We start from the raw sequence: 53,935 nt of genomic DNA, 5'->3' as shown, positions 1-53,935 counted from the left end.
GGACGGTAATGGTAAATCGTAGAAGTTAAGCAAAAGTCGATGGCATATTGTAGAACGTGACAAAGTCAGTGGCAAATCGTAGACGTGCGACAAAGTCAGTGGCATATAATGGATTATCTCCCCTACTATAGAGACTTGTACTTTTGTAAGAGGGACTAAATTTAGTCTCTAGTTCCCAAACACCCCCTAAGTTGTTAAACTGTTGTGAGATCCACTTCTATAAAAGAAACTGGTAAGCATATGTGCATCTTCACACAAGTCAACTATAAGCGGTAATTAAGCAAGCTAGTACTTAACATCGGAGCTGTGTAGATGATGATGTCTTCTTCGCAAACACCAGTACGGATCGCCTTCGTTTTCCTCGTCATCCTCGCCGCGACTGATGCGCACAGCGACCACCGAACTCCGCCGCCGGCGTGCGGAGGCGCGGCCGTGGGAGGGGAATGCCACAGCGTGGCCAGGGCGCTCCGCCTGAAGCTGATCGCCATCCCGGCGATCCTCGCCGCCAGCGTGGCCGGCGTGTGCCTGCCGCTCTTCGCCCGGTCCGTGCCGGCGCTCCGCCCCGACGGCGGCCTCTTCGCCGTCGTGAAGGCGTTCGCGTCGGGCGTCATCCTCGGCACCGGCTACATGCACGTGCTCCCGGACTCGTTCAACGACCTCACCTCGCCGTGCCTGCCCAGGAAGCCATGGTCGGAGTTCCCGTTCGCGGCGTTCGTCGCCATGCTCGCCGCCGTGTTCACGCTCATGGTGGACTCGCTCATGCTCACGTTCCACACGCGGGGCAGCAAGGGACGGGCCAGCAGCGCCGTCGCGCACCACGGCGACCACGGGCACTGTCACGCTCACGCGCTGGGGCAAGCAGACGTCGCTGCGCTGTCGACGACGGAGGCGGCGGATCAGGGCAGCGGCGACGTCGAGGCCGGTAACACCACCAAGGCGCAGCTTCTCAGGAATCGCGTCATTGTGCAGGTGACCACACGGCACACTTGCTGGCCATGAACGACACACACACACATACAGTGACACTCATGGCGAACTTTGCGTGTCAGGTTCTCGAGATGGGCATCGTGGTGCACTCAGTGGTGATCGGGCTGGGCATGGGGGCGTCGCAGAACGTGTGCACGATCCGGCCGCTGGTGGCGGCGCTGTGCTTCCACCAGATGTTCGAGGGGATGGGGCTCGGCGGCTGCATCCTGCAGGCGGGGTACGGCGGGAGGACGAGGTCGGCGCTGGTCTTCTTCTTCTCCACCACGACGCCGTTCGGGATCGCGCTGGGGCTCGCGCTGACCAGGGTGTACAGCGACAGCAGCCCGACGGCGCTGGTCGTCGTCGGCCTGCTCAACGCGGCGTCGGCGGGGCTGCTGCACTACATGGCGCTGGTGGAGCTCCTCGCCGCCGATTTCATGGGGCCCAAGCTGCAGGGCAACGTCCGTCTCCAGCTCGCCGCGTCCCTCGCCATCCTCCTCGGCGCCGGCGGCATGTCCGTCATGGCCAAGTGGGCGTGAGCGTGACCGTGACCGGCGTCAGGGTCGAAGATATGCATGAAGTATAGGTGAAGGTGACACCGTATGTGTTGAGTTGTGATCCAAATTCATTTGCACTTAATAAAGACCAGCTTCTGCCGTACGGATCATCATCCCTTTTAGGGTTCCACTATATATATACCTCTTGTAAGCCGCCGTGCGGTGATGTAACCTCACCTTAGATATAGTGAAGATATTTTGCTGGCTAGCGCCCGTGGTTTTTTCTCTCCTATTTTGGGAGGGTTTTCCACGTTAAATCTCGTGTCTTTTGTGATTGATCTATTGTTCTTTATCGTTTGTTCGCCTATCGTTTCCTAACAAGTGGTATCAGAGCTTGTTCCCAGATTAGGGTTTCGCGATGGCGTCAATGAAGTATGATCTACCGCTGCTAGATTACAAGACGAGATTCTCGCTGTGGCAAGTCAAGATGCGGGCTGTTCTGGCGCAAACTTCGGATCTTGATGAGGCGCTGGAAAGCTTCGGGAAGAAGAAAACGACTGAGTGGACTGCTGAGGAGAAGCGGAAAGATCGTAAGGCTCTGTCGCTAATCCAACTTCATCTATCTAATGATATTTTGCAAGAAGTGTTGCAGAAAAAGACTGCTGCAGAACTTTGGCTCAAACTGGAATCGATCTGCATGTCTAAAGATCTAACCAGTAAGATGCATATCAAGATGAAGTTGTTCTCGCACAAGTTGCATGAGAGTGGTTCTGTGTTGAACCACATATCGGTCTTCAAGGAGATCGTTGCTGACCTAGTGTCGATGGAGGTACAGTTTGATGATGAAGATTTAGGTCTTTTACTGTTATGCTCACTGCCTAGTTCATATGCAAATTTTCGTCACACCATACTTTTAAGCCGTGATGAACTAACCCTAGCGGAAGTTTATGAGGCGCTCCAAAACAGGGAGAAGATGAAAGGTATGGTTCAGTCTTATGCGTCGTCCTCTAAGGGCGAAGCATTGCAGGTCAGAGGCAGATCTGAGCAGAGAACCTACAACGACAGCAATGATCATGACAAGAGTCAGAGTAGAGGCCGTTCTAAATCCAGAGGTAAAAAGTTCTGTAAGTATTGCAAAAAGAAAAATCACTTCATTGAAGAATGTTGGAAGCTGCAGAATAAGGAGAAAAGGAAATCTGATGGTAAGGCCTCTGTTGTTACCAGTGCTGAAAACTCTGATTCAGGAGATTGTCTTGTTGTTTTTGCTGGTTATGTTGCTAGTCATGATGAATGGATACTTGATACTGCATGTTCGTTTCATATCTGCATTAACAGAGATTGGTTTAGTTCTTACAAGTCTGTGCAGAATGAAGATGTTGTGCGCATGGGAGATGATAACCCACGTGAGATCGTGGGCATTGGCTCCGTTCAGATCAAGACTCATGATGGCATGACACGCACGCTGAAAGATGTGAGACACATACCAGGGATGGCGAGAAATCTCATCTCTCTCAGCACACTTGATGCAGAAGGATACAAATACTCCGGTTCAGGTGGAGTTGTAAAGGTATCGAAAGGTTCTCTTGTTTACATGATTGGTGATATGAATTCTGCAAACTTATATGTCCTTAGAGGAAGTACATTACATGGTTCTGTTACCGCTGCTGCTGTTACTAAAGATGAACCTAGTAAGACTAACCTGTGGCACATGCGTCTTGGACATATGAGTGAACTTGGTATGGCAGAATTGATGAAAAGGAACCTGCTGGATGGCTGCACTCAGGGTAACATGAAGTTCTGTGAGCACTGTGTTTTTGGTAAGCACAAGAGGGTAAAATTCAATACCTCAGTTCATCGCACCAAAGGTATACTTGATTATGTACATGCTGATTTGTGGGGACCTTCTCGTAAGCCCTCTCTTGGTGGTGCTCGTTATATGCTTACCATTATTGATGATTACTCTAGAAAAGAGTGGCCTTATTTCCTGAAACATAAAGATGATACATTTGCTGCTTTTAAGGAGCGGAAAGTTATGATTGAAAGGCAAACTGAAAAGGAGGTAAAAGTACTTTGCACTGACAATGGTGGTGAATTTTGTTCAGATGCTTTTGATGATTACTGCAGGAAGGAAGGCATCGTTAGGCACCACACCATCCCGTACACTCCACAGCAGAATGGTGTAGCTGAGCGCATGAACAGAACCATCATCTCCAAGGCTCGTTGCATGCTGTCCAACGCTCGCATGAACAAGCGTTTTTGGGCAGAGGCTGCTAACACCGCCTGCTACTTGATCAACAGGTCGCCTTCTATCCCACTTAATAAGAAAACTCCCATTGAGATATGGTCTGGTATGCCTGCTGATTATTCACAGTTGAGAGTTTTTGGATGCACTGCTTATGCTCATGTTGATAATGGAAAATTAGAGCCTAGAGCTATTAAGTGTCTATTTCTTGGTTATGGTTCAGGAGTAAAAGGATATAAGTTATGGAATCCTGAAACTAACAAGACCTTCATGAGCAGGAATGTTATTTTCAATGAATTTGTTATGTTTAATGACAGCTTGCCCACAGATGTCATACCAGGTGGTTCAGATGAGGAGCAGCAATATGTTAGCGTGCAGGTGGAGCACGTGGATGATCAGGAAACTGAAATTGTTGGTAATGATGTTAATGATACTGTTCAGCACTCACCTTCTGTTTTGCAGCCACAAGATGAACCTATTGCCCATCGCAGAACAAAGAGGAGTTGTGGTGCTCCAGTCCGTCTTATTGAGGAATGTGATATGGTTTATTATGCTTTTAGTTATGCTGAACAGGTGGAGAATACTCTTGAGCCAGCCACATACACTGAAGCTGTTGTTTCTGGAGACCGTGAGAAGTGGATCTCAGCTATACAGGAGGAGATGCAATCTCTTGAGAAGAATGGCACATGGGAGCTTGTGCACTTGCCAAAACAGAAGAAGCCTGTTCGTTGTAAATGGATCTTCAAGAGAAAGGAGGGTTTATCTCCTAGCGAGCCTCCGAGGTTTAAGGTAAGGTTAGTAGCAAAAGGTTTCAGTCAAATTGCTGGTGTTGATTATAATGATGTGTTCTCTCCAGTTGTAAAGCATAGTTCAATTCGCACATTCTTCAGTATTGTTACTATGCATGATCTTGAGCTTGAGCAGTTAGATGTGAAGACAACATTTTTACATGGAGAGCTTGAGGAGGAGATATACATGGACCAGCCAGAAGGGTTCATAGTACCTGGTAAGGAGGATTATGTTTGCAAGTTGAAAAGATCTTTGTATGGTTTGAAACAGTCTCCTCGTCAATGGTATAAAAGGTTTGATTCATTTATGTTGTCACATGGCTTTAAGAGGTCTGAATTTGATAGCTGTGTGTATATTAAATTTGTTAATGGATCACCTATATACTTGCTGTTATATGTTGATGATATGCTGATTGCTGCCAAGAGCAAGGAACAAATCACTACATTGAAGAAACAGTTGAGTAGTGAGTTTGATATGAAGGATCTTGGTGCTGCTAAGAAAATTCTAGGTATGGAAATCACTAGAGACAGAAATTCTGGTTTGTTATTTCTTAGTCAGCAAAGCTACATTAAGAAGGTTCTTCAGCGTTTTAACATGCATGATGCAAAGCCTGTTAGCACTCCTATTGCACCTCATTTTAAATTATCAGCTTTACAATGCGCTAGTACTGATGAGGATGTAGAATACATGTCTAGAGTTCCATATTCTAGTGCTGTTGGTTCTTTGATGTATGCCATGGTTTGCTCCTGGCCAGATTTATCTCATGCTATGAGTTTGGTTAGTAGATACATGGCTAATCCTGGTAAAGAACACTGGAAAGCTGTTCAGTGGATTTTCAGGTACCTCAGAGGCACAGCTGATGCTTGCTTGAAGTTTGGCAGGATTGATAAGGGGCTTGTTGGATATGTGGATTCTGATTTTGCTGCAGATTTGGATAAGAGAAGGTCACTCACAGGTTATGTGTTTACCATTGGTAGTTGTGCTGTGAGTTGGAAGGCAACATTGCAGCCTGTTGTTGCCCAGTCTACCACTGAAGCAGAATACATGGCTATTGCTGAAGCATGTAAAGAATCAGTTTGGCTGAAAGGATTGTTTGCTGAGCTTTGTGGAGTTGATTCTTGCATTAACTTGTTTTGTGACAGTCAAAGTGCTATATGCCTCACCAAAGATCAGATGTTTCATGAGAGGACAAAGCACATTGATATCAAGTACCATTATGTTCGCGATATAGTCGCGCAAGGTAAGCTAAAGGTATGCAAGATAAGTATTCATGATAATCCTGCTGATATGATGACAAAGCCTATTCCTGTTGCTAAGTTTGAGCTTTGCTCAAGCTTAGTTGGTATAGTGGTTTAGCCCGAGAGGCTATTTGGCGCCGAAAGTGTTTTTTTTGTCTTTGTTGTGTTCAGGGTGAAGGATTGATTCATGCTACAAGAAGGAATTTGTCTCAAGGTGGAGTTTGTTGAGTTGTGATCCAAATTCATTTGCACTTAATAAAGGCCAGCTTCTGCCGTAGCGGAGCAAATCATCCCTTTTAGGGTTCCACTATATATATACCTCTTGTAAGCCGCCGTGCAGTGATGTAACCTCACCTCAGATATAGTGAAGATATTTTGTTGGCTGGTGCCCGTGGTTTTTTCTCTCCTGTTTTGGAAGGGTTTTCCACGTTAAATCTCGTGTCTTTTGTGATTGATCTATTGTTCTTTATCGTTTGTTCGCCTATCGTTTTCTAACAGTATGTATACTGGCGTGGCGGCATATATATTGTACTAGCCTGATGACCTTCATGGGAGTGGGTTCATTACTTCATTACATTGTCGTATAAATGGTTATGAAAAAAATTCAGTTAGATTAATACTGTAATAAAACACTCAACTGCAAGTTAAAAGTCAACTTCAACTAGTTATAACGAAAAAACAAATAAAACTATGACTATGACTAGTTAACATATATTCGCAATTAAATTTGTTTTTTTAGCATCTAAAAAACTGTCGCAAGTTTTTTGAGTCAAAAATTTTTAGATGTAGCTACAGTATAATTGAAGTGTAATTACAATACAACTACATTGCGACTGTATTATAATTGCACCATAATTATATTGTAACTACATCGTAACTACGATATAGCTTATATAAAACTTGTAGTCAACTATGATTTGGTTAGCTAGCATTGAGATCTTACTCATAACATGTGTGAAAATTTATTTCTCACATTTTTTTTCCTTTATGCACAAACCTCGAGACAATCCGATGGTCACAAATCTAAAAGTTTTGGAGGCCAAAAAAAAACTTATAAAAATTTTCTAGCAAATCCTTTTTCCATTGCAACTTATAGAAGTTAAATTTAACTTTGCATGTTTTCTGAGTGATTTATCACATATTAATCTATCTTGTTTTTTTCAAATTTCTTTACAACCATTTGGATGACATATAAATAATGAGGGGATGTCCCCTCAAAAGTTTAAAATAATTTCTAGTATAGCTAGTACTGTAAAACCACTTGAGGCAGTATACGTTGATCTCCAAATGAAAATTCGCTCGTTGTAGAGTTGTACAGTTGTAAGTTGTACGTAGTTGGCACTTGTACGGTTACACGTGCCATTTTTTCTCTCCCTATCATTACTTACATACTCTATGCATATTCGTATCAATAGGATGTGCTCGTTTCAATCTTGAAATGTAATCCCTTGCTTGGCGGCTAGAAGGTTCTGTTGTATAGAGAAACATGTACTCCTCTCGTTTCGAAAAAAACAAATGATATAAAATATTCTAGTACTATGTTAGTTTTTATGGGACGGAGAAAGTATAGTGCTACCTGTGCCATGTCCAGCTCAACAGATTATTTTGGGCTGCGCTACCCCCACACTGCGTTGCACGCATGGTGTAACACAAAGTTTGGCTAAGGCTATTGGGCTTTTTTAGTGCGGCCCATCACATCCCAGGAGGCCAGGGAGACCCATCAAAGTATCAAAACAGACCAAGGCAGTGTTGGTTCCCTTCAAATTTTCAAAAATTCCGTAACATCAAATATTCGGACACATGTATGGAGCATTAAATATGGACGAAAAAAACAATTACACAGTTTGCATGTAAACTATGAGACGAATCTTTTGAGCCTAATTACGCCATGATTTGACAATATGATGCTATAGTAAACATTTATTAATGACGGATTGATTAGGCTTAATAAATTCGTCTCGCAGTTTACAGGCGGAATCTGTAATTTATTTTATTATTAGTCTACATTTAATACTTTAAATGCGTATCTATATACTTAAAAAAAATTGGCTCACGAACTAAACGCGGCCCAGCCAAAGACGGCGCCGCAAGACGTTGGGATCGGCGAAGGTCATCCATTTCCGGCCATCCTCCTACCCTCCAGCAATGAGGGAAGGACAAACTCGACAAGGATATCGCGCACGCGAACCGCGAAGCTGGGACAAATCTGGGCCGTTGATGCGTCGTCGTCGGAGAGAAGTAGAGGCATGCTCCCCCAAGCTGCCACGCATTTCGTCGTCCCATTCCCAAAGCCAAAGTGCACCGAGAAATTCTCATTTCATTCAGATATTCGCTCGCTGTACTCCACTCATCCCTGCGCTCGCTCACCGCTCACCCTCCCCGCGCGCTGTGGCGAGTGTTGTTGTGTTCTGTCCTGTCGTGTCGCTTTCGCTCGAAACGATTGTTTCTTTTTGTTGTTTTTTTGGGCTCGCACGTGAGGTGAGGTGAGGTGAGAGCGAGGCCACCGGACGGACCACGTGCAACGTGCGCACCACGGCGCCGAGGCGGCGATTGAGGAGGATCGGATGATGTCGGCACTCGGCAATCTTGGCTCGAATCGGGATGGTGGTCCGCACTCCACCAGCGACTCTCTCTCTTCAGTTAATCGTGATGGATGGGTGGCTACGTGAGATGACGGGACTAAAACTTAATAAGTCACTATCACATTATCACATTAGATATTTGGACACTAATTATAAATATTAAACGTAGACTATTAATAAAACATATCCATAATCTTAAACTAATTCGTTAGACGAATCTATTGAGCCTAATTAATTTATAATTAGCCTATGTGAGGCTACAGTAAACATTCTCTAATTATGGATTAATTAGGCTTAAAAAATTTATCTCGTAAATTAGCTTTCATTTATATAATTAAATTTGTGAGTAGTCTATATTTAATACTCTAAATAAGTGTCTAAATACAGGGAGTAAAGTTAAGTCCATGGATCCAAACACCACCGATTCGATTACTTTGTGCTTATTGATACGGCTCTGTCTGAGCCTAAGCCTTAAGCCTTGCACGGGTTGTCGCTCTGTTAGTGTTAGGCTCGAGATATGGATAGGATGGGAAAGTGTGTGAACCCCCCCCCCTCCCCCCCCCCCCACGCAGAGAGGTAGGAGTATTGGTGTTAAGTTAAAGGCTTAAAGCCGGCGTATAAATGCTCATCAAAAGTATGTTCGTTTTAACCCGTGTTTCGTCCGATAATATCCCTTTTTCATGTAGTAGTACGTACAACATTTTTTGGGATTAGATTCTACTCCATCTAGAACTTCTTTATGAGAGGCATGAAATTGGGTACTGTAGTACAGTAATACAGTTGCTCCGCGTGCCTAACTGTTCACATCTTGTGGCGCACGTTTGAGCCTTGTCACTTTAGGATTAGGAGATGATACATGCAACAAGCCAAACCATGGAGTATGCTCCATCCGTTCATGTGGGGAAAAAATGTTTTGATTTTAGCAAGTCTAACTCGAAAGATGTCCATCACTACTTGTACATTATACTAACATAGTATAACATATAAGTACATTTAGTGAATAAAACCATACTCCATCCGTCTCAAAATATAACAACTTTTAGCTCTTAAGATTTGTCCTAAAATATAATAATACCGTACCTATCAGCCAAAGAGGAATTCTTCTAGTAGTATCGGCTATTTCCCCTACTTTCCTCCACATTTTATCAAGTGGTCACGCTAGAGACAAAAACAGTCATGGATAGTTATAAGGATGGTATCCTTCCAAATGGGGATAAGAGAATTCTTACTATTCTCTTTCTTTCTCTCAATTGAAGAAGTAATTGGAAAATAATACAGCAAGTACAAAAATGAGTAATAAACCCCAGTATAGACTGGTACGATTCAATTCAACATTTTGTTCATTCGGGTTTGATTGTGTCATAGTTCTATAGTTGGAATTTGGTTTATCGTTGGATGAACTACATTGCTGATATTGATCCCAAGAAAAACAACTTCTCTACCAATATTCTCTTCCCAACCAATCACAACCCTCCACCATTCACTTTTTCCACCTACCTCCACTACACATCCAATTACAACCCTCCACCACTCATTTCTACCTACTTTCTTAATAACCGTGTCCAACTTCTTATATTTTTGGGCGGAGGAGTACTATATTTGTTATGTTCATGCTTCAAAGTACTTACAGGCAATATTAATTTTTTAATCATAGAAAAATATATTTTTTTTTATAAATTGCACCCTTCGTTCTATGAAAAACTGACCTTTTGAGATTAATCTACACAAGTATTTCTTTAGATTTATCTTTAAAAGTTATCTTTTATTTCGGGGACGAGTGAGTAAAGATCAAGTAGTAGTCCTACAAATTCTATAAAATTAAAACCACGTGTTGCAAAAAAAAATAGAATAACGTAACTATAATGTACTTTAAGCCATACTCAAGTGCCTAATCATGTTGTACTGGGTACTATTCCTAATTCATTCGGTTTTCGCTTCCTTTCGTACTGGAGGGGAGTATAGTCTTTCACCCAGTAAATTCTCCCCCACGACAGCTCACCCCTCCCAAAGTCAAGTCAAGGTCGTCGCCTCCCACCTCCTCCTCCGATCCGGCCGCCGCGGAGGCATGCGACCACACCACTGTACCACTACACCACCTCACTGACACGTGGGCCCCACACGCCACACACCACACCAGCAGCCAGTCATCGATCGAGTCGGCAGCAATCCCCAGCGCGCAGAAGAGGAGAGAGAGAGAGTATTCCTCGCAGAAGAGACGACGACTCTTCCGCCGACGACGTCACCCCCGTGACGTGGGTTGCCCCGTCACGGCCTCGCATCACCACACCTCACCACCCCCCACGTTCTTGTTTCTTTCCCATCCGCGTATAGTAGACCACGGAGGCAGCAGAGCTGCAGAGGAGTAGCGAGAGAAAAATACACGCGCGAAATTTCCGGATAAGAGCAGCGCCGGCGGCGGATGTAGGCAGCGTTTGCTGTTGCTGTTTTTTTCCCTTTTTTTCCGTCTCGTTTTGCTCCCACTTCGCTGCTCCCGGATCCGCGTAGGGTTCTTGTGTCGTGTGGTGGGGTTATGACCCGCGGCGCTGCTCTGCTTTGCTCGATTTGCTGTGCTTGCCTTGGAGGTCGCCTGCTTGGCTGCTTTTGAGAGTGAGTGTGTGTGTGTGTGTGTTTTTTTTTTATACCTCTTTTCTTTTTCTGGGAGAATTTCCCGTTCTTGGGTTTGGTCTTTTTTGCGAACCTTTGAACCCTTTCTTGTTGGATTCTGGGGGGAAGTTTATTTATGCTTAATTTGGCGGTTCTTGTTTTGTTTCGGGGAGTTTAGAAAATTTTCGAGGCTTTGATTCGTTTTGATTTTGGGTGGGGGGAATCTCGTCGTGCGAAAGGATTCGATCGGGAGAGCCTACCGGAGTTTGGATTCTCGCGTGCACCACCGCGAGAATTATGAGGGGAGAAGTGAGCTTCTAGCTAGCATCTAGAACCTTCTAGACTCTCCTCGCCATGGAGACGTCCACCATAAGCTTCTCCTCCTCGTCGCCGCCGTCCCCTCCGCCGCCGCAGCCGGCTCCGGGCGACATCGACGCCGTCAGCCTCGGCCGCCTCAGCAGGAACCTCGAGAACCTCCTCGACCCCGCCTTTCTCAACTGCGCCGACGCCGAGATCGTCCTCGCCTCCGGAGGCGGCGACCCCGGCGGCGGCGCCGTCGTGGGCGTCCACCGCTGCATCCTCGCCGCCAGGAGCCGCTTCTTCTACGACCACTTCTCCTCCGCCCCCGCCCCCGCCCCCGCCACCGCCGGCGACAAGCCGCAGCTGGACCTCGACGGGCTGGTCCCCGGCGGGCGCCACATCGGCCGAGACGCCCTCGTCGCCGTTCTCAGCTACCTGTACACCGGCCGCCTCAGGTCGGCGCCCCCCGAGGCCGCCGCCTGCCTGGACGACGGCTGCAGCCACGACGCGTGCCGCCCGGCGATCGACTTCGTCGTCGAGTCCACGTACGCCGCCTCCGGCTTCCAGATCTCCGAGCTCGTCTCCCTCTTCCAGGTAATCAACTGTTACCCAAACGTGTTCTCTGCACTCATGATTCACTAGCAACTTCAGTTTCAGAAAATTTTTATTGCTGGATGGTGTTGTAAATTTCCTACAAATTAGCATGTGTTTGCAAACAATTCATCATTTTGTGTTGAATAAGTAGCTGAATAATTACAGACAAAAATAGGACTCCTCTAAGTCCTAACTATGGGGTTCTTATGTCGCAGCGCCGATTATCTGATTTTGTGAACAAAGCTTTGGCTGAGGACATACTGCCAATTCTTGTGGTTGCCTCCACCTGCCATCTTCCAGAGCTGCTAAATCAATGTATCCAGAGGGTTGCCAACTCGAACCTGGACAATCGTTACCTCGAGAAGCGGCTTCCGGATGATCTGTACGCCAAGCTGAAGGAGTTTCGCGTGCCTGATGAACCACACAGTGGCATTCTTGACCCTGAGCATGAGAAGAGGGTCAGAAACATCCACAAGGCCTTGGATTCCGATGATGTCGATCTTGTTGGCATGCTTCTGAAGGAGTCCCCGGTCACCTTGGATGATGCATTCGCCATACACTACGCTGCGGCCTACTGTGAGCCAAAAGTGTTAGCAGAATTGCTGAAACTGGAATCTGCAAATGTGAACCTGAAGAACTCAAGTGGATACACGCCGCTCCACATGGCTTGCATGAGGCGAGAACCGGATATCATTGTTTCGCTTATAGAAAAGGGGGCCTCTGTTCTGGAAAGGACACAGGATGGACGTGATGCTCTTACCATCTGCAAGAGATTAACAAGGGAGAAAGACCGCAACGAGAAATCAGAAAAATGCAAGGAGAGAAGCAAGGCTTACTTGTGCATTGGCGTCTTACAGCAAGAAATAAAGAGGAGACCACAAATTTTGGAGGACCAGATGTCTGCAGAGGAGTCAATTGCTACACCTCTGCTGGTTGATAATTTTCACATGAGGCTACTAAACTTGGAGAATAGAGGTCAGCATATGTTTATCTTGGTTTGTCATTTTGAAGCTACGCTTGTTTGCAACAACTAATAGTTTTTCTTTCCATCTTTTACCATTCATTGATTATATCCTGGAATGTGTTTTGAGAAATTAGTGCTTTTTCCTTGTCTTCAATTTGCAAGCATATGTTCTGATGAGCTTAATTTGTTGCTGTATTCTCATTAACCTCAGTGGGCATAAGTTCTATCGGTACTAATATGCATATATTATCTACATCAAAGACTACTGAATGATTTGTTTCCTTTCTTTCTTTTTTTGTGATAGCAATATGATTCACTAACTTAATATGAAATGCAGCAGAAAAGAAGGAACCTAATTCAGTATCAGTTGGGATTACAATGTTGTAGTTTTTTCGCCTTTCCAGCTAGAGACTAGAATACACAATTCTGAAAATCATTCCTGAAGTATATTTCTGTGTCTATGCAGTTGCCTTTGCAAGAATATTTTTCCCTTCGGAAGCCAAACTTGTGATGCGCATAGCACAAGCTGACTCAACTCAAGAGTTTGCTGGTCTCACATCTGCTAATTTCAGTAAACTTAAGGAGGTTGACCTAAATGAGACCCCCACAATGCAAAACAGGAGGTTGCGAGAACGCCTTGATGCTTTGACAAAAACAGGTCATTTTTAACTCGTAATCGTGCATCTATATGGTTAATATTCTCCGGCATTTTGACAGATTAAGCTTCCAGAGTAACTCCTGTTCTCTGCTGTTACTAAATAAACTCCTGTATGTTCCAGTTGAACTCGGACGACGATACTTCCCACATTGTTCAGAAGTTCTCGACAAGTTCCTGAATGAAGAATCCACCGATTTGATCTTGCTTGAAAGTGGCACAGCAGAGGACCAGCAAACCAAGAGGATGCGCTTTTCTGAACTCAGAGAGGATGTACGGAAGGCCTTTACCAAAGATAAGGCAGCCGGCGCTGCAATATCTTCCTCAACATCTGCGTCTTCATCACCAAGGTATGAGACAAAGTTAAGACCTGGCAACAAGAAAGGGAAGCTATCACGGTAATATCAGCAGTTAAGTCTAATCTGCAGTGTAGCTTCTGAAACATCATCATCTTCACCACCAATGCTTGATATACTTGATATAAAGGGGTAAACAGGGCCTTAGAAAGTGGAAGTTAATTATCATTGGTAATATCAGTAGTTAAGTCCAATCTGTTCAGCATGCTCAACTTCAGGAAAGGTGGAGAAGGAAAGTAGGGAGGTTGCTTTGACAAGTAGGGGTGCAATGGAATTCCAACTATTTATCCAAGAAAAGCAGCGAGCATATCTACTACCAGTACGACTGTAGTGTGATTACTTGTAGTGGCTGTGATCTGACATGACGTACGGCATTGGCTTTTATTATGCTAAGAAGTTGGCAATGGTCAGTTTCACTTTCACAATGATTGTAGCCCTCTTGTATGTTTTAACCAATCAGGCCGTGTTTACTTCACCCTCAACTACCCTAAACTTCCAACTTTCTATCACATCATATCACATAAAAAACTTTCCTACACATATAAACTTTTAATTTTTTTTCCAAACTCTCAACTTTCCCCAAACTTCCAAATTTTTTCAGGAACTAAACACACCCTCAGTTCAGTGCTGGTAGAGTATCATTTTTGGTACGAATTGACTTCCGCTATGTCTGAAAATGTTTATGCGGTAACTTTAGCATTACTATATATATAACCGTATATTTAGTTCCTTTCTTTTCTACTTCCTCTGTTCTTAAAATATATACTAGCTACTTCTAGGCTCTAGCTATACAAATGACAATTGTAATATGGAGAACTTTTGGGACGGAGGTAGTACTATGGAGGGATCAGGGATGTGGCCCTAGTCTATTGCAAGGAAAACTGGAGTAGTAAGAATGTGAGTGTTAAACTGTTGATTTGGGCACTGATATTCTTCCCTTTAAACTGAACCAAATTCAGAATCAGATTAATACGATAATCAATGAATCGATTTTATGCATTTATATAATAAAATGTTTGCTAGTGGGACAAAGCAAAACACTAGACATTTGCATTGCAAAGAAGTCTGTCAGGTTAATAATTAAGGTGGTTTTACTAGTTTGCTCTTCTTACTGGACTAGCAAAATGCGTATGTTTTGCTGTGAGTAAAAGAAAATGTATAATAATATGTCATAGATAGAATATTTTTTAATCAAATATGTTAGTATTACTTTTTTAATATATATATATATAGGTAAATTAATATATATATGGTATCCACTTGATTCAAACAAATATTAGACTATTGCATAATATAGGAAAGTTTTAGAGACTAATTTTGTAAAATTGTAAAAGTAGTAGTGATGGTGGCAGAACCACCACCATCACTATTGTATAGATTGTGAAAATGTGTCCTTGCTAATTTGAAGATACAATAGAGTACATTTGCACTAGAGAAACTACAAAATGTTTTCGGAACAAAAAAACTGTCCATTGTAAGCTGTGTTATCAAAACTAAACTAGTTAAACGGTTTCCTTTCGGGTCTCATCTCCTCAAATGATTGGTGTCACATGCTTGATCTGTGATACTAGAAACTACAGTGCATCTCTTTTCATCCATGCATGTGAGCTATTCTTCCCTGTCCCCACAGCACTCGTGCAGCTCTGCAGGGCAAAGTACTCGGGTTGGCCTGAATCCAATGGATTAGTAGATTCGCCTAAACACTGCGCAGATAGCATCATCATCCGTCCTAGATTACTGTAGCTGCATGCTGACATGGTTCAATCATCAAGGAGAAGATACAGATGGATGGCACAGGATTGATGAGATGGCGACATGGCATAATTGCTAACCTTCCGTTAAAAAAAAGAAGACAAACTTTGGGTTTCCATGTCCAATGTTTGACTGTTTGTTTTATATGAAATTTTTTTATAATTAGTATTTTTATTGTTGTTACATGATAAAACATGATTAATACTTTATGTGTGACTTATCTTTTTAATTTTTTTATAATTTCTTTTAAATAAGACGGACGATCAAACGTTAGACACGAAAACTCAAGGTTTGTCTTTTTTTTTCTGTTTTTTTGGACGGAGGGAATAGTTTCATTCTGTAAGAGCATCTCCAATAGATGACTAAAATTAAACTCCCAAAAATCCTGTATTGGGGACAGCCAAAAACATATTTAGCCTAAAATACACCCTCTTCTCCAAGAGATGACTAAAATTTGGTTCCCAAAATTTTAAAATTTTTCCACATCATCATTAGTGGGCCCTTCCCAACTAATTTTCTACCTGCTCGTTAAAATCACAGGCGAGAGCGGAGGGGGAGATCGCGTCGCGCGTGAGAGGCGAGGAGGAGATCGCGGCGTGCGGATGCGGAGGGGAATGGGCATGGTCGACGCGACGCACGCGGACGGAAGGAGATGGCTGCTCATCCTAGTCGCGCGCGAGATCGCAACTGATACCGTTGGCGAGGTTATATATCAGACGCAGCGATATACGAAATTGATCGAAGGACACAGTGCTATAGACGCACATAGAGCTCTTCCTCTGTCAGCGCCGGCGGTGTTAGCACTTCACTCAATCAGAGCTCTTCCTCTGTCAGGGCCGGCGACGTTAGCACCTCACTTAATCAGGCAACTGCAGCAAGCAGCAACGATTGGTGACAGGCACAAGCTCTTGTGCAGTGCGTGAGTAGCAAAATTTTGCTAGCAACCATGTTTTTTACTTTGTTCTATTTCCTTTTTTTATGTTTCTGATCTGACAATGTCTTGATGGAAAAAAAAACTTAATTTGATATGATGAATAAATATTTGGAAAAACGGAAGGCCAATCACATTTTTTTTAATTTGATCTGACAACGTCGCAAGGGGAAAAACTTAATTTATTGTGATGAATAATGGTTTGGCAGTTGATTTGATCCAAGATGAGTCGACCTCGCTCCTCGTTTCAACAGCTCGTGGATGAATCATCGTCTGACGATGACGATGATTTTTTTTTTGCCACGGCACAAATCGTCCATAGCTATTGGCACTCTGTCAATGCACCAAGACATGGTGGGTCAGTCATGGGACATGAAGTGATTGATCGCAACAGAGAAGCACGGCACTTGAGATTATACCAAGACTACTTTTCTGATAATCCTACCTATGGCCCAGTTTTATTCAGGCGCAGGTTTGTATAAGTAAATTTTATATAATTTATTTTTGTTATATGCATAGATATGCATGTCTCATTAGTTATGATTCGCAGGAATAGAATGAGCAGGCCTCTGTTTCTTCGCATAATGAATGCAGTAGAGGATCACGATGACTATTTTGTGCAGAAGAGAAATGCAGCTGGTTTAATTGGGTTCAGTTGTCATCAAAAGGTCACTGCAGCAATGCGTCAGTTGGCTTATGGTATAGCAGCAGATGCTTTGGATGAATATCTCGGTATTGCAGAAAGTACCGCTATAGAGAGCCTGAGAAGGTTTGTGAAAGCAGTTGTACAAGTTTTTGAACATGAATACTTAAGATCACCCAATGAGAACGATACAACTCGATTACTTGAACTTGGGGAGGACAGAGGTTTCCCCGGTATGTTAGGCTCCATAGATTGCATGCATTGGAAGTGGAAGAACTGCCCTACAGAATTGCACGGTATGTACCAAGGGCACGTGCACGAGCCTACAATAATTTTAGAAGCCGTTGCTTCAAAGGATCTCTGGATTTGGCACGCTTTTTTTGGTATGCCTGGGTCTCATAACGATATCAATGTACTTCATCGATCCCCGCTATTTGCAAAGCTAGCTGAAGGCAAGGCTCCTGAAGTGAACTATAGTATAAATAGACACGATTATATGATGGGATATTATCTTGCTGATGGCATATATCCTTCTTGGGCCACATTTGTGAAGACCATACCAGAACCACATGGCAACAAGAGGAAATATTTTGCCAAAGCACAGGAAGCAGTAAGGAAGGACGTCGAACGAGCTTTTGGGGTTCTGCAAGCTCGATTTGCCATTGTTCGAGGGCCAGCTCGACATTGGGATGAAAAGACTCTGGGATACATCATGAAAGCTTGTGTTATCATGCATAACATGATTATTGAAGATGAGGGAGAAGTTGATTGGGAAGAACGGTTCCCAGAGGGAGGAGAAAATGTCAGAGTGTCCCACGATGAAATACCTGATCTTGATGATTTTATCCAAATGCACAAAAAAATAAGGGACGACGAAACTCACTATCAGCTACGTGAAGACCTAGTGGAGCACTTGTGGCAACATTATCCGGATAAATATTGAGGTTTTATTTATATGTTTGAATTCCATGTAATAAATAATATACATATGTGAGGATTTGCCAAATCATCTTAATTTGTTTTTCATGAATTGAATAAATGGTGTACTGTTCGGTTTAAGAATAGTACAGGAGAATTAATAAAAGTGCACTTCCTTTAACTTGTCAACCTAGTCATAGGTACAGTTCAGCTTATATATAATTTGCAAGATATGCATCAGCTTGTCAGCAAGATGACCGATCATTAGTACAAATTTCAAAATATATGAGGCTTCTGACTCTGTCAACAGCAACAAAGACAGAAGCATTACTGACAGCAGGATGAGGGAATTACCCAAGTACTGAATAGACAATTCTGAATTTAAATAGTTTGCATTGCATAGACTTAGTAAACCCACCTAATTTAGAGACACAAAATAGACACAATTGCCAGACGGTGTAGTGGATCATGCAACATATTTAAGAATCAGATGGTGTAGTGCAGCTGTGCAAAGGCAGCATTTCAACAAGATGGACACAAGAACAAGTATATGCATGAACACAGGCACTCAACTGAATGTAAACTGTTATGAAACACAAACCTATCAACCGGAACTGTTCATGCGACGAGCGATGATCTCATCTTGTACACTCTTGTAGAACTGCTGCTGTGAGAGAGGCTTGGAAGAAATGTCCATTGTCATAATTCTCTCTTCTTCTAACATCCTCTTCAACTGTATCTCATCCGTCTCATTCGCGACCTTTTTTTTATCTAACTCAAGCCTCTGCTTATCTAGTTCATATGACTTTTGGTGCCTCTCATCTCTCTCCTTCTTCTTCTCTGCATCAGCTTCTTTTTTTTTCTCCCACAAATGATCAAAAGCATCTGTGCATGTTTCACCACGCCTCAACTGCTCTTTAGCTCTCTTCTTACCCATCGGTCTCTTTGGCTCTTCAGTCTCTGTAGGTTCATTATCTTCACCAACATGATTGGTAGTTTCATCATTTGTGGGTGTAGCTTTTGCTGAACCATCTGTGCTTGGCTTCTGTCTGTTGGTGGCACAGGGTTTCTGGGATGTTATTTGCTTCATCTTATCATGCCACTTAGATTGTGACCGCAAGAGAGACCGACAGTGAAGGAATTGAAAGGGCTTTCCTTCCAACTCCTTAAATACAGCAATTGCCTGAGCAATCTGCACAAGTCAAGTATGGTGAATGTAGTTAGCAAACATCACATTTTTATTTATAAAGTAACATAAAAACACAAGCTACATAACTATGTATTACCTTGTCGTGTATACTAACCCCGCTTTGCCTTCTACCCTCAATCTGGCTCAGATGTCCACAAAACTTGTTGACATTCTCTTGTATAGTTTTCCAACGATGCATAAGTGAATTTTGGCTGCGATCTGGTGTGGATTTACTCGTTTTGTAGAAGTGCTCATATATTCTAGTCCAATATGCAGCACGAGTTTGATTTGTGCCTAGCACTGGATCCAAACTTACATGCAACCACGCCGACACAAGTATCTTATCTTCTTGTTCGCTAAAATTCTTCGATCTTTTTTGATTTGGTCTAGCCACGGTAGTCCTCTCAGCAGTTGGGAACTGCTGCGTGACAGGCTCGCTACTCATGCCATTCTCATCAAGCTGGTTACTCATATCATCCTCCACAGGCATACTACTCAAACTATCCCAATCTAAGGAATCGTTGCCCTCATTCATCAAATTAGTATAGAATCCTTCTTCTTCCATTATCAATAGGACCTACAAATAGTACATGTTTGTTTAATTTAGTGATCAAATAAGAACAGTACTACTAATACGTTTGTAGAAGTACTAGCATCTTGGGACTCTGCAATTTAATTCAGACATATGTTCACTGAATCCATTACAAAAGGCTAAAAAGTTAAGGTCAGAAAATACTAGAAACTAATAGCAATATCTAGCCAATGAGCAGCTAACTGGTCAGGTCATCAAACACTTAAATTATCTAAGAAAAGGTCATCAAATACTGCTGCAAGCAAACAAAACCCTGCACATATAGAAGCTCATTGTTTAGTTAATTTAGGGTGCTATACAACCTGAAGAAGAATGCATCTGACTGAACACAAACGCAAGCAAACACTATTGAATTAACAATTGGTATAGGCCAGTAACTTTTGTGACATCCATGTTAGTATAATCCTCAAATTATATTTGATCAGTATATTCGTAAAATGAGTTCCTGATTTAACACAAGTTAAGTTCAATCTAGGAGAACAATTCTCAACTGACGCCTGAATGATCCTGAAGCTGAGAAGCAGCAACAGGTATGATGCTTAGTAATTCTGAACTTCTTTTGAAGCAGTATCACAATTCGTTCAGGTGTTGTGCCTCAACATTTTTTTCTATATTTTTCTGAATATCCATGAGTTGTTGATCAAGTGCATATCTGAAGATATGGGTTTCTCTATTGCAAGGCCTATTGCCGCATACCTCATCTACCGATGCCTGATCCATTGGAAATCATTTGAAGAGGACAGGACAACAGTTTTTGATTGCATTATTCAGAAGATAAGTGCTGCAACTGAGGTATGTGGCAGTGATTTGGGAAACAATTTAAGGGAGGAGCTTTGCATCTCCATCAAAAAATTGGGAGATATCTCTATGAACTAGATGGCTGTGTGGGGGATTGCCGGTGTGGGGAAATCAGTACAGGAACTTCAAGCTTGAAAAGAATAAAGTTGTTTCTCTGAAAATACCTCGAAGTGAATCAGTAACAGCACACGTTGTCGTTGGGGCAACCTGGATGGACGGTCGACAGCGAGGTGGTGGTGCCTTGGACGGGCGGCCGGCGACGCTGCCCCTGGATGGACGGCTGGCAGGCCGGTAGTCCCCCGACGGGCGGCCGGCGGAACCCTGGACGGACGGCCGGCGAAGCCCTGGACGGCCGGCCGGCGGTGACCTGGATAGGCAGCCGACGGCGCTCGGGACGGAGCTAGCGCGAGGAGCTCCCAAAACCCTAGCCTGGCGGCGTGAGCGCTGTTTCTCGCGAGAAAGGAAACGACGCGAGGAAGGAGCGGGAAGGAAAAGGAGGCGGGCGGAAAAAAAATGGCGCGGACAGTAAAAAAAATTGGCGCGATTGGTGGGATTGGGAGGGCGTACCGCTTCCCAAATTCTGATGAGATTGGCACCGATTTTAGGAGGGGGTAAATTTTAGGACCGTGATTGACAGTCTGTTGGAGGCCTAGTTTTAACCAAAATCCCAAAAAATAATTTTTAGGAACCTATTTGGCCCTCTGTTGGAGATGCCCTAATGCTGTGCGTGATACGTTGTACTCTCCAATCAGGAGTATATGTACAGCCAAGTACCAGCCAGGGCATTAGATACTCCCCAATCTCCATCTGGCTGGCTGTTTGATTGTGGTTGGTTCCATGTCCGTTTCACACGAGCACTTTGCACGGACTAGCATCATCATCCTCGCCGCTGCAGTCGTTGGGCATCACATGCTAATTACTAGTACTAGTTGCATCATTACTGAGGTTTCTCTGGCACAGCTATAGCTTCCTAATAAAATAGTTTCAGCTCCACCTAAAATAAGAACGAAGCTGGATGGAGCACTATCACAAAATAAACTAGATAGGTGGAGCTGGGTTTAGACTGTTCCACAACTTCACTCCAGATCCAATGCCTAGAGCTAAATTTAAGAGTTAGAGCTCTACCAAACAGGCCCTGAGAGGGGGCAGTACTCCGTACTACTCTACTCCATCCGTTTTTTATAAAATAAATTTATTTATCATCCATCCTATAGTACCAATAGAAACCAAAAAACTAAAATACTTTCATTTTTTTTAAAATCTCAATGAATTACTCTATATTTTATATATTCCTAATATATCTGTTTTTATATCTGTTGTAGTGATTAATGATTATTTAATGATAAATTTATTTTAAGATAAATGAGTGGGGTAGAAAATTGATATTATCGTTCTTGGAAAAACGGAAGGAGTAGTTGATAATGGGCTCTACTTGTGTGGGATGGGACTTCAAATGTGGTTCGTTGAAAGTGTTTGGGACGCATGCAAGTCAACCAATCTTTCTACTACTGGTTTTTTCATATGTCGACGGGACAAGCAATTGTATAACAGTCTGTTTGGTTGGAGGGAGTTTCTAGGAGGGATTGGGAGTTTAAAGGGATGAGGCTATTAACTGTTTTGTTTGGTTGGGGAACATGGAAATTTTGGTGGGATGGGGATGGAGAATTGAGGAATGAACTCCCTCCTTTTCAATACCTGGGTAAGGGCAGGTAATTGGGAGGGAATTCCTCCTTTACTTCGCCTAAACAAATTTCAGCCATCCGTTTTCATTAATGATCTAATCTCCAACTAAACTCCCTATCAATTTCCACCACCTCTACCAAACAAGAGACTGAGATGAAAAATCAAATTCCCATCTTAATCTCACCATCAATTCCCTCGTGTAAACTCCCAATCCCCTTCCCTCAAGTTGCCAAACAAGCCGTTAAGTTCTTTTTTTTTTAAGTTCCTTTTTTTCTGCCTTGCTCGCTCACGCCACGTATCAGTACGGGCCGGCCCTGCGGCCCACTTGCACGATCGTGTCCACGACACATGGCCCGCGGAAAATGGAATCGAGGGCTTGACTTCTTCCAATATGACCGCTGACTATCCATTAACGGTTCTATTTTTTTTCGGAATCGTTAGAATTGTGTCGACATATTTTCTCCTCCATCACAGTCGGCATTTTGAAGCATCCAATTTCCTTTGTCCCGTGCCAATGCGATCCTGTCCGTGCATATTGCTATGGCAGGCTAACGTTGCGGCTACCAACATGATTAATTAAAGCTTAACGTCTTTATTAGGTCAAGGTTTTACACGTATGCATACTATACTTTATACAAATTTACACCCCATTTACACATGTAATTACTATGTAATTTTGGAACTTACAAATGTAAATACATGCTGACTATTTTTTGGTGAAAAATATGGCGCCATAAATATAGCTACTCCCTTTTTTTTGTCGCACAAAGAACATGGGTGTGTTTACTTCACGTTAAAATTAAAAGTTTGATTAAAATTGAAACGATGTGATGGAAAAGTTGAAAGTTCGAAGAAAAAGTTTGGAACTAAACAAGGCCCATATGGTAGAATCGAAAACTTAAATTCTCTCTCTACTAAGATGATATAACAATTGTTTAGAGAATTTTTCTCTTGCTCTCAACTAAGGGAGCACTTGCATACACCATCGAAAACAGTGGGGATTGTCTACAGTACTGCTGATGCAGTAGCAGACAATGACGTGTGGGCGCTACTGTATCAGCAATACTGTAAAGGATGTGCATCCCATCGAAAATTTTAAAACTATTATATATCATCATTTTTTTTAAAAAAAAAAAGTCATATGACCGCATTCTATGCTACACTTTCTCAACTTCTCCTCCTCCATTTTTACGCGTGCACGCTTCCCGAACTATTAAATGATGTATTTTTTTTTAAAAAAAGTATATCTATAGGAAATTGCTTTAAAACTCATATTAATCAGTTTTTTTTAGTTTTTTAAGCTAATACTTTACCAATCATAAGCTAATCCACCGCTCGGTTTTGCGTGTCGGAAGAAAGGGTTCCAATCTCCCCAAAAGAACACAGTCTACTTTAAATATTATTATATTTATATTTAAAGTCTTAATCTCAAATAAATCATATTTTAGCCACATCAAATATAAATTTTGACAGTTCTAATAGTAGAAACTTTGACAAATTAATTAGTTGGTATGCACGTACGGTGTAATACATGAAAGTTTGTGTGTATGTGTTTTTTTTTCCTCAATTAAGACATATCTTGTCTTGGCATAGTGTTTTCCTAATGCCCCTTCTACTGCCATCCTATTTTGTCAACTTCTTCCTAATAGTCATGTATTCCTTCTATTCTAACTTAGTACAATGATATGTTAATCATGTACTAGGTTGCCATATACTACCTCGTCTAGGTACTTAACTAAAAGTTGTCCGGATACATATGGCGTGTATGGACAACTAGGTCGTACAACTCGTGTCCAACTGTGTCACATCCACCAATTATTGAACTTGTGTTCTTACCACGTTGGTCCAGGCAAGAGACAACCTATGCCTGTACTTGCTTTAATCGGATATAAGTTGTACATATGGTTCAGATGCACCATAAAGAGGGAGTAATATGTAAGTCATGTATAGACTTAAAAGAAAAAAAAATTATTATTATTATTATTATTATTATTATTATTATTATTATTATTATTATTATTATTATTATTATTATTTAAGAAGGCAAAAACTTGCCGCCTTTGTATTGATAGAGAAGGACAAACAAAAAATATTAACCGAAGTTTTGTAACCATGACTAGTCATGAAGGGAAAATTATTGCAAATTATCCGAGAGAGAGAAATCTACACGGTCATTATAACATGACGGCAGGAGGGAGAGAGAACCCAAGGAAAACCCACCAATACATCGATTCTGTCCATCTGATCCTAAATTAAAGCACACAAGGGGAACGATAATACTTCCTTTATTTTTTTCAACTAATCAACATGATATAAAAATGGAGGGCAGTAAATTTGGAGTGACTTAAATTTTCACGTTTGCACCTTTGGCCTAATACCATTTCTTCAGCGTCCTATATATTTTCTGTTTCAGAATAATTGTACATATGCTTAGGTGTAATTTCTTCGATGCCACTAAAAATTTCACCTAATCCCTTTTATGCCACTAATGTCTTGTTGACATCTGGATCCACATGTCGTTGGGACTTAGGAGAATAGGCGACAAATAAGAGATTAAGTAAATTTTAGTAGCATAGTAGGAAATTATTCTGTTTGTTTCTATATATATCTTTTTCAGTCTTCAGGTAGAGCCACACAATCTGCACATTTTCTACTGTTGCTGGTAAGGAAGAGTGAGCAACAGTAGAAAAAGTGCAGACGACGTAGCGAGCATAAGTAGAATTTATTCTGTTTTACCGATAAGGGGTGAAGCTAACCAACAATTCTTCAAGCCAAAGTCTCTCCACTAAAGATTTTTTTCTAACTATGTTAAATATTTGAATTTTACATACACATTTAATAGGATTTACATAGAATTAGGAAGTCAGGCAAGAACTTTGCCTAGCTAGTCTTGGTTCCATCCATGCTAACATAGATGAATAAGGGCATTCCTAACCCAATGACTAGGATGGTGTCCATAGTATTAAATAAGTTGTCACCTAAGAAAAAAAAATGATGTGGCAAGTGAATAAATGAGAAAAGAGAAAGAAACCATGTCTTGCATGAGACATGGTTTCTACATAACATCCAAGACATCATGTGAGATAAGTAGCATTAAATTGAAGTATGGAATAGTGGTGTTTGCATTAGAAGATTAGTGTCTAGTACTAGTTTCTTAATGATGTGGAGTTTATAGAAACCATGTCTAGTGTTATGGGTTGGGACTGCCCTAATGAACGGAAAGAAAGTACGTAGTATATGGAGTATGTTTATTTGAGGAGAGATGGCTTAGCCATAATACACGAGACAGACAAGACTGGTATTAAATGTTGTAATGTCTCTATACATTGAATTTCGGCTGTTTTCAGGTTTCAATGTAGAGATGTACACTGTACAATGAGAACAATTAATTGTTTCGGCTATTGAACATGCATAACAGTTTTATGGCTATCATCAATTTTATTTTGTCCGGATATCCGTTGGAGATGAGATTATCTCAAACAGTTCAGGTCGAGCCATTTAACTAATCTTAAATCTTTATTTTTACTATTTAAAAAATTCGTAGTGGTGGTGGTGATGAGTCCTGGAAGATCAAAGGGTTAACATTCAAAGAAGAATGCTCTCACGGACATCAACGGATGAGATATCTCCCACGATCCACCCCTTCTCCTCTCCCCGATCCGCATTGCCCTCCCCGGCCCCCCATCCCCTCCTCCTCGCTGCGCCGCATCCCCATCCCCATCCCGATCCCGCCCAACTCGCGCCTCCTTCTCCGGTCGTCCTCCCTCCGCATCGTGCCCCCATCGCTCATCTTCGAGTTGCCCCCTCCCTCTCCATCGCGCCGCCTACCACCGATTCCCTGCCGCATCTGCCCGTTGCCCTCGCGCCCGGCCGCATCTGCTGCCCATCTCCTCCTGCCCTAGCCGCCCGCGCCTCCTCCATCCATGTCGGCGCCGCGGCTCTTCCCAACATCCTCAGCCGCCTCCCCAACTCAAAATCCCGTCTCAATCCACCCCCAAATCCCGGCTTCCAATCACCCCATCCCGTGGCGGACATCGTTGGAGCGAGTGTTGTCGTCGTCGGATCATCGGGTTGACGTCTTCAATCATCTCCCCCTCTGCCATCGCCAGCGGTGCCTCCCTCCACTGCCGCCGCTTCGGCGTCGTGCTCGTGCGGCCTGGGAGCGGGTGTAGCGGCGGGGTCGGTGTCGGGTGGTCGCATGGTACAATCTTTGAGTGATTTTTTTTCAACATTTGTCTTATGTATATGCTGTATAGGATCTATGGACGCCTACCTTTTCCTGCAAATGTTACTTCTCCTTCATCCTTTGCAGAAGCACAACAAGGAGGAATTTTGTCATCAGCCACTAGATTGCTTATGTTAAGGGCATGGCGACCTGGAGGTGCACTGTGCCCATGTACTTTGTGTACGCAACTTACTCTAATGGAAATTTTGCTGTCATGTTCTTTTATGAGCTATTGCAAATTCTTAGCAACTGGATCCTGACTGTCAAATTCTTAGCAGCCCAGTTGGCGGCGACCCAAATCCCAGTGGTGGTGATCCTCACAGTGATGAATCCTTTTGGTGCTCATATGGGTTGTTTACCATCGATGGTATGCGAACTACCATCAAATTCACAAAATATGTGGCCACAAGTTCAGTTCTATCAGATACTAACTTACTCCATGGCAACTGAAAGTCTAAAACACTCTAGGATTTTTAAGTTCATTAGCATTTAGTGGTCAACTTAGATGAACATTGGTCAGCTCCTAAGATTTGCTCTATGGACCATCTATGTGATCCTAATCCATGCAAGAATTGGGACTAATTAATTGATTGCTCCTGAACTGATCTTCAGAAAATACTCTACTGTTAGGTGTTAGATTCAGAAATGCTCTGCTTTTCTTTTTGTTGAAATTAGTTCCGATTTGAAGAAATCATGTTTGACTTTTAGTAATTGAATTTAGTGGCAGAGAAATTAGAATAGTAACCTTGTTAACTACTTTTTCTCAGAAAGTATTTAGGCCCTTCATCAGTGTATTTGCAGACCTTGCTGAAACTATCAGTCCATACCTGCTGCAAGGAGAAAATGTTTCTGCCTTGCTGCCGACAGATGTTCTGTAATTATGCTCGACATTGGCTGTTAGGACTTGGTTTTTGATATGGTAAAAAATTTCTTCTTGTCACTAAAGTACTACTGAATTTAACTGCATGTTAGCTGTACACTATCAAATATTATATCACAACAAATGGTTTTTATAGCTACATGCATTCCACAGACATACTTACTTCAGTAGAAATGTGCCATGGCCATTTCCTTTTTTTCAAAATCTCATGTTTGTCATTTGGATTGCGTCTCGAACCTTTTCATGGTCATGAATTGGTAACAACCGTTGATTAAGTTTTTGTCTGATGCTCTTAGCTAGAACATTTTGGACTAATACGAGGAAAACATATTTGAAAAAGTTGGCATTTTGGACAAGGGGATAATGATGAACCTTTTTTTTTCTTTGTTGCATCTTCATTTAAAGTGTACGAAGGAAGCTAAAAACACATTTATGAAAACTGAGGCTTGCCTACTGAATGAAAAAAAAGGTCCATTCACATTATTCACCAATCAGTTTAGCAATTGGTTGTCACCCAGGATCGTCCCCTACAGTTCATACAGGACCCAATAGAAATTGAGCTTTCTGGTGACAAATTGAGGTATAAAAAGCATGTAGTTATCCTTCTTGTTAAGATAGTAGGTATAAGAAGCATATAGTTATTTATCTAATTAAGATAGTTCTGTTTCACTACCTGTATGATGGATGTTGAGGTTCCACACCAACATCCTTGATGTTATCAGAGAATAAAATAGTAAGAGGAACATTTATGGACTAAAGACGGAGGGCTGAATCTTAAACTTGCAGAGAATAGTAGCTAGGTCAATATACAGTAAAAAGAATCCAAATACTACTGGTTGTAACTTTTTTTGGAAGAAATTATGGCTCACGATATTGTTTTCAAGTTTAGGATTCAGAGAGATCAACACTTTATCTTTTTATCTTTTTATTCAGACGGAAAGTATGGCTTAAAATATTGGCTATACAACTTTGCGAGAGAGTTAAATTGGGTAGATTCAGAAAGAGAATGTAGCTACATTATTTTACCATTTATGCTCATGAAATTCATCTTGTTGCTGTTCAATGTACAATCCAGCAGATCAACAGCAGCGACAGTGATGACTTGCGTCGTCCCTGAAGACTGATGGAGAGCACAGCCTCCCCTATGAGAAGTAGGTTGGCATCCCTGCTGTATTGACTATCACCGTCCTACCTATAGCCGCCTCACATCTTTGCCGTTACATTGAAGCCCTTCCACGCGTCCTACTGCCCCCATCTATGAGCAGATTTGATTTTTTTCCCTCAAATTTACTCATTGTGGTCGAGCTGTATTGTTCTTCTAGAGAAAAATTTCATTCTATCTGTGTTGATATTCTTTTCTGAAGTTCTCTTTCTATCTACTTGGTCACACCGAACGCCCAGGGAAAGATAAGCTCCAATCACTTGCTGTAGCAGCCCTGCTCCACCTGGTTACTTGTTTATGCCCACATGTTAGTGGAATAGCCCTTTATCAATTTTTTATGTGGGCATATGTTATCTTCAAATATGTATTAAAGTGATTATATATAATTGTGGATGTTCTTAATTATTATTTTTCCAGACAATATGATAATTTTGCATTGTCTTAAATCTATTTTTATATGACTTGCACTGAATTTCCGCTCAATTGGACTGATTCTAAGAAAATTAATTTTACTTTCATGAAATTTAATGATTTATTAACCAAATATTATGCCACCGTTGCGTAGCACGGGCATGTTACTAGTTAATAAAAAATTAACAACCAAATGTATCAATTATCATTAATTAATTACTAATGATTAAGATTATTAGTAATGATGGATATTCTTAATTTCTTATCCGGCCAATTTGACCAATTTAACCGGATGAGCTCATCCAATATAATTAGTAGTTTTTTATTTTTATACTCCAGTAGCTACCAATGTTTTTGTTGGAAGACAAACTGATTAAGCGCAAGGCCAATGCTTATGGTTCCATCAGCTATATATGTGGGACCCGCTATAAGTAAGCATTAACTATGTCCATATCCACAATGGCTGTGCCTATGGGAGAAAATAAGCTGGGTCCCAATGGGTCCCACCGAAGGATAAAAAAATCACTTCTTATCCTCCTGTGAAACTCCTTGTACAATAAAAATTCCCCAAAAGTACTAGTGTGAACAGCACATTTTTTATGTCAGATTCTTATGGTCTATTTTCACAATGCTTAAGGTGATATACTGTAGAGTTATTTATTGCTTAAGGTCACTTTTAGCGCACATTGTGGTTGCCAATGCGTGATCCAAGATAACCAATTCGTTGCACATTAATTAGTTTGGTGCATACGTACCCTCTCACGACGAGGGAAACGAACTGGGATCTAATTATATTTCATCATGTCACATCAAATGTTTGAACACCTGTATAGAGTGTTAAATATAGGCCAAAAATAACTAATTGCACAGATTGCGACTAATTTGCGAGACGAATCTTTAGCCTAATTACTCCATGATTTGACAATGTGGTGCTACAATAAACATTTGCTAATGGCAGATTAATTAGGCTTAACAAATTCATCTTGTGTTTTTACCGACGGATTCTGTAATTGGTTTTTTTATTATTGTCCGAACACCCCATGCGACGCTCTATATAATACCCGATGTGACACGCCAAAACTTTACACCCTGAATCTAAACATCCCCTAACTTCAATCGTGAAACTTATCCTTTAGAACACGTGATCAAATTTGAAAAAAAAATAAATAGAAAAAACACAATATTAGAATGTCATGGTTGATTAGAACTGGCATCTAAATTTGATCTTGAAACTTTTTACGGTAAACGTAACAGGAAATCCATATATGCATAAATTAAAGAAAAACATACGAATTACTCCTGAACTATTAGATCGATCAAGTTACCCCATAAACTATGAAACCAGACATTCTACAGCCCGAACATTTCAAACCAGATTCATAACCCCCTAAACACTATTTTGAATGGTTTTGACTTAAGACGGTACATGTGGCAATCTAGTAAAACATAACATAGGTCCACATGTCATGCCTCTTTCTTCCTTCTAAGCGGCGGAGGAGGACCTGGACCTATCGGTGGTGGTCAAATTCTAAGCGTTGCTCGCCGCTGCCGGTGAGGAGCTGCCCGTTGAACGGCCGTTGAACGGGATGCACGACCTCGCCGGGTTTGACCACCCCACCCTGTGATACCTCAGCAACTCGACGGGGATGGTGCCGGCGATTCCGTCCTACCCGAGCGACGCAGGCATGCGCGTCACCGTTGCCCAAGCGTTGTGGCCTCGCCGCTACACCGCCCACCATCTTCCTCCATCATCCACCGCACTCCTTAAGGCTACCAACTGTTCCGCCACCGCGTTCTTAGCCTAGACCACCGCCATCGACCGTCGCTTTAGAAGGAAATAGAGAATGAAGAAATAAGAAGAGGGGAAAAGAATAGGTTAGCCGGCTGGGATGATCCAGTGACTTCTTGCTCTCTTCCCCGATCTTTGCTAGTACTGCCCATCCTCCCTAACCTCGCCGTTGCCCCTCCCAACCGTCGCACATATCCTCGTCGACCTCCAACACCGTTGCCCCTTCCATCAAGGCTGGCGACCGTCGCGTGTCTCGTGGCAACCTCCGCTGCTTCTCCCCGTCCTCCTGACCTTGGTGGCCTCCGATGCAGGGAAGCTGCAGAGCTCGTGCTTGAGGAGGCGGCCGTTGGTGCGCATATCCTCCTCGGCCTTCGACGCGAGGAAGCTGCAGCGCTCGAGCTTGAGGAGGCAGTCATCAACCTCCAACGCAAGGTGGCGGCAGGTAAGATGCCACCGACTCCGAGGCAAGCGCATGTGGAGGGAGAGCGGTGGCGCGACGGCCTACTTGCTGAGTCGAGGAGGAGGAAGAAGCCCTGCTGAGCTCGACGGATGGGCACTGCCACGTGCTTCAGCGAGGGAGGAATCCGAGAGGATGGAGAGAGGAGGGTGTGGATTGAGTAACATAGGAGAGAGAGAGAGAGTGATATGGAAGAGATCTGACTGGTGGGTCCAACTGATTTTTTTTAAAAAAAAGATAAATGACTAGACTGTGATACGTACGGATGCCACGTAGGATCAAAACCATTTTAGATTAAGTTAGAGAGTTATTTATCCGGTTTAAATAGTTAAGGATGTAAAAGATCTTATTTTCAAGTTGAAGAGGATAATTCGATCGACTGTAGGAGTTAAGGGTGGTAATTCGTTTTTTTTTCCTAAAATTAAAACCACTCCTAACTCCTGAGGAGAATATCTTAAAAGCAGCGGCAGAAGCAGCAGCACATGCTAGCTAGCACAATAAATATACTCCACTGGAGTAGCAGCTCCGCCGACACCGACAGCATGCCCGCAGCGAGCATTCCCGTCCACGTCGCGGCCGCGGCCGTCGATCGATCGGTCGGTCGGTCCACGAATTTATGGGCGCGCCGCGAGAAAGCAACCAGGTTTCCATCTCCAACGTCGCACGGGTGGTTGGGCTCGCTCCCGACCTCCCGTCGACTCCACGTAATCTAATCTGCTCGTCTAATCTGATCCAGATCCATTAGGTCTCGTTCCTTTTTGTTAAGGTACATATTTTACCTTCTATTCTCATTTTTTTTAAATTACATAGTACAACTCACAACGCACGCGCACTCACCCCTATAAACACATGCACGCAAACCCTATCCCTATGAGCATCTTAGAAGACTGGACCAGCAAATCCTAGAGAGATTGACGAAGTCACCACAGACGCCTCGCTGAACCTTTTTTTAAACTACTGAACAGCACATTTTATACGAAAAATTTCTACATAAAAATTATTTTAAAATATCGGATAAATTTACTTTTAAAATTTAAAATAATTAAAACTCAATTAATTATGTGATAATGATTTTCTTATTTTACTACTTATAATCTTTATATTCAATGAACTCTAATGTGATATGTTCTCACGGAAAACTAGAAAAATGAAAAGCTGGTGGATGCCTAGCAAAAGGAGCTAGTAGTGAAGGAGTACTAATTTTCGTATTGTGGAACTATGGGTTTCACAACTTCACATCAACGGGTGTGGAGGGCCGTGCCATTTTGGTTAGGTTACTTGGCTTTCAATTACAAGATCAGACGGACGGATTTTGTAGGTTCTTTTATTTAATTTAGGTGGTGGTATTCTTTTTTTTAAAAGACCAGGTATATTTCATGTTTTAGAAGAGTTGCTCTATTTTAGATTTTCCTTGCTAAGGATGGCCGAATGTTTTCAAATACCTCATGTCTCATGAGGGATATGAGGGTGTTGCCGTTATACTTTAAATATGATTTAGTGTTAACTTGTAATAGTTTTATTATGCTCATGGAATGAATGTATGTAGTGGTCATCCCATAAGTGAAATAATTTAATATTATTTTCTGAAGGGTGTCATCAACATTATGATTTGTCACTCCATGATAAAATCTTAAGCTCATTTTAAAACATTAAGATTTTAAAATGAAAGAAAGATTTTAAGGGGGCATTGCATTTTAAGTTAAGATGCACCATCATTATTTTTCATGTGTAATTTTTTGTTGTATGTAGACATACCATAGACTTGTTTTTTTTCATATTGAAGCCTTATTTCTTCACATGGATATAAATAGACACCATAAAATAATTAGCATTTCTCATTAATCGCTGGCAATTTGATTTGGTTATCAGTTCTCACCAAACCCCACATAGAGCCTATAAATCCATATTAAGATCAACTGTGTCAACTAGAGTTGAAAGAAAGGATAATAGAAAAAAACGGCTATAAGGTTAAGAGCCTAAGATCAAATAAGTGCCGTGTGAGTGGCAAAAATACACTTTCTTTTATCACTTTTTGGTCACTAGGTGCCACGAGATCGCCGTTGGCTAACGTGCAGAGCATGCAGCTGGTTAACAAATTCAGCTTATATTATTGTACCTTAGCCCATAACATATGCTCCTAATTTCATTTTTTGTCTTGAGGAAATGACCCTTCTACCCCCACATTGACACCATTGCTTTGCCCACAGATGTACAATGATTAGCAGCAAGTTCAGTTCAGGCTGTCCTCAACCTCAAGGCCTCACCAACACTACAAGCAATTAATTAACCAATAAATAAATGGTTAATTAATTACAATCAACCATTTATTAAGTCACTTAACAATTAATTAGGAGTGATTTAATTTTGGTCATAGACATGGTTGTTGCAAATGATGTGGCAACTACCCAAAAAAAGCCCCTCATTTCTCTCTCTCTTCCACCTCCAGCCTTCCCTCCTCCTGCTGCTCCTCCACTGCAGCAAAAAGCAAGCAACCTCACCGAGGAGGGGAATGGAATGGAGCTGAGCCTTCTCCCCGCCCCACGCGTGTAGCCGCCGCCGCCGGCGAGCAGGTTTGGAGTGGGGGCGACGCGGCCGTGGAGAGCAGGTCTCGTGTCCGGATCGAATCGAAGGTATCAGTTCTTGCGTGGATTGGTGATCCAGCCAGACTTGGGGGTTGGGGGTTTCTTGTTTTATTTTTTTTCGTTTTGGGATTTCTTTTGATGCGTGGTGCTGTAGTATAGTAAATAATAGCCGTTTGTTCCAAAAGAAAATAAAATGTTTGGTAGATGTTTCTGAAGGCAGAAAATGGTTTGATCTTTCCAATCTGTTTCGAAATGTGGCTGGTTTGATCTCGACATCTTGTGATGCAGGGCGTTTCTAGTGTCAAAAAGAGAGGAGGGATGGCGATGACGGGGTACAAGTACCAAGCTCAGGAGTTGATGAGAGACTACTTGCTGGCTGATCCACTGGTTCCGTACACCTCGGTGCTCGTAGGCATTGCCCTGTGCAAGATGGTAATTTCGCCTGTTCTTGTAGTTTCTACCTTGTGCTTGATGATTTGCATTGCGGAATCAGCGCAATGCTTGTCACCGATTGCATGTTTGTGCTGTGTTGATTGATGAGAAGAATAGTTACATTTGAGAGTTTTGGTAGTACGAAATGACCATGGACTTCTACCAAGGAATGGCGCCAGAAGATCCAGCATGCTGTACAAGGATAATGATACTACATAGGACTACATTCTATCATATTGATTGATTCGAAAATATCAAATGTAGACTGCAGCTTCGGAAAAAATATAATGTTATCTAGTACTACTGTTTTTCAGCAAGCTCTGACCTCTGGTCATTGCATTGTACATATTGATTTTCCCCTTCATTCATAACTTTTAGGGATAGTTTCAATTTAATCGTTGGACCAAATTTTTAACAAGGTTTCTGTTAAATTTAGCATGCTTGGGATGGTTTCTATTAAGTAACATTGATCCATTATACTGTTTTCATTTTTAGTTGAATGAGCTTGTTTTAACTGAAGAAGGTAAAACAAGACATAAAAGGTATCTGGTATTTGAGTTATGACATAAAACTAACAACCGCCAACTAGATTTTTGCCATCTTTCGTCAACGACAAAATAATCTTCTGAAGAAACTTTTTGAATGCGACATAATATTATGTCATATTATTGCTGCAACTGACCGTAGCATTTTTGGACTTGTTTCAATTGCTTACCAGCTTTTAATTGTTCAACAACATGTTTCTAATTTCACAGTAGCATCTTTGGACTTGTTTCAATTGCTTACCAGCTTGTAATTATTCAACAGCATGTTTCTAATTTCGCAATTCACGATCCCTGTAGGCATATGATCTCACAAGGGTACTGAGCTCATTTTACTTCAAGGGATATTCTTCACTGACAAAGATACAACGTGTTGAATGGAACAACAGGTCAGCATTGCTAGAGCTAGTACATATATTGCTCCCTCCCTGATATTTTTCTTTTCGTAAATTTCATAGTAACAACAAGTTACCTTTTTCAGGGGTATGTCCAGTGCACATGCGATCTTTATCACAGCTATATCATTATATCTTGTCATGTCTACAGATCTTTTCTCTGATCGCCTTAAGGGGCCTATCACATTCCGCAATTCAATCATCTCCACTTTTGCATTAGGGGTACTGAATAACATTCATTATCTACAGTGAACTTTTTCTTTTTTATGCTGGAATTGTTTTAAATTGTTTAACTGACATATTTGTGTCCTGGCTGTATGCTGACAGGTTTCTGTGGGCTACTTCATCGCTGACCTTGCAATGATCTTCTGGTTGTATCCTTCCCTTGGTGGAATGGAATACGTATGTGTTCAGCATTTGTCTATATATACTATTATAAATTAAGTTAATTGCTAATGAATTAGGTTTAGTTAAATTTAGTTTGGTTTCAATAAGCTCATGCGATAATTTTGGCAGCATGTTAGACAGTTAGGTAGTGCCTGGTTAGCAATATCTTATTGTTGTATATTGTTTTGCAGATCGTCCATCATACTCTTTCTCTAGTTGCAATAGCTTACACAATGTTGTCAGGGGAGGGTCAGTTCTACACATACATGGTTCTTATTTCAGAAACAACCACCCCTGAAATTAACTTGAGATGGTAAGCAAGTTGAGCATGTTTCATTTCTTGTATGAAGTCATTTCATCTCAGTTATTTGGTTATAACATTCTGATGCTCGGATTTATTTTAAGGTTTCTTGACACAGCTGGACTGAAAAAGTCAAGTGCTTACTTGGTTAATGGTATTCTGATGTTCGTTGCATGGCTGGTAAGTGAAATTTCTTACATGTTGTATTGAATTAAGTAGCAGCCTTCTATACCAAGTGCTCTGTTCCGTACAAATATAAATGTGAAGTTTCAAGCATAATCTTCACTGAGGACCCATAATAAAATAATTATATCTATAGAACAAATAAGAACAAGAGAATGCACCATGTTCATGAGTTTGTGATTGTGAATAACTGTCCCCATAAAATTGTGTTGGCAATGTAACTTCACCAAGTTGGCAGCCGTAGTAGGATGCTTTCCTCATGTACCTGACTAAGCTATTTTAGTTGTGAGACAATTTCTTTTCCTTGGTGTCATACTTCTGGCTCTTTATCTTAGCGATCTTACTTCTTTCAATCAGGTTGCAAGGATACTTCTGTTCATTTACGTATTCTATCACATCTATTTGCACTACAGTCAGGTAATAACATATCCATTGCTGATGCATTTATGGACTCTTTATTCTATTTTATTGTGTTTATATGTACAAATACACATAATCTCTATGCTATCTAACACATTCTTACTGTTCTATCTTCTTATGCAGGTAATGCAGATGCATGCTTTTGGGTACTACTTGACATTTATTGTGCCATCGGTGCTCTTTGTCATGAACACAATGTGGTTTATGAAGATCTTGAAAGGCGTGAAGAAAACATTGGGGAAGTGGTCATGATCGATCCAGGAATGCAGATCCTAGAACCGCCAACAAGAGTTGGTATTCCAGCGATCATCCGTATGATCTTGATGTGTAAAGTTATGGACATATATCAGGTTAACTAGGTAAAGCGAATATGTAAAGTGCTAGTAGCAAAAACAAGTTTAGATTAGGCCAAATTGCCGCTATTTTCAGCAAGCTGGAATTTCCTAGCCTGTTTGGCACGGTACTGAAGTTCCCAGCACGCTGTTTCTCCCCTCCCGCATCGTGTGTATATCTGAAGAAATTTCTGTGGATCAGTTGCCCAACAGTACAACCTCAAATGCTATAGTATTTGTGACAATTACAGTATTTACCTGTTCTCGCTCAACTCCTGTAGGAAAAGACATGTAAAAACGGTAGCATATCTCGTTGCTGATGTTTGAATTCGCCAAAACACGTCCTATGAAAATTAATCATAACAAACGTGTGCATTTAATTTATTCACATTTGAAAGGAATCGAAATTATTTTCCTCTGTGCTGCACTAGAGCGGCGCAGCAACCGAATATAACTGAGGCAACAGCAACCAAAGGTTTCTTGATCTCAGGACAACGTGCACCAGCTATAGCTCTTCAGTAACCAGTAACCATGGGTCACACATTTCATGGGAATGCGAATGTAAAAGAACAGTAACAATGATAGAGCACAATTAACATTTCGGTACCAATTTCAAGCCTCTGATGTGGCATTCTTGTATTGACATTTACATGACACAAGGAATGAAAAGAAATAAGCGTGAAGGCTGGAGTATATAGCCATGAAGGTGGCCACACAAGAACTTCTGGGATATTTGTTGAATTTTCCTCTCCTAGATTTTATAATGACAATACTCGGCCGAAACTATGCTTCAAGAGCAGCATGAAGCAGAGCTGACCAGTCTCTCATTTGGTCTCTGGGAGAGGACCATGCCGGCCTGCGGGTTCTGAGCTGGCTGTCCTTGAAGCAATCTTTTTGCTGCAATTGGAATGCATAATGCATGTTAATTTTGTGCGTACTATCATAGCTTCAGTGCAAACAACTAATAAACGGTTAGTATTAACAAGGGTGATTGTAGATCAACATAAAGGTTGATTATCTAACAGCTTACAAATTTAATCCACAGACCATCTACCCATCTAAAATGTATAAAGGTAAACTCACCAATTTCATAAAATATGTCATTCACATTTGTTGCAGTTTTCGCAGATGTTTCCATGAAGAAAAGCCCATTCTCCTGTGCATATGTCTTTGCTTCCTGCAGAAAAAGGAAATGTAAGACATACAGGAGAACACCATAGCAAGTAAACAAGATGCAATGCAGCATAAAGCAGTATCATTCTCATGCCACAAGTACCTAATCCGTGCCAAGATCATGCTTTTTTTCCTCAAAAACTATACCAAAAAAACACGGCACAAGCATGCTGATAGTAAATAGCAGTAGCAACTACCTCAGACAGAGGATTACCAAGATTGGCTGTATGAAATACGTATTGCAGGATTCACCATTAACCATAGTTTTGTAATGCGTAATCTTTTTCCTAACAATACAATTTTCAATTAAACAAACTGAGTTCTGCTATGAACATAGTTTTGTAATGTTTGAAACTGAAATGAAGGTTGGCTGCAGATTAGCAACACAAAAACACGCGTTACACGCCGAGGCGCCGTGCATGCATTTCCTGTGGCCATGAATTCCTGGACCTTAACTCACACGCAATTCCATCCTCCCTCCCAAAATAAGAGGAGGTCCAGCCCAACTGCCTGATCATCCCGCTCCCTCCACGACGACACAGAGCCCAACTCAACCAGCTCACCAGACGAACCGAGCAAACGATCGAACACCCACCATGCACACCACGAACGGCGCGCCTGCATGCTGCGACGCCAACGCCGACACGCCCCCGCTTCACCTCATCTTCGTGCCCTTCCTCTCGCGCAGCCACTTCGGCCCCGTCACAGCAATGGCAGCCGAAGCCGACGCCTGCCACCGCGGAGGGCGAACCGCCGCAACCATCGTCACCACGCGCCACTTCGCAGCAATGGCCCCGGCATCCGTGCCGGTCCGTGTGGCGCAGTTCGGGTTCCCGGGTGGGCACAACGACTTCTCCCTCCTCCCGGGCGAGGTCTCGGCCGCGGCGTTCTTTGCCGCCGCGGAGGAAGCGTTGGCGCCGGCACTCGGGGCGGCGGTGCGTGGGCTTCTCCGCGAAGGGGGCTCCACCGCCACCGTGACAGTCGTCTCGGACGCGGTGCTCCACTGGGCGCCGCGTGTGGCGCGCGAGTGCGGCGTGCTGCACGTGACGTTCCACACCATCGGTGCCTTCGCCGCTGCCGCCATGGTGGCGATCCATGGACACCTCCACTTACGTGAGGCCATGCCAGACCCGTTCGGCGTCGACGAGGGCTTCCCGCTCCCCGTGAAGCTCCGCGGGGTGCAGGTCAACGAGGAGGCCCTCGTTCACCTCCCCCTCTTCCGCGCCGCCGAGGCCGAGAGCTTCGCCGTCGTCTTCAACAGCTTCGCGGCGCTCGAGGCCGACTTCGCCGAGTACTACCGTAGCCTGGACGGGTCTCCCAAGAAGGTGTTCCTCGTCGGCCCAGCGCGCGCCGCCGTCTCCAAACTCAGCAAAGGCATCGCTGCCGACGGCGTCGACCGGGACCCTATCCTGCAATGGCTCGATGGCCAACCGGCAGGGTCGGTGTTGTACGCGTGCTTCGGGAGCACATGTGGGATGGGCGCGAGCCAGCTCACGGAACTCGCTGCTGGCCTGCGCGCGTCGGGCCGGCCATTCCTCTGGGTCATCCCGACGACGGCGGCGGAGGTAACAGAGCAGGAGGAGCGCGCGTCCAACCACGGCATGGTGGTGGCCGGGCGGTGGGCGCCGCAAGCGGACATCCTGGCGCACCGCGCTGTGGGCGGCTTCCTCAGCCACTGCGGGTGGAACTCGATACTGGATGCCATCTCTGCCGGCGTGCCACTCGCGACTTGGCCATTGCGCGCCGAGCAGTTCCTCAACGAGGTGTTCCTCGTCGACGTGCTCCGCGTGGGCGTGCGGGTGCGTGAGGCTGCCGGCAACGCGGCCATGGAGGCGGTGGTGCCGGCCGAGGCGGTGGCGAGAGCGGTGGGTAGGCTGATGGGCGACGACGACGCTGCGGCGAGGAGAGCGAGGGTGGACGAGCTGGGCGTCGCGGCGCGCACAGCCGTGTCCGACGGCGGGTCGTCGTGCGGTGACTGGGCGGAGCTGATAAATCAGCTAAAAGCGTTACAGCTTACATCGTCACGAGACAGACGCACTGATGCAGTGACAAGGGACTGACTCACATGCAGGCCAGTAGTAAACAAATACGGAATACTAAAAGATCAAGATTAATTTATACAAGTTCATAAAAACACAATCCAACATCCTGCCCTTTACCAGTGTATTACTTCCTCTGTTACAGAATAAGTTAATTTAGTACAGGGTGTAACACATCCTACTAAACTACATCACATGTAACCGTATTGATTGTAATATTTGTACAGCTTGGGTCATATCATGTGGCCCATACTAACCGTACTAATTGGACCATATTATTTGGGCCGAAACGACATTATCACTTACGTGCTACCTATATTAACTGGGCTGGAACGGATCGCAACCAACACCGAACAGCCTTGCTGCTGAGCCCGAATGGCCGGCGATGACAGCAGCGCCGGCCGTTATAACCCATTGGCGGCAGCGAATTGGTCGGACAGCCACCGACAAAGGGAGAAGATGGACAAGTAGTATAAAACTGGAGGCTGATCGCTGACAAATTAAGGTGTGTGGGGGAGACAATGGATGCCTCTCGGTCTCGCCTCCAGCGACCGGCGTGGACCAGACCTACAACCACCTACGTGGTGAGACGTGAAGCAAGCGGCAAGGACGACGAGTGTGATTGCATCATGTCAATCGTCGCCTAGAAAGCCACCGTGCATTTCTTCTATTCATTTTGGTTTGCTTCCACTTCCAAAGCTGTATGTATATATACACTACTCCATATATACATGCAGCGTGGAATAATTTGCTCCAAAGTTAAAAAAGCAAGGTTTAAGAGGCTAGTGTGGCTGTGTGGCACATGCCTCCGGCAGCTGGCTCGAGTGATGTGGTCAACTAAATCGCTTGCAACGATGTACATGCCGCCGTCCAACAGCGGATCTCCGGCGTGTTTAGCATCAAATTAATCTTCCTGCAGATGAATACAGAGGACAATAACTCCTAATCAAACCGGTCACCCAAAGATTCAGTGGGCTACATGTATGGAGTAAGCCTGCAACCGTACCATTCCCCGGGGATTTTTTTTTTTTTAGAGAAGGGTATATTTTACCCGGCCTCTACATCCACCGGATATATGCAGCCATTTAAATTGGGATATATGCAGAACTCAGTAAAAAGATAAATGCCATTGTAAAACCGTATAGAAATGGCAAGAGTATTTGCCTATATTAGTTGTGTGACAGGTAATTTCACCTTTGCAACGTAGGATAGTGAAAAGATAACATAGCGACATCACATATAAAACCAGAGGGAGGGCGAGAGGAAGGAAAACATACCTCTATTTGCACCTGCCTAGTCTCTAGCAAATCGGCTTTGTTGCCAGCAAGAGCCACCACTGTACTCGAGTTACCTATATCAAAGGAGAAATCAATTATTTTGACAAGATAGATAATTGTCATATGGACTAATTTGTTGGTTATTGACAATACCAATAACCAAATCCAAAAGTAAAAATGTGAAATTGCTCAGAGGAGTTAATGTACGTAATAAACACATATTTGCAAGCAATAGAAAAATAATAAAAGAACTGATTATTCCTGATTATTTAATAACCATGCAGGAAGTCAAAGATAGCATGCAATGGAAACTGTACAAGGAACTAATTAAATGTATGCGTAAGTGATAAAATAAGGTGCCAACGATCAGCATGTCCAGAAACTCAGAGCTGTCATCTGATGAATTTTCCACAAATTAAACTGTTCAAGGAGCTGATAAGTTTCTTATTTTAAAAACTAGGTCCATGATCTTAAAAGAGCATGAGAAGACCTCAAACAGAGATGCCACTTTCTCATACAGTACAGCAAAGTACCTTGAGCTTGAAGTTCTTGAACCCATTTCTTTGCACGGGTGAAAGAGGCCTAAAAGTAGAAAGAGTCATGTTAAAATATCTGAAATGGCACTTCCCTCTATGCAATAAATAAAACAGTCAGAGTAGTTACACTAAGTTTAGAATGCTATAGTGCTTCTGATTTCTAGACCAATTGAACCTAACAAGGATGAATGCATGCTTTAGAATATGGCTGCAAAATACATCAATATGCATCTCATGATATAAAAGATCTCAAAGTTGGACACATATAGAGTCACGTATACATATGTATCTAGTTAGTGTAAAACCATTTAGAGGAACATCATAAGCATTATTTTGTCAAGCTTTAACTACATAACCTATCAATCACATATTGAAGTATAGATCATCATAGACATGCCATATAGATCTACCATTGGTACTACATACATAATGAATACTAAGCTATATCTTTCTGTATGAGATCAACATCAAGTTTTGCTGGCTGTGATTCTGTTAGGTGTGAAAATACTACAGAGTACAAACTACAAACATAATGATCATCAATTTTTTGAACTGCATTTATGCTCTTATACACGCTCATATCGGTAGCACAACACTATAGGGAGTTATTGTATCATAAACGAGTTATCATTAGTCAAAACAGCTGCCAAGAAAATCATGAACTCGACAAAAATGGAACGCCTATTATTATCAAAAACTATGGTTAGCAAAAGGAAACCAATTGCATTGTACTAACCGGATTCGTGATGTCATAGACAACTATGGCAGCAGCCGCACCCCTATAGTACATGGGAGCCAAGCTGTGATATCTCTCCTGCCCAGCTGTATCCCAGATTTCAAACTTCACGGTTTCGTCATTAACTGCTAAGGTCTGTGAGAAAAATGCTGCTCCAATTGTCGATTCCTACAGATAGATAGACCAATAGATTCATCATTTGGAACACAAAAACCTCTTGATCCGCAACTTCAACAAGACAAGAATATGAACTTATGAAGAGACTAACCTGAAACTCAACAAACTGTCCTTTTACAAAACGAAGCACCAAGCTAGATTTTCCTGCGCCCACATCTCCAAGAAGAACCTAAGATTCCAGGAACACTGAAAAAGTCAGCATTGCATAACACACAAGATTCTAGCAATGCAATATCTATATGCTTGCACTGAATTCCAAACTCCCCACGACATAAATTTGTGCTTATAAACAAATTTTCCCAGAAATGGAATTTAAACATGAACATAGAGATGGGCTCAAAATCATCATCACTGTGCACATGCTGGAGAAACATCAATTGCCATGAAAATTAGGAACATCATCTAAAACAACATCTTCTGATCAGGCCAAAACAAAACTACCGTGCGTCTATTCTAACAAAGAATCTAATAAACAAGACTTTAGCCATAATAACACCAGAAACATTTAATGGATAATTACCAATAAATATGCAATGCTATTATTATCCAACATAAGAGAGAGACCCCCCATGTATTCGCCTCGTCACAATCTGTTCAATTCAACCATCCTAAAGAGGACAACCTGATATATGATCGGATACAATCCCACGCGATTGCGAAAAAAAAAAGAGGAGAGAAATTCGCGACAAGATTTCGATCCGCGGGCGAAATCAACAACCGATATCGATCTAGCGCACGAGATTGGGGGAAATCCCTCACCAGTTTGGCGTTGCGGATCTTGTTGCCGGCGTTGGCCGCCATAGGATTCGACGCCCCCGCGGATCGGGAGAGCTCGCTGCTTGGCGGAAGCTTCGAGATCAAATTCGCACGCAAAGCAAAGAGGCGGAATTGGGGGAAAAAAATTTATCGTCAGCTTCCACGTGTGCTACACGCCCCTCTCTTGACTCTCTCCCCACTCTATCTTTTTTTCCCCTTTTTTTTTTTTGCTTTTGGTTTGGGAAATCCATTTTTCAGTTTAGCCCTTGTTCTTATACGTAATTACACTCGTTTCACTGTTGCCCCCACCTACTCCCACGTTTTCCATGCGGACCGGAGGAGGAGTAAACATGTCAACAGGAGGCACTAGGGGGTTTAGCATAAAAAGTACCTTAACATGCACTTCTTTTAGATGAAAAGTACTTAAATATACACTAATATAATCACCAATTATCCTTGCACAAAGTTTGGTTTGTAGAACTGAGAACAAGGAATTTGAGAATAGGAGTTGGAGCTTACAAATGCTTGGATGCGCCTATGAATTTAGAGAAATTGACTTGGAGTTGGGGTTCAGTAAATCTATCTTTTTCTTTAATACTTTCTCCGTTTCACAACGTAAGTCATTCTAGCATTTCTCACATTCATATTGATGTTAATGAGAAATGCTAGAATGACTTACATTGTGAAACGAAGGGAGTAATGTTTTAGTAAGTTTATTTTGAGATGTATAAACCTAGGTTGTGTTCATTGGCCATGGTTGGGAACCTTACCCTCCCGCACGGAAAACGGAGCGATCCATTAGTACGTGATTAATTAAGTATTAGCTATTTTTTCAAAAATAGATTAATTTGATTTTTAAGCAAATTTCGTATACAAATTTTTTTTGCAAAAAACGCACCATTTAGCAGTTTGAAAAGTGTGCGCGCAGAAAACGAGGGAGATGGGTTGAGAAGAGGGGGCGTCCGAACACACCCGTGGTCGATTCATATATGCCCCTATTTAAGCCAAATGGTATAGATCCATGTTCCTTAAATGAAATATATATATTATGAGGCCACAATTTGCTCAGATAAACTCACTTATCTCTTTGGCCAAACTCTTACATATGGCTCTCAAGTCTCAAGCAAGCAAGCTGGTTGTCTCATGTCCATGCAAAAAAGGGACAGCTTAGCCTAATACAATCTATTCCAACCCTGATCTTGATAAAATTCCAGTTCTATCCTTGCTAATGTGTCAAGCCACCTCATAGAATCCTTCTCCTTGTTGTTGACATGCCACTTGTTTTTATTTGTAGTTGTTGCCTCTAGATGTCCTTGGGCATGGGTGTTGATCTAGATAGATTTATTTACTTTCTCCTCCATCATCAATTCACTGTGTTTGGCAGTGTACGTTGGTTGCCTCTTAACAGTATCATGGTCGCCATAAAGATTTAGGCTGTATTCGGGAGGATGGTTTGGGAACCCCTCCTCCGCGGCATGTAAAACGAATAACGCATTGTTTTAGCTATTTTTTTAAAAAATAGATTAATATGATTTTTAAAGCAACTTTTATATAGAATTTTTTTTAAAAAAAACGCACCGTTTAGCAGTTTAAAAAGCGTGCGTGTAGAAAACGAGAGAGGTGAGTTGGAAAAATTAAGGAAAGAACTCAGCCTTAGAGTAGTTCAATTATATTTCTCAACACTATTCCTACAATACACATTGGCCTTGTATGTGTATATCATAATGTTGCCTTAGAAAAGTGATATATATATATATATATATATATATATATATATATATATATATATATATATATATATATATATATATATATATATATATATATATATATATATATATATATATATATATATATATATATATATAGCCGGTAGTTTATCTGCCAGAAAAAAAATATATTTCAGACATTCATTATCCATAGCATGCACCACCATTAACATCTTCAAGTCACTGCCTCACTGGTGCCCAAGAAAAGTGTTGCACCTTGTTGCCAACAAAAAGAAGGCATGCACTTACCATCAGAAAGTACTGGCAATATGTTTGTTGTACCTACTAAAAAAGTGTTTATTGTATGCACAAACACAATGCACACAAAAATATATAGGAGGTGTATTATGATAGCAGCTATTAGTTTCAATTCTCTTGCATATATGCGAAAATTCCCTCAAAGCATTGGCCTTAGATGTGATATTGGGATCTTAGGAGTTCACTAAAGAGTGACAACCAAATGTCAAAAATCCTATATAATGTCCCTTGTGGCTTTTAGTTCAACAGTGAAATGTTGCAAGTGGACCATCTATCTATTTATATGTAGGTTTGTAGGGGAATAACAAGAACAAAATTATCGGAAGATTTATAAATTAAAAGACAATGACATAGTCACTAAATGCATGTGTGTTTAGGTTTTCCTTGGGTCAATGATGTTTTAGGTTGCGAGGGATGACCATGTTGCGGTTGAACAAAAGGGTATGGTTATTAAGGTTGTGGATTGTTCAAGTCGCTACTATCCTTAAAGATACATGGACTAGCTACTTAGCTAGCTTTCATATTTATTATGGTCTGCTTAATGATGAGGTATACCATAATACCCATACACTAATTATTTGATGAATAGCAATGGAAAAGGAGAGAATGACGCATGGAACTTCACAAGTTATGGATGAGCTTGTTATTACTAGCTTCTTTGGATTTTTTATGAATTTTTAGAGGACTAAAATCCTTGGGAAAAAATTCGAATGATATCCTTTGGAACAAAGGAATATGAGCTATAATTCTTATGGATTGTCCTCCTACACCTACAATTCTATTGGAAAATAAACATCAGCTCAAACCTCATATTTTTATTTTCCTTTGAGGAGTTCAATACACTCTCTTCCTATATAATCTTCCTCTAGTTTCTCCATCAACCACATGCAAATTCCTTTGAAATTCATGTGGTTACTTCATGCAAACCATCCAAAGGTAGTAGCTATATAATACTCATATTTTCTTTAAAGAATTTTATAGGGCGTGACATTGCATTTTTATTTTTTCTTATAATTCTATATTTTTAAATCCCATGTTTCAAAAGGAGCCTTACAAGATATCCTTTTTTTTTAAAAAAAAACATACATATCAGAGGAGTAGGAGAATTCGTGGAAACTAATGACCACCCAAGCTCTGGTCACCCTAGCCCCAGCAACTTGGGCTCGCCCGCAAGCCACGAAACTATGGGCCTAATTGGGGGAGCTTCTGACAGCTGGAGATTCTTTTAGAAGCTGCTGTTGTCAGAAGCTCCATCAAACAGTCCAAATTTTCACTCAGATTCTAAAAAGTTATAGTTGCAGAATCCTAAAAATAAATTAGTTTCCCAGCTTCTCTGGATTCTCACCAGCTGCAACTCCGAATTTTAAGCTCTCCAAACAGGACCTATATGTCACACCCCAATCTAGCACCGCCGTACAACGGCACCTGACAGGAGCGTGTCGTGGGAAAAACGGCGCGAACCGCTTCCTACGAAACCGCGATCTCAGGTGTCGTTGGATCGAAACCCCTTAATAGGATGGCATTATTTGAGTAAAAAAATATTTGTGAAAGCTAAGGTGTCATTGTCCCCTTTAGCTCTAGTTTTGTGGAAAATCTTTTCATGTCCGAAAGTAGAAGCTAGTCGTTTGTTTTGACTTTTATCCTAAAGTAAACCTGTCTTCACGCCCAGTTGAAGAAAGGTGTGCTCAAGCCTCTAAGAGTCTTAGTTAAGCCGTCGTTGGTAGGCAGACCCTAGCTCCGTCACCCGCTCGGTAGGAGTTGTGGTGAACTAGTGCGTGTGTGAGTTTTGTTTGGTAGTCCGTGTTCAGGTGTTAGACTAGTTGGGTTACCGGCTGGAAGACATCACCTATGTCTTCTGCGATTTCGAAAACCGTTTTGTTGTAGTGTTTTTGCTTTCCTCCTTTCTTATCTCATTTCTGCGTTGGTCAGATCTCAGTCCCTCTGAAGCAGATGGCACGTCGCTCCACCCGTCAGATCCGTGCCCCTAACCGCTTTGGTTTTGAGGAAGAGCCAGTCCAGCCAGAAATTCCCGATCAACCAGTTAACCAGGCAGATGAACAAGAAGCCGAGAGTGATCATACGGTTGCTTCCGGATCAGTTAATGTTGTCGCAAGAGGTAATCAACCCCCACCCATGGACCTTCACCAAATCCTGGCCATGCAAACACATATATTACAAGGAATGATTCAGAATATAATTGCTATGCAACAACAACACACACAAGAGCGTCAACCCCATATGGTTCAAGATGATGGCCAATCAAAACTGAATGATTTCTTGGGATCTCGTCCACCGGAGTTCTCCCAAACAAATGAGCCTATTGAAGCTGATGATTGGATTAAAGATGTGGAAAGGAAATTAAATATGGTACAGTGTACTCCGCAAGAGAAAACCCTTTACGCCGCACATCAGTTAAGAGGACCTGCCGCAGATTGGTGGGATAACTACTGTGCTACCCATACAGATGCTAGTACCATCGTCTGGACAGAGTTTGCAGAAGCCTTTCGCTCAGCACATATTCCATAAAGCATAATTGATTTGAAGAAGGAAGAATTTGCAATATCAAGCAAGGATCCTCTTGCATCAACGAGTATTTGAGTCGCTTCAATAGATTGGCCCGATATGCCCCAGAAGATGTAGACACTGATAAAAAGAAGATCAGAAGATTTTTAAAAGGAATGGATGCGAAACTGCGAGTGAAACTTTTGGCTCACAACTTTTCGACGTTTCAGCAAATGGTCGATAAGTCCTTGTTACTAGAAGATGCAGAACAAGAGATTCAAGAATACAAGAGACGCAAAGTAATGTCCCTAGAGATTCAAGCAAAAGAAGGTTTGTGTCGAAAAACAAACTCGCCAGCACAGTACTATCAGAAAGCATCTCAGCATTCAAATGGTTCCGGTTCTATGTCTTGTTCGACTATGTCAGAACCTGGTCAGCAAACCACAATGATCAACAGTAATAGCCATGAAGGAAGCAACTCCGTATCATGCCCTACACCTTCAAAAAGACGTGGTCATAAGGCAGGAGTCGAATGTTTCATCTGCCAAGAGATGGGACACTATTCGTGGGATTGCCCTCAGAAAGTCAAGACAAAGCCAGCTCAACCAACGACAATCCTTCCCAACATATTTGGATCAAAAGGTTCGAAGTCACCGAACAGTGGATCTGTCTCGCTAACCTCACCGCATGTTGGACAAAGCCGTCTGAACCAAGTGCAAGTAAAAACAAATTGAAAAAAAAATGAGTCTTGAGCAAGCTGAAAAAGCAGATAAAGAATAAATCTCGTATGAAGGAGTAGACCCACAGTAAGATGAAGCATGTTAAGTGCGTCAAAGTACCAAACCGTTTTGTAGCAAGAATGCAACCCTGAGATAAAGATAGACTAGTAGAGTCTGAAGTGGTGAAGATGTCTGAAGATCCCTTTTTGGTTTCGTGTGTGTGGTCCACCTTCGAATCTCGGGGTCGAGATTCTTGTAAGGGGGGTGGATCTGTAACGCTCCGCTTTTCGTGAGGCGTTAAAAACTAACTCGGCAAAATCCTAATTGCGAAAATTTCGTTCTTTGTGTGCGAGTCTAAGTCATGCTGTGGATCCCAGTTTAAATCCATCATTGTCCCCTCCCGTCGCCATCAAAATCCTCTACCTCTAAAATGTCAATTCCGATTCAACTTCCTAGATCAATTCTGAAATTCAAATCATTCCTTTGAATCCTCGCCAAATACTTCTACGAATCCAGAATTATTCAAATCCCGCCTCGAATCCTTCCCTTGACTTCACCTTATGTTCCTAAAGTCAAAGTATCAAGGTTAAATTCCAAAAATCCTTCTCAAATTCTCTCCAATTGAAAACCCTCCTCCAAATCAGTTCCCTCGGAAAAAGTCTAAATTGCGTCCCTCTTGGCTGTGGTCCGTTTCTCCCTTGCTCGGCCCATTCTCTCCTCTCGGCCGCTCCTCCTCCTCCCCGCACGTGCGCTGCACGCGCCGAGAGAGAGAGGCAGCGCCTCTCTTCTTCCTCTCTCTTTCCTCGCTCTCTCTCTGCTTCCTTTCTCTCTCTCCTCTCGCCACGCTATGCACCGCCGCTTTGCCGATTTCCCGCCGCCGCCGTTCGAAATCCGGCCGCACCCCCCCCCCCCCGCGTCACGCGCGCGCTCGCCCGCGCGTGGCCGACTGCCCGGTCGCCGCCGCGTCAGCCCTGGCAGCCTGTGCCACGCAGCCGCCCATGCCGCCCTGCCGCGCCTGCGCCGCCTGCGCCGCTCGGCCCCGCACCCCCCCTTGCGACGCTGCCCGGCCGCTCCAAGCCGCGTGCGTCCAACTCCCGGAGGCAGAGCCCTCTCTCCCTCCTCCTTTCTCCCTGAATGGCATGGGCAGAGTCCCCTTTCCTCCCTCCCCTTTGGCTTTTTCCCCGACCGGCACCATTACCCCTCTGCCGCCCGTGACCACGCCCTACCGCCAGCTCCTCCTTGACCACCCCTCCTTGACCGCCCACGAGGTCGGTTTCCTCCCTCCCAAAACCGACATCCCCCACCTCTATAAAACGCGAGCCGCCCCATCTCCCAATCTCTCTCGTTTTCGCTCTCGTCGCCACCGCACCAATGTCACCTCCGCCCTACTCGCGCCATCGCCGTCCGTCGCCGAGCACCGGGGGAGCCAGTGCGTGCGTGGACGCGTGACGCGGGACTCTGGGCGCCCATCTTCTTCCCCTTCCCCGGCCCGACGACGGAGAGCTCGCTTCCGCGCCGTTGGCTGCTCGTCACCGCGCCGTCCCGGCTCGGTAGTGCCTCCCTCCCGTTCCCCTTCCCTGCTCACCCTCGTCCCCTCTAGCTTGCGTGGTAGCTCGGTAGCCCTGCCGAACGCGCGTAGACGCCACCCCAAGGACCGCCGCCACCCAGCATGGCCCCGCCGCCATTGCCGCCCACCCCCGGAGGCCGCCTCTCGTCGCCGGACCTCCACGGCGCCGCTCAGACCCATCCGACCCTGGAAATGAGTTCCTTGAACACCGGAGATGCTCCCGCCGCCTTTAATTGAGTCCTCGTCGCCCCTCGGTGATTTCCCCTTTCTCTCGCCGCCGGCCGCCGCTGTCGAATTCCACCGCCGTCGAACTCCCTTCGGCGAATCCGAGCCGTTGGCTCGCTCCTTCTCGATGCCCTCGTCACTCCGATGTGCTCCCCGAAGACCAAATCCGTCACGCTTGCTCCGGTGAACACGGACGCCGTCCGCCGTCCATCTCGGCCTCCCCTTCTTCCTCCTCCCGCCGGCCCGCGTGGCTGCCACGTAGGCGCCACCTCGGCGCCACCTCGGCTTTGACCGGGCCAAGCCGGTCAGCCGCCCCCTCCCTCCGTCTTCCCTCCCGTGCGCGCGGTCCACGGCAAGCCGTGCGGCTGCACGTGGGCCCGCCGCCATCCGTCCACCCGGTGCACCGCTCCTAAGCCACGCGCACCCGAAACCCTTGCGCCGCACCTCGCGTGCGTCTATCCCACCGTGGGCCGTGTCACCGACAAGCGGGCCTCACCTGGAATCCGCGAGGTGCACTCGGTCCACCGGACTGCTCCCTCCCCCTTCCGCGCGCCCTAATGGGCCGCCTTTCCCGCGCCCGCGCCGGCCCAAATGGCTCGGCCAAGCCTCCTTCAACCCTCGGGCCGCGCCCTTGCCGCCCGAAAAAGTCTAATATACATCCCTCATCCATTTCCTTTTCCATAAATCAATTCCTTATTCCAAAATTTCCATGAATCATTTCCCTTGGTCCCGCACGTCCGTGACTGCCAATAATATTCTTGAGAATATTATTTCTATAAATTTCATAAATCAATTTCCCCTTGTTCCACAAATATCTTCCTTTGCCTAGAAATTCCAATTAAACTTCCAAAATTCATATCTCTCGATCTGTAACTCCGATTGACTCCGTTCCACTTCTAATAATTCCGTAAAATTGAGATCTATCTAATGGCACTATTATTTAGTCTAAATAGGATCTTTCTTTTGGTCTTTTGTTTAGGTTTTTGATTGTTTGCGTATAGTTGCGGTTACCGGATTTTCGTCGATCGCGGGTTTTCTCGAAGATTCGTGAAGCTTCGTGAAGACCTTGAGCAAGGCAAGTCACCCTTTGACCAATTGCCCCTATAATTGGACAGTCATTATTATTTTGTTTGCAACTTGCATTAGTAGAATCACACACTTAACATGCCTGGCCTCGGTTTGCATGTCAAACCGACGGACCTACCCAATAGTCGCACTAATTCCTGTAGGTTGTACTACCCTGATTTCCTTGTCGCTCCACCTTTGTGGTACTTCGGTATCCGTGTTCTCTGAGCGTGTATACCAACTATTCCACATACACCATTGTCTGTCGAAAACTTGGGAAATGGGTTTGAGAAGCCTTGAAAACCCGACATGTGGTGTCGGCGTGTTTGAAAATAAAATAAATTGTGAAAACTCGCGATGCGGGGGTTGTGCCTGTGTGGCACTGTCCCGTATTCGCATATAAGGACCGATTCCTGTAGGAAATTCATCCGAGCATATAACAAGTGCGACCACACGGGTGCAATGGGACGCCCCTAGCTGAGTAATTAGCTAATCAGGGGAGCCATGATGCCAAGAGACATGTGGATTCAACGGGGTGGTGTCGGGGAGAACCCTTGGGCTTCCTAGCACAGTATGGTCTGGGACCTAATCTGGTGTTGGTCTAGGACCCCTCTCGTTGGCATATGGTGAACCTGTGTCGGCTTTCGAAATGCCTTGTCATGAAAGTCTTAAGGTCTCCTGACGTGGCTGATCTCACGGGCTGGGTGATCCGGGTTAGTAATGTCGTGTGGGTAAAGTGTACCCCCTCTGCAGAGGTTAACTAACTGTTCAAACAGCCATGCCCACGGTCATGGGCGGATGTGAGGTGTTTCCTGTAGCGTAGATTTGTTTGCCTGTGCTTGTGAAAAGTTGTTGTGGTGTGGGAATCGTTACCAGAATCAGCCTATGTGGCAGATGGATGACCTGAGTGGTCAAGAAACGAATCTGTGTGATTTGGGATGTCTACGGGCATCATGGACTAGGCTTCCCGAGTGGAAGCGGATTGTTGTGCTGCTGGGCAGCTGGACTCTGGGAGTCCGAGAAAATGAAAAGGCTCTGGGAGCCGATTAATCAAGTGGAATGGCTCTGGGAGCCGAGAAGTAATGATCTGACCCGGGAGGTCAGTACATTACCAAATGAGATGTTGAAAAACATCTCTTAAAGTCGAATCGAGACGCAAGTCTCTTTTCGGCCCAAACTTAGAAAGAAATAAATCACTTAGTGATTTCAAAATGATTTCAAAACAAAAGATTTGCAAAAACAACCTTGCCTCTCTTCCAAGCTTGCATTAAACACCTAAATTCCTGTGACTTGCTGAGTACGAAAGTACTCACCCTTGCTCTATATAAATATATATAGTTCCTCCACCCGGAAGTTGAAGATGAAGTAAAGTGAAGATTAGGGTTTCGTCCTGGTTCCCAGCCGTCGCCTGTGGTGTTGGGTGTTAGTTCGTTGGTTCCGCTGCTGCTGCTGTTGTTGGTGTTTCTTCGTCCGCGTCGTCGGTTGCATTCTCGGGCTGTTCTGAGCTGCAACCTAAGTTAAGGTAAATAAGTCCTCTATTTATTTTTAGGATTGCAATGATTCATATTCGTCACCGTGGGTACCAGCGCTATGTCCTGGGACTGGTACTGAGATCGCGGTTTCGTAGGAAGCGGTTCGCGCCGTTTTTCCCACGACATGCTCCTGTCAGGTGCCGTTGTACGGCGGTGCCAGATTGGGGTGTGACACTATATGATAAACTATAGTATATTACTAGTGTCTGACTATGTCCATGACCATGTAAGCATATACTCCCTCCGTCCAAAAAAAACGAACTGAGAACTAGATATGACACATTCTACTACAATAAATATGGACAGAGGTATATCCTGATTCGTAATATTAGAATATGTCACATCCAATATATTAGTTTGGTTTTTTATGGGATGGAGAAAGTACTGGTATTTTCAGTTATTGCACAGATACGACCGGCAAAAACACCATTGCTAATTAAACTTTCCAGTGATTCAACGAGTAGATCGATATTTCCATCGATCATGCACTTGCAAAAAGAAAGGCTGTTTCCCCTTATTGTTTTTGGCGCGGTTACCGGACCCTGCGGTAAGGTGGCTATCACGGTAACCACGAGTGGTTTCAAAACTTGAAAAGGTTACCGTGCATGGTAATCACGATAACCACGTGGCAACCGTGCGGTTTTGTAAACCCGGTAACAGGCCGTGCAAATCAAAATACAAGGGCAACCACTCTGACTGTGTAAGGTGCAACAATTCAAGTGTGCAATTTGCTATACTCCATTTGTTCCAATTTATTTTCAGCTCCTTTCATTTACCCTAAACAAAATCATTTTTAAGTAAATTATGAAAACA

The 53,935-nt window shown here is 43.2% G+C and overlaps 7 protein-coding genes and 1 long non-coding RNA gene across 14 annotated transcripts; 6 read left to right on the top strand and 2 right to left on the bottom strand.

The window, feature by feature from the left end:
• The first annotated feature begins 252 nt into the window (after nucleotides 1–252).
• On the top strand, nucleotides 253–1,626 carry LOC4333667 (fe(2+) transport protein 2-like). The gene is made up of 2 exons (NM_001418395.1): nucleotides 253–969; nucleotides 1,050–1,626. The coding sequence occupies exons 1-2, from the start codon at nucleotides 313–315 to the stop codon at nucleotides 1,503–1,505; spliced, it is 1,113 nt and encodes a 370-aa protein (NP_001405324.1). The 5' UTR covers nucleotides 253–312; the 3' UTR covers nucleotides 1,506–1,626.
• A 9,007-nt stretch (nucleotides 1,627–10,633) lies between these two features.
• On the top strand, nucleotides 10,634–16,616 carry LOC4333666 (BTB/POZ domain and ankyrin repeat-containing protein NPR3-like). 2 transcript variants are annotated; one of them, XR_010739780.1, is made up of 5 exons: nucleotides 10,634–11,812; nucleotides 12,028–12,787; nucleotides 13,243–13,434; nucleotides 13,556–14,193; nucleotides 16,080–16,616. XR_010739780.1 is itself a non-coding variant. In NM_001402198.1 (4 exons), the coding sequence occupies exons 1-4, from the start codon at nucleotides 11,273–11,275 to the stop codon at nucleotides 13,831–13,833; spliced, it is 1,770 nt and encodes a 589-aa protein (NP_001389127.1). In that variant the 5' UTR covers nucleotides 10,654–11,272; the 3' UTR covers nucleotides 13,834–14,325. The 2 variants fall into 2 exon arrangements, 1 of the variants encoding a protein (NP_001389127.1); NM_001402198.1 differs by lacking the exon at nucleotides 16,080–16,616 and having other exon boundaries at nucleotides 10,654–11,812; nucleotides 13,556–14,325.
• On the top strand, nucleotides 16,141–18,190 carry LOC107280463 (protein ANTAGONIST OF LIKE HETEROCHROMATIN PROTEIN 1-like). The gene is made up of 2 exons (NM_001402214.1): nucleotides 16,141–16,942; nucleotides 17,021–18,190. The coding sequence occupies exons 1-2, from the start codon at nucleotides 16,695–16,697 to the stop codon at nucleotides 18,054–18,056; spliced, it is 1,284 nt and encodes a 427-aa protein (NP_001389143.1). The 5' UTR covers nucleotides 16,141–16,694; the 3' UTR covers nucleotides 18,057–18,190.
• A 94-nt stretch (nucleotides 18,191–18,284) lies between these two features.
• On the bottom strand, nucleotides 18,285–19,787 carry LOC107280329 (glutathione S-transferase T3). Its single transcript, XM_026024057.2, has 2 exons — nucleotides 19,318–19,787; nucleotides 18,285–19,223 (listed from the first exon to the last, which is right to left on the bottom strand). Exons 1-2 carry the CDS (start codon nucleotides 19,783–19,785, stop codon nucleotides 18,636–18,638), a joined length of 1,056 nt encoding a protein of 351 aa, XP_025879842.1. The 5' UTR covers nucleotides 19,786–19,787; the 3' UTR covers nucleotides 18,285–18,635.
• Nucleotides 19,788–25,940: 6,153 nt separating this feature from the next.
• On the top strand, nucleotides 25,941–28,981 carry LOC9268413 (uncharacterized). Of its 6 annotated transcripts, none has more exons than XR_010740315.1 (5): nucleotides 25,941–26,494; nucleotides 26,606–26,698; nucleotides 26,797–26,885; nucleotides 27,309–27,437; nucleotides 28,477–28,981. It is a non-coding gene; the product is annotated as an uncharacterized lncRNA (long non-coding RNA). The 6 variants fall into 6 exon arrangements; XR_010740316.1 differs by having other exon boundaries at nucleotides 25,960–26,494; nucleotides 27,320–27,437; XR_010740319.1 differs by having other exon boundaries at nucleotides 25,960–26,494; nucleotides 27,320–27,437; nucleotides 28,474–28,981.
• A 4,657-nt stretch (nucleotides 28,982–33,638) lies between these two features.
• LOC4333664 (uncharacterized) lies at nucleotides 33,639–37,044 on the top strand. Its single transcript, XM_015777092.2, has 9 exons — nucleotides 33,639–33,847; nucleotides 34,088–34,231; nucleotides 35,074–35,162; nucleotides 35,255–35,390; nucleotides 35,496–35,570; nucleotides 35,747–35,868; nucleotides 35,961–36,036; nucleotides 36,397–36,456; nucleotides 36,583–37,044. The coding sequence occupies exons 2-9, from the start codon at nucleotides 34,118–34,120 to the stop codon at nucleotides 36,709–36,711; spliced, it is 801 nt and encodes a 266-aa protein (XP_015632578.1). The 5' UTR covers nucleotides 33,639–33,847; nucleotides 34,088–34,117; the 3' UTR covers nucleotides 36,712–37,044.
• A 309-nt stretch (nucleotides 37,045–37,353) lies between these two features.
• LOC4333662 (ras-related protein Rab5A-like) lies at nucleotides 37,354–43,640 on the bottom strand. Its single transcript, XM_015777093.3, has 7 exons — nucleotides 43,489–43,640; nucleotides 42,821–42,898; nucleotides 42,553–42,720; nucleotides 41,814–41,862; nucleotides 41,281–41,354; nucleotides 37,875–37,968; nucleotides 37,354–37,688 (listed from the first exon to the last, which is right to left on the bottom strand). The coding sequence occupies exons 1-7, from the start codon at nucleotides 43,528–43,530 to the stop codon at nucleotides 37,582–37,584; spliced, it is 612 nt and encodes a 203-aa protein (XP_015632579.1). The 5' UTR covers nucleotides 43,531–43,640; the 3' UTR covers nucleotides 37,354–37,581.
• Nucleotides 38,194–40,276, top strand: LOC4333663 (UDP-glycosyltransferase 73C7). Its single transcript, XM_015777091.2, has one exon. The coding sequence runs from the start codon at nucleotides 38,561–38,563 to the stop codon at nucleotides 40,022–40,024; it is 1,464 nt and encodes a 487-aa protein (XP_015632577.1). The 5' UTR covers nucleotides 38,194–38,560; the 3' UTR covers nucleotides 40,025–40,276.
• Nucleotides 43,641–53,935: the final 10,295 nt, after the last annotated feature.

The sequence above is a fragment of the Oryza sativa genome, chromosome 3, assembly GCF_034140825.1.
Source record: "Oryza sativa Japonica Group chromosome 3, ASM3414082v1".
Lineage (NCBI taxonomy): Eukaryota > Viridiplantae > Streptophyta > Magnoliopsida > Poales > Poaceae > Oryza > Oryza sativa.
Note: the sequence above shows the minus strand (reverse complement) of the source record. Positions and strands in the feature narration are given on the sequence as shown.

Coding starts and splice junctions, on each gene's coding strand:
- LOC4333667 (NM_001418395.1), top strand. CDS start 313: ATGATGATGTCTTCTTCGCAAACACCAGTACGGATCGCCTTCGTTTTC. Junction 970..1,049: donor GGAATCGCGTCATTGTGCAG/GTGACCACACGG, acceptor TTTGCGTGTCAG/GTTCTCGAGATGGGCATCGT.
- LOC4333666 (NM_001402198.1), top strand. CDS start 11,273: ATGGAGACGTCCACCATAAGCTTCTCCTCCTCGTCGCCGCCGTCCCCT. Junction 12,788..13,242: donor ACTAAACTTGGAGAATAGAG/GTCAGCATATGT, acceptor GTGTCTATGCAG/TTGCCTTTGCAAGAATATTT. Junction 13,435..13,555: donor TGATGCTTTGACAAAAACAG/GTCATTTTTAAC, acceptor TGTATGTTCCAG/TTGAACTCGGACGACGATAC.
- LOC107280463 (NM_001402214.1), top strand. CDS start 16,695: ATGAGTCGACCTCGCTCCTCGTTTCAACAGCTCGTGGATGAATCATCG. Junction 16,943..17,020: donor CCAGTTTTATTCAGGCGCAG/GTTTGTATAAGT, acceptor TATGATTCGCAG/GAATAGAATGAGCAGGCCTC.
- LOC107280329 (XM_026024057.2), bottom strand. CDS start 19,785: ATGGAAGAAGAAGGATTCTATACTAATTTGATGAATGAGGGCAACGAT. Junction 19,224..19,317: donor GGGTTAGTATACACGACAAG/GTAATACATAGT, acceptor TGACTTGTGCAG/ATTGCTCAGGCAATTGCTGT.
- LOC4333664 (XM_015777092.2), top strand. CDS start 34,118: ATGGCGATGACGGGGTACAAGTACCAAGCTCAGGAGTTGATGAGAGAC. Junction 36,037..36,396: donor TGATGTTCGTTGCATGGCTG/GTAAGTGAAATT, acceptor TCTTTCAATCAG/GTTGCAAGGATACTTCTGTT. Junction 36,457..36,582: donor TCTATTTGCACTACAGTCAG/GTAATAACATAT, acceptor CTTCTTATGCAG/GTAATGCAGATGCATGCTTT.
- LOC4333663 (XM_015777091.2), top strand. CDS start 38,561: ATGCACACCACGAACGGCGCGCCTGCATGCTGCGACGCCAACGCCGAC.
- LOC4333662 (XM_015777093.3), bottom strand. CDS start 43,530: ATGGCGGCCAACGCCGGCAACAAGATCCGCAACGCCAAACTG. Junction 42,899..43,488: donor AGATCCGCAACGCCAAACTG/GTGAGGGATTTC, acceptor CTGGAATCTTAG/GTTCTTCTTGGAGATGTGGG. Junction 37,969..41,280: donor CTAGGCAGGTGCAAATAGAG/GTATGTTTTCCT, acceptor CTTTTTCTGCAG/GAAGCAAAGACATATGCACA.